General features: G+C 33.3%; 5 protein-coding genes and 1 long non-coding RNA gene across 13 annotated transcripts; 3 read left to right on the top strand and 3 right to left on the bottom strand.

The window, feature by feature from the left end:
• Positions 1-3,700: 3,700 nt before the first annotated feature.
• Positions 3,701-8,721, bottom strand: LOC113743460 (mitochondrial import inner membrane translocase subunit TIM22-4). Of its 3 annotated transcripts, XM_027271477.2 has the most exons (6): positions 8,637-8,712; positions 8,420-8,452; positions 7,888-8,098; positions 7,338-7,528; positions 5,998-6,070; positions 3,701-4,105 (listed from the first exon to the last, which is right to left on the bottom strand). In XM_027271477.2, exons 3-6 carry the CDS (start codon positions 8,048-8,050, stop codon positions 4,020-4,022), a joined length of 513 nt encoding a protein of 170 aa, XP_027127278.1. In that variant the 5' UTR covers positions 8,051-8,098; positions 8,420-8,452; positions 8,637-8,712; the 3' UTR covers positions 3,701-4,019. The 3 variants fall into 3 exon arrangements, with proteins under 3 accessions (XP_027127278.1, XP_027127279.1, XP_027127277.1); XM_027271478.2 differs by having other exon boundaries at positions 7,888-8,058; positions 8,420-8,721; XM_027271476.2 differs by having other exon boundaries at positions 8,420-8,718.
• A 2,216-nt stretch (positions 8,722-10,937) lies between these two features.
• LOC113743326 (uncharacterized) lies at positions 10,938-14,450 on the top strand. The gene is made up of 3 exons (XM_027271305.2): positions 10,938-11,264; positions 12,611-13,912; positions 14,040-14,450. Exons 1-3 carry the CDS (start codon positions 11,082-11,084, stop codon positions 14,265-14,267), a joined length of 1,713 nt encoding a protein of 570 aa, XP_027127106.1. The 5' UTR covers positions 10,938-11,081; the 3' UTR covers positions 14,268-14,450.
• A 3,401-nt stretch (positions 14,451-17,851) lies between these two features.
• LOC113687805 (protein RGF1 INDUCIBLE TRANSCRIPTION FACTOR 1) lies at positions 17,852-28,088 on the bottom strand. Its single transcript, XM_072048651.1, has 3 exons — positions 23,402-28,088; positions 19,713-19,865; positions 17,852-18,176 (listed from the first exon to the last, which is right to left on the bottom strand). The coding sequence occupies exons 1-3, from the start codon at positions 23,660-23,662 to the stop codon at positions 18,060-18,062; spliced, it is 531 nt and encodes a 176-aa protein (XP_071904752.1). The 5' UTR covers positions 23,663-28,088; the 3' UTR covers positions 17,852-18,059.
• Positions 28,089-35,420: 7,332 nt separating this feature from the next.
• Positions 35,421-36,195, top strand: LOC140006278 (uncharacterized). The gene is made up of 2 exons (XR_011813917.1): positions 35,421-35,575; positions 35,679-36,195. It is a non-coding gene; the product is annotated as an uncharacterized lncRNA (long non-coding RNA).
• An 879-nt stretch (positions 36,196-37,074) lies between these two features.
• Positions 37,075-40,013, top strand: LOC113688598 (ribonuclease 3-like protein 3). The gene is made up of 3 exons (XM_027206472.2): positions 37,075-37,652; positions 38,532-38,678; positions 39,523-40,013. Exons 1-3 carry the CDS (start codon positions 37,149-37,151, stop codon positions 39,790-39,792), a joined length of 921 nt encoding a protein of 306 aa, XP_027062273.2. The 5' UTR covers positions 37,075-37,148; the 3' UTR covers positions 39,793-40,013.
• Positions 40,014-45,973: 5,960 nt separating this feature from the next.
• On the bottom strand, positions 45,974-51,655 carry LOC113688321 (ribonuclease 3-like protein 3). Of its 6 annotated transcripts, none has more exons than XM_027206121.2 (5): positions 51,496-51,655; positions 49,097-49,506; positions 47,966-48,112; positions 46,766-47,044; positions 45,974-46,407 (listed from the first exon to the last, which is right to left on the bottom strand). In XM_027206121.2, the coding sequence occupies exons 1-4, from the start codon at positions 51,575-51,577 to the stop codon at positions 46,769-46,771; spliced, it is 915 nt and encodes a 304-aa protein (XP_027061922.1). In that variant the 5' UTR covers positions 51,578-51,655; the 3' UTR covers positions 45,974-46,407; positions 46,766-46,768. The 6 variants fall into 6 exon arrangements, with proteins under 6 accessions (XP_027061922.1, XP_027061924.1, XP_027061923.1 ...); XM_027206123.2 differs by lacking the exon at positions 45,974-46,407 and having other exon boundaries at positions 46,454-47,044; positions 49,097-49,168; positions 49,283-49,506; XM_027206122.2 differs by lacking the exon at positions 45,974-46,407 and adding an exon at positions 50,423-50,618 and having other exon boundaries at positions 46,454-47,044; positions 51,496-51,650.
• Positions 51,656-64,389: the final 12,734 nt, after the last annotated feature.

Genomic DNA, 64,389 nt, shown 5'->3' with positions numbered 1-64,389 from the left:
TGTCTAATGTCTCTTCCTGGAGTGACATATTCTTTAACTTCTCCATTAATAGAGAAAGAGTATGTTACTGTTCTTAAGCATTCCATGATCCAGTTTCTCCATTTGTAGTGGAATCCCAGTTTTGCCATCATTGCATCCAAGAAGCTCCATTCAACTCTGTCGTATGCTTTGGACATGTCTAGCTTCACGGCCATGAACCCCTCCTTACCTTGCTTTTTGTTTTTGAGATAGTGCAAATATTCATGAGAAAGCATGATGTTATCCAAGATTTGCCTACCAGGGATGAATGCGGATTGATTTTTGCAAATGCAGCAATGCAAGACACTTTTAAGCCTATTCGCTAATATCTTAGCAATGATTTTGTACATAGTGTTACAAAGACTTATAGGCCTATAGAGTTTCAGAGATGTGGGATTTAGAACCTTAGGAATGAGGGTGATCACTGTGTGATTGACATTTTTAAGGAGATTGCCACTATGAATCCTCAACAGAATTCTCTTATAAATCCTCAACAGAATCCGTAGATCCACCAAAATCAACCCATATATCAGAATCCCTAAATCTTTTGATTATAAAACCATATCAGAACCCCTAGATCCAATAAAATCAATCCATGCATCCACACGAAAATTTATAAACCTACCAAATCCTCAAGAATCCTTGAAAAGCAAACTAATAGATCTACCAGATTCACTTGTAGATCTATCAAACCCAGTAGAACTATCAAGAGTATATCGATACTTCAAAAACACCTCTGCATAAACCCTTCCAAAAACACCTCCGCATCAAACCCACTTTTCAAACCTCATGAAATACCAACCAAATTCCATAAAGATCCCCAAATCAAACCTTTAATCCAACTAGAAAAGCGAATAGCCAAAATAGAACAATCCTTTTCTATCCCAACATCCAAACAAGGATCAAACAACCAAGGATCCGCAAGTGTTATATATGTATCTATCAGGGAAAGAATGGAACTTAAAAAGTAAAAAGGAAAGCAGAATTTGAACTCAAGATCTTTAATTCTTATGAAAGCTCAAAACTCTTCTTCTACAACTCTTTGATTCTGTTTGTAACTCTTTCACCCTTTTATTTTCACACATATAAGGCCATAGAATTGTCCATCCTTTGCAACTTTCTCGTCGTGTTTATTTGCTATTGCACTATAAGCACGAAATTAAATATTTACTAAATATGTTCTATGCTAAGTTTTCTAGTGGCTTTATGCCACGAGTTTATTTCCTTTGTTGTCTCTTCTCATTGCTTTTTATTACTCTTTAAGACCTTAAGCAAATTCTTTCACCCTTAACAACATCACATTTGGTTTAGGTGACAACATTTAAATGCCGTGGTATAGCCGTTGGAGTGGTACTCAATCATGTTCTGATTGATGGAACATCCTTCATACATTTCATGAACTCTTGGGCTGAAGTTGCAAGAGGCATGCCTTTGTCAGTTCTGCCTCATCTGGATCGATCTTCTATTATCTCCAAGGCAGCCTCCAATCGTCAATATTACTCATGATGAATACATAAAACAAGAAAAGAAGAGACTTGCTTTTCCACCTTCTCTGAATGGAAAAGTCATGCATAAGTCCTTTTGCTTTTATAAAAACACCCTCTGCAGGCTAACTTTTAGCTATGGAAGTTAAAGATATCAGTACAACTCCAACGAATTTTGAACTAATCTCAGCATTATTGTGGATCAATTGGACTAAGGCCTTTAAAATCAAACCAGAAGCGACAACTCGAATTCTCACTGCTGTTGACGGTAGACCTAAGTCCAAGCCACCATTACCAAACTGCTATTTTGGAAATGGCATTGCTTGGTCATGTGCCCATTCCAAGGCAGGAGAATTAGCTCAAAAACCATTTTCATTTGCAGTAAAATTTGTACACGATGCCACAAAAGCAGTGACAGAAGACTACATCAAATCAGCCATAGACCATTATGAAGTGGCAAGACAAAAACTTGAGTTTCAAGACACATTTTGGATCTCTAAATGGAGTAGGCTCCCTTTTAACGAAATTAAATTTGGGTGGGGAGATCCACAAGAAGTTGCTCCTGCTTCACTTGTGGACAACCTAGTTGTGTGCGTATCCCAAGGAAAGGATATTGAAAACTAGTTGTCTCATTGAGCTTACCATCAGTTGTAATGGAAAGGTTTGAAGGGTTTATGAAAGAAGAGCTGGAGTAAGTACATTGGCATTGCTGTTTGCTACCAGAATAAGGCCATTATATTCTTGAATTGAGATGGCCATGAAGAAGTTACTTAGACAGCATGTGCTGTAAATTAGTAGAACTATCAAGTGTGCTACATTATAGCCCAGAAGACATGGTATTAGAGTATTAATTTTCAGTTTTTTGTGTTTGATAGTATTGGATTGGATTTTCAAATGTGTACTAGCTATTCTATTCTATTTGTTTCCTTGGTCTTTTGATGGACTTTCTCCTCCTGTTTTCTAATAGGTAATTCTTGGGTAAATGAGAATATTAGTCCTTCCCCAATTTTAGTCCCCTCTACTTTTGATGTGACCACCTAATCCTTTTCCTATGAAAATTTTTCAGGAAACAGGAAGGGTTTATCTAAGTTTATCCTTCGTGCACTTCATGTAAATCTAACTAATTTATGCACCGTAATGAATAACTGAAAATTTTTCTTTAAATGTATGTCATTTACATAATACAAACAACTTCTTCCTACTCTGTACTCGTCATTAGCATCACATACACCATTTTTTGCAATTTTTAAACAAATTCTAATTTTTCCTTATCCAAACAACAGGGAACAACACACACACTACCTAAGGGAAATTCTAATGACATTTTCTCCATGTGGTACTAGATCTCTAAGGGTAACCGTGTAATGGTCTATCATCAAGGCATATAAAAAACTTTTCTTTTTTCTTCCAAACGATTGTTCAAGGCCAGGTGAGTTTCAAGTCCATTAATGAGTTGGAACTTGACAGTCAAATTATCAATCAGGCTTAGTTAACAAATTGTCAATACAGAACTATTTTGGCTAAATCACAAATTGATGAACCAAATAGGAATGAGATCCAAAGTCAGGGAACAGAACTTCAAATTGCAACTTACATTAGTCAATGTAAACGAGCTCAAAACAAGGCAGGATAATTATCAAAAAAAGAAACCATTTTCCTTTGTAATAGATGAGTATTAACTTGAGTTGCAGATCAACACACTTTGAGAATACTCAAAGATGGAGAAGGTTTCTCCTTCCAGAAATCAACTTTAAGTGGGACGAGCCACGAAAAGTAAAAAACTAATGGTGTCCCTATACCAAGAAATGGTGGTGAGAATTAAAATAGCAGCATCATTGTACCTATTACCTACCACCCTAGCAATGAAAAGCTTTCAAGAGATAATGCAAATGGAGCTGAACAAACCTCACTGTATATTTATACAAACTTTTGAATGCATTGTCCTCATATGTCCTGTTAATTTGTAATTTTTCCAACCACAAGGTAACATTCTCTTGCACACTAGAAGGAATACCATACATGTTAATTTCAAGCTCATACCGCCATGCGAAATTATATATGTTAAGGTACAGGGCAACGCCTCTAAGTTATAGTTCAACAGTATACTTGAACATTCGTTACAGATATTCAGCTGAACAGCTTATTTCTCTTCCTCGAAGGGATCTTACAGCACAAATGTGAAGAAACATGAAGCAAAAGAACAATAAACAACAAAATAACATTAAAACTAGCATGCTTTTCCTGGTCAGCTCTCCCAGTATACTACTTTCAATTCCCATTCTAGCTATTTCATTAATGAGACAATGAGTAGAAGCATGAATAGAATCAGGTCATATTGTTACCCAATTGACAGCTTGTAATCCCTTTACATCCGCAATGAATGGGCTAAAACTAAGAAGGGAATGTAGCTGAACAAAAATGAAGATTATGAAAATGTTTACTAGGTGTGTCTGAGAAACATCCCACTGTGGCTAATTATCTGATATCTCTGCAAAACTGAATCAATAATTTCCATCATCAAGCGTGTCTGTCCAAAAATTTCTCTATCAAGACTGAAAATGCAGCAAAGCCAGCACAACCAGCACAGGCCGCTTTTGGACCACCTAAACAATATAGAATGGCTCATTCAGTTTACACAAGCGAAAAAACAAAGAACACCATAGTAATAGCATATTCAGCGAAATTTCAACAGAAAAGAAAATTTTTTTGGTTTAATTCAATTTAGCACTAAATTAAGCATTTAGATTAAGCTAAAGAATGACTACCAATATTGAACTGTCTTGCCAGACTGCAGGCAATATGTATAGAAATCCTTGCAACATATTTCTTTTCCTCAGTGGTACTACAAGCATAGCACAATGGAATGCATAGGCTGCAATAATCGCAGCCAATTCTTTTGATCCATATAGCCATTGGGATAACATTCAGAAATCCCATTGCATCTTAGTTTTCTTAACTACATACTAAAAGCATGACAATAAGCACTGAATTCTTTATCACAAGAAGGATAAGAGCCATCCACAAATCAATAGACATGAATTTTGGACGTATGCTTAACTTCTACAGGAAATACATATTATAGATGAACTCAAAGGCTTATCCTCAAAGAAGAATATAAACATTGGTAGAATAACCAGCTATTTCATCTGATCTAATATCTCCTTAGCAGATGGTGTCCTAATCTATGGTCTGAGCAAAACAATGGAAAAGCTTATTGAGGGAATAAAAAGTGGCATATACTATTATAATAAAAAGTGGCATAGACTATTATAATACTTCCTCATAAGCAATTCAAATTTGGGGGGTCATTAATCAAGAATCATGGTCAAAGTCCTTAAAACAGAAAACAGATTCTTTAAACAAAACTGGAGATCCAAAACTTTTGTTTTAACCTATTGAATTGAAAAACAAAGATATGCACTATTAACAAGGTATTCAGGGGCCCAAATTAACTTGATTCACAACTCTTTCAAGTCACTACTTCACATGGTTTAAATCAAATACTTTCAGCTCAGGCCCACCAAGGGAACCTCAGAGAACCAAAGCAAAAGAAAATGAAGATGAAAAATGTAAGAAACATGTTGCAAAATATGAATGCTCTGGTAGTCTCAGTGGAAGTCAGAAAAAGTTGTTGATGAATGCCCTTTCTGCCAGCCAATCAACATTGCATCATCATATAAAAAATTTAAAAATTCTGGTCACACTAGTTTCTCTGATCAACTCTACTAGATGATCATGTGTGATGCCCCACACTTAGTATCCGATTGAGAGATAAACATGTTAGGTCACATACACTCTTCAGTGGGAGCAACTTAAGCCACCGCAAATGTTACTTTATCAGATCATAACACCATGTTCCATTAAAGATCAATAAACATAATATCGGCCATTTTAACCCACACACAGTAAGCTAGTAACCAGATAAAGACCTTCCATTTAACTATTTCTTCCCTAATAAATAAGAGTGAAACTGATGTAAAGATCCTAAGGTTCGCAGAAAAACTTATCAAGCAACTCAAAATTTAATTTGATGCATTTCAATCTTTAAGCTTTATTCACATACTGCATTAGCTCTATTAAGAAACTTAGATATTAATCTAGAAACAAAACTACAAACTAATTATTCATAGGAACTCCTACAAAGGGAAAAATTAGACCCTCAACTACAATTACCCACAGAAACAAATTACATGCATTACAACCATCAGCTAGCAGCAACATGTCTCCAGGATATGCAAGCGCTGCCTAATTATACTGATCAATTACTTATATATGGTTAACAAGAACAAGTTCTTCTCATTTTCCACAGACAAAAGGTTGGTTAGCCCTAAGACTAATTTGAAACATCTACAAAAGTTTGAGGAAAAGTTCACTACATCAAACGTTAAGGAGTAAAACAAGTTATCTAAGTTAGCGAGCACTGGAGTCATTCTCCTAATGATGTCTTCATAAACAAAAAAGAGTCCAAGTTTAGGAGATCAGCATCAGCTATTACCTCGGGCAGATATCGTGCCACCAGTTACACAGCCTGCAACAACTGTATTAGTAGTGTCATGCTTTGCACGGGCCTTCAAAGAAGCACAAAGTTTCCATTAGCCTCAAATGAAGAATTTCACGAGCAGAATGAATTCACATGAAGTTTCAAGAATAGCAAAAGAAGTTCCAAAGGAAAATCTAACAAACTTGGAATGAGGTCCCAAACAGCTAGAGAATAGCAAAAGAAGTTCAACAGCAAAATTTAATCAGCTTGGAATGAGACACCAAACAGATAGAAGCACAGAAGATCCCAAGCATTGAGGTTTTAGTTACATGTTATGCCCAAAGCGTCTAATACAGTAAAAATGCACCAAAGGCAAATGGAAAAACACAAAAATTAAAAAAAAAAATCAAAACTAACATTACTTTGCAACCTTTATACATGACTGTCACTGTGCCTCTTTCCATCTGTATCTGCCTATATAAAGTCCCTTTCAATCACCACAGCTGACTGTCACCATACCCTACCCCCACCAAAATAACAATAATAATAATTGTAAGGACATAAAAATCTTAAAAAGGTCTGACAACTCTATTAAATGTTAGTAATCCAATTATCTTTAAGAAATAGGACATGATTGTGTAGTTAGTGGTTATTGTAGGTGAAAACCTACAATTTCTTTTAACGTCTGAAGAGCTTTGACAGCTAATTACGAAAGCTCATCTGCATAAACTTTGCGTGTATGTCTGTCCAGTAAGTTGTTGTAGCAATTTGCACATCAATAGCTCTCCTTCCACCCTACAATTTCTTTTAACGTCTGAAGAGCTTTGACAGCTAATTACGAAAGCTCATCTGCATAAACTTTGCGTGTATGTCTGTCCAGTAAGTTGTTGTAGCAATTTGCACATCAATAGCTCTCCTTCCACCCTCCCCCCCCCCTCTGGCAGCAGCCTCCCAAAAGAAAAGAAAGGAAAACCATATACCAAAAAGATTAATCCATTTCTTGGTACTTGACTTCAATGTCAGAGAATAAGATGTTGACTACAATTAAAAAATTCACAGCCTTGTTAGCTATTGATACAAATTCAAATGCAGAAACTTGCTTCATTAATGAATTTTGACTTTGAATTCTCTATGTGAATTGTCAATCTATTTAGAATGATCTCAAGTGCATATCTCTTTGGGCCACATTGCTGTACAAGACTTTTTGGGTGATTGCAAATGTGATTATCACTACATTGCGCATGATTTCATTAAAAACATTTGGTGCCTGTAAATTATGCTCAGTCACCCCATACAATTGTCATAAGAATAATTAAATTCACTAGTAGAGAAGAAAGAATTCCCTTGCACTCTACCTTCTCAACAACGCACTCAGCAGCTGAGAAAACCAAACCCATAAGAGCAAAGGCCTTGCACGAACTCCAGCTCCTTCTACCCATCTGCTTTGCTTGGTATATAAACATCTGCCTACCAGTCATTTCTTCTTGCATCAAAGGATTATCAAGTGCCCCAAGAAATAGACCCATGAACAACCCGAGCCCTCCTCCTAAAGAAACATCCCAAAAACAAAAGAATAACGAAAGACAATTATTCCTTGAATAGATTTCCAATAGTGAGACTCATGCAACAAAGTAAAAGAGTTTAACAATTATAGCCCATATACTAGCACATTATCTAACAAAATGCTCAAAAGGGACAATGCCTTGGCAATCGTATGGAAACACTAACAGTCAAGCTTGTTACAGGTTGAAGAATTCATTTTTACTCTACCTAACCACATACACCAAAATTTTAAGCCCAGCCTATCTTATCCATAAGTCAAACAATAAACAACCACCCTCAAACACCAAATACAATTCACACACAACGAGAAAAACCACAAAATGATACAGAACTGAATAATACCCATCACTCCGCTGACAACGCTACGAACAGCACAGTTATTCCATATATCTTGGCCGCGCATTTCCTCAACAGTAGGCAACCGAATGGGCTCAATCTGAGGCGGCTTTTGCTGCTCCTGTGAGCTTCCGGTTGAGCTTGCAGAGTCCTTGTTTTGTGAACTCATGGTAACAACTCCAAAATGAGAAATCCCTTGTCAACTTATTGAATATAACTGGCCAAAAATATCCCCAAATGCACATCAATCAAGCCATTGACAAAGCAATTGAGGACTAACATCAGAATAAAAAATAGTACCACTTACTAAAACTGTAGTGTAAATTTCTAAAATTCGAATTAAGCAATAAAAATCCAGAGTTGCATGAGAATCTAAAAGTCCATATCCAACATAAAAGTACCCAATAACACTAGCCAAAATATTAATGATTTCTAACCAAAAAAAAAAATGGGGCAACTGTAATATAACTCCTAGAATTAGGTCGAACCAAATATAAGGGGTTTTATAACTTGAAAGAAATTGGGGAAAATGACTTACCAGGATCAAATTGGTGATGGAACCTTTCAACATCTGCAGAAAAGACAAGGTTACTGATTCCCTCTCTTCCCAATTTTAGTAATTTCTTGCGTTATAGAGGAACTGATTAATTAGGGTTTTTGGTAAGTTGGATTTCTTGGATAGCAAGTCCAATATGTATTTGATTATAATTTATACAAAGATAAGTTTTTAAGGCGAAATGGCATGTTTGCTATACCTTGAGAGAGGACAGAGGAAACGGCGGGAAGAGGAGAAAATGAGAAATGAGAACAAAGAGAGGGTTTTTAGGGGAATTTTGGGGAAATTTATGGATTTAGTCCCTACAATTTGCTTGGAAGAGGGGTAATATTTTTTAATTATTTCAATTGTTTTATTAAGGTCAAAATTCAGAAGTGGTCTTTTGAATGTGATAACTGATATTACTAGTATTTACGGATTTGGTCCCTACAATTTGCTTGGCAAAGGGGTAGTTCCTAGTTGTTCTTCTAATTAATATTTTTAAAATTATTTCGAAAAGCTATGTTCCTTATCTTTAGGGATAATTTCAAAAACCTTCGTAAGGTTTGTAACAATATTTATTAGCCCCTTGAACATTAGAAAAAAAGTGTGAAGGTGTAAGTCTGATAAAACAAACATCTTAACTGCAATAATTAGCGATATACTTTTTTGAAAGTGTAAATAAATAACTAGAATTCAACGTTGTTAAGTGATATCATATGAGCATTTTCAAAAATCAGATTTTGTCCCCAAAAAAGTTGTAAGACCCTAATCAAAAGAAAGACGAATCAACTGCATATCTGTAGTATGATCACAACAAACCAAGCATCATATGAATTAGTATTATCTTTGCACCCCAAAAAAATTAATTAGCCTTATCTTCAGCGGCGGAGTCAAAAAAATCTTTTAGTGAGGCACAACTCAAATAAATTCTTTAAATTTCTAACTAATATTGGGTATTAATAAAATAAACATAATAGTAAGTGATCTGTAGTAAGGAATCCACTAATGTTCTACAACTCAGTATGAGTTTGTACATGTAATTATCATCATGTAATGGTTTATGTCCATTACCTGATCTTTAAAAATTTTGATCAAATTACTCTTGGGCACACATTTATATCGAATTTTTATCAAATATCAAGGTAAAAGCAAATGTTTTGACAGCCCAATATTCTTTTTTTTTTGTCGCAACGATAGATGTTGTATAACCTACTCTAGCCTAGTCTAGGGAAAAGGGCGGGTGATGGTCAACTAAGACCAGCCACATATTGTGGTCAAATGACAGCCCAATATTCAAATGTATATTTTTCATTGATCAGTAGGGACACAATCATATATTACTGTGAAGAAAATCAAAATATTATAAACATTTAATGGCTACAAATGAAAGTTCCCTTTAGTCAATGCGTAGCATGTACAATTAAAACTTAGGAGAAACAACCATTTTGGTCCTTTATCTTTGGACTATTGACCCATTTTTTTCTTTACGTTTTATCATCTTTTTTTGGTTTTATATAAATGTTTTGGATTCAATTTTTTTTCTTTTTTGGTGATATGGGACGGTGGAGAGTATGGAGATCCATTACGCTTGAACTAGCTTTGGCGTGGTGACGCTAATAAAATCATAGGCTAACAGATTTCTAATCGAAGATGAAGGTCTATCATGATAAATTTCTTCTCCCAGTCCATGCATTAGATTGCACTTAGCTAATTGATCAGCATATTTGTTGCTCTCTCTCCATTGATGTTGCAGTTTACAATCCCATTGTTTCTTGAATTGATTCTTAATTTGCAAAATGAGATTGAAGTGTGCGCTCTCTTGTGTACTTCTTCGTCTCAACTCCATGCATAGGTTTAGAGTTTGTTTCAATCAAAAACTTGTGTATCCCTTTATTCCATGTCAACTTTAATCCTATTAGAATACCCCAAAGTTCTGCTACTACATTAGTTGTATAACCTAGATTAACCGAGAAACCGCCTTGCCAGCAGCCTGTTGCATCTCTGATTATCCCTCCACATCCAGCTACTCTCTGATTTCCACTCGCAGCCCCATCTACATTCATGCCAATTTGGATTCCAAATTAATCCTAAATCTCTTCTCTTCTTTTCCCTTTTCCTGGTAAGGTTTCTCAATTCTCATATAAAATGTTTTCTTTATGTTTTATCATTTTTTTGGTTTTATATAAATGTGTTGGGTTTCCAAATCAACCCTAAATTCCCCTCTTCTTTGCCCTTTAACTCGTAAGGCTTCTCAGTTCTCATATGAACACACAAAAAAGAAGGAAAAAAATGCCCAAATTTGTTAGACCAAATAAATCCTCCGAAATTCCATACCTGCCACACGTATAACGGGTTCTCTCCCGAGTTGGACCACCGCGCCCCTTTAAGCCAACCAAAATAGACCCATCCACAACCCGAAAAGCCCAGATCCTTCTCGAACAAGTAGTACTGAACCCAAAACCATTTTAAGGAAGCTCCATTTGTCTGATTCGCTACAAAAACCAAACCAACGAACAACCAAACAGACAAAATCAAATCAAAATTCCATCAAGAATTGGATCGTTCTCTTGTTCTTCAACTCAAAGAAATCCTCTAAATCCTCAATAAACCCATCTCGAATTTTCCTCCGGTGAGAGAATTTTTGTGGGAATTTATCGCAGAGATGGATTTCGAGCTGAGAAGAGCCCGAGAGAAGCTTGAGAGAGAGCAAAAGGAAAGGAAAGAAAGAGCGAAATTGAAAATCGAGAGAGAAAAGAAAGCCAAGCAAGAAGCCCTTCGTCAACGTGAAGCGCTTGAAGCCGCCCAGCGCGCCCGCCGGCTCGATGCTGCAGAAGCCGAAGCCAAGGTTCGTCAGTTAGTTTGTTTTTATTTTCGTTTTTTATATTTATTTTAATTTAAGTCTAAAGCTAAACTGCTTGAATTGCTTTTGATCTTTTGCTGTTCTAATAGCACAAATTAAGGATTTAGGGAATTTTTTTAGTACTTTTTTTAAGTGGGATTTATAGGTCTTAATGAGAATTTGTTACTTGGGATTAGATATCATTGCATTCCTTAAAAGAATTATTACTAACTTTTGGACTTCTTAGTGAAGTTTAATTTGTGGAAAATGGAGAGAGATAGCAGGATTGGATAATGAAAGAACATTAATGAGTCGATAAATCATTAAAAGTTTAAGGAAACTTTCTCTCCAGTTGAATGGAGTATATTAATGGTTTTAGTGGAAGAGAAAAATGGAAAAAAAGAAATTAGAGAAAATATATGTTGAGTGGTGATTGGAATTGTTATTAATCATGTAGTTAAAGGTGGGTTAAGTTGTTCGTGTAAATGTTAATGACTTGGAGGTTCCAATGATCTACTGGTTTGTGACTGATCATTGAACCCTGTTGTGATGAGGATTACAATTGTGTGCTTTAAGATTTGTTGAAGAAATCTGGAAAGTTAAGTAGCAGTATGAAGGAATGAAGAATCAATGTACTACGATGTGAAATTTGGAGCATTTAGTAAACAAAGAAATGTATCGTTCACTTCTAAATGGCAAATGAATGAAGTGTATGATAGAGCAGCTATAGAATGACAGCAAACGAATCACTGTTGAGGTACTTTTGATCACAATGGATATCTCCTGTAGGCTAAATGGAATTGTTGATTGTGAGGGGATCAATGGGCTTTGGTATTGGCTTAAAAAAATGTTGTTTCTGCACAATTGAATGGCGACCCATGTGTACTGCATCATGAGTTTCTTCACCTGCAACCGTCTAAATTTGGTTGTCGGAGCTTTTGTGAAGTTCACTGATTGTTTTGTCACTTAATTCTCGCGAGAACTGCAATGTGGTTTGCACTGTTAGTCTCATGTCACGTCATCTTTGCACTTACTTAGCATACAGGAACTTTAGCTGATCATACCCCTAGTTGAATACTCTGTAATATTGACTCAACTGTCTTTGAGAATATGGTGCAAAATTTTTGGTAATTCAATATTAGGCTAGTTTTTCGTAATTCAAAATTTAATAGGAAGAATTAATTAAAGTTTAAATTGTGGTGCATGCGACAAAAATGAACAGTTTCTTAGTCCACTCCTCAACTTACTTATTTTTTTATCTGCTACAAAAAAAATGATGGAAGCACTCTATGTAATTACTGCCTCATGATTCAGTTTTGGAATCTAACATGGATTCAATTACTTTTTTGCAGGCTAATCAGCAAATGGAGGAGGATAGGCTTGTGGGACGAGGAGTTATTTTTTCTCGTATGCTAGAAGCTATGCCTTACCAGGGAAATGGAGATAAAATAAAGTTGCCACCATCCTGCTTCTCAGAGTTGTCGGAGCAGGGTGCTTTTGATAAGGGGCCATTGCACTTTTCCTTGTCTGTGATTGTAAAAGATGACCTTTCAGAAACTATGAATTCTGGAAGTCAAAATCGTAGGACAACACATGCTGGTGTTCTGGAGTTTACTGCTGATGAAGGTTCTGTAGGAGTACCGCCTCATGTATGGAGTAACCTGTTCCCAGCGGAGACTTCTATGTTACCAATGGTTGAGGTCCGTTATGTATGGTTGCCAAAAGGGACATTTGCAAAACTTCAGCCCGATGAATATGGCTTTTCTGACATTCCAAATCACAAGGCTGTCCTTGAAACAAGCCTTCGCCAGCATGCAACTCTGTCAGAAGGTGACATGCTGAGGGTTAATCATGGTGTCCTAACATACAATTTACGTGTTCTTGAGTTGAAGCCCTCTTCAAGTGTGTCTGTTCTAGAAACTGATATTGAAGTTGATATTATTGGCTCCGATTCGAATCCAGAGAAAGCCAATCATCAAGTATTGAGACCTCTCACATTTGGGAAATCAGAATCTGGAGCTGTTGAGGAAGGGAATTACATGTATTATAAATTTGTGATAGATGATGGGACTTGGAATAGAATTTCCCCTGGGGATGCCAAAATTGAAATAAGGATAGAACCACAGACACAAGATGGAGACTGTGATATTTACGTGTCCAAGCATCCACTCTTATTTCCCACACAACACCAGCATGGATGGTCTTCTCATGACGTTGGTTCAAAAGTATTGATACTTAGCTCCAAGGACCTGAGCTTGGGCCCAGGAACTTATAGTATTGGTATATATGGCTTCAAGGGGAAAACAAAGTATCAGGCATCCGTAAATATTCAAGACAACTTGAAGCCTAAGGTGGGTCAGCAAGCTGTGTCTTCCTCGTCAACGATTGATGCAGATACTGTGGAGTGCAGTAACTGCAAGCATTACATTCCTTTGAGGACGATAGCCCTACATGAGGCTTATTGTCGCAGACACAACATTGTCTGTCAGCATGCTGGTTGTGGTGTTGTTCTCAGGATTGAGGAGGCCAAAAACCATGTCCACTGCAAGAAATGTGGGAATGCTTTTCAACAAGGAGAGATTGAAAAGCACATGAAAGTTTTTCATGAGCCACTCCAATGCCCTTGTGGAATTGTCCTTGAGAAAGAACAGATGGTAAGCAACACGCACTTTGAACTATTGTTTGTTACCTTTCCACTCTGAATATCAGCTACACGATACTTTTGTGTATTATTTTGTTGCTTCGCTGATCCTGCTAACATTTCACTGTTTTATGCTTCAGGTGCAACACCAGTCCTCTGAGTGTCCACTGCGGTTAGTTATATGCCGGTTTTGTGGAGACATGGTTCAAGCTGGGACATCTGCTGCAGATATACGAGATAGATTACGAGGACTTTCAGAGCATGAAAGTCTGTGTGGGTCTAGGACAGCTCCCTGTGATTCGTGTGGCCGTTCAGTCATGTTGAAGGATATGGACGTACACCATGTTGCTGTTCATCAGAAGAGTTAAATCTCGAAGAATATTTATGCTAGGGTTGCAAACTCGAGCAATTGCTCCAAATTTGTTACTAATGTATCTATCTTATTTTTTGGCTGCTTGCTTGCAGGCTGCAGAAATTGTAATATTTGCGAATTTCTTTTGTACCTTTTACATCTGCCATTGCAATGGAAAATAATGAAATGACGTTGTGTACTGGTATGTTTTTTTCCTCTAGTCTGGTTGAGATGTCCTACAGAAGAGAAGTTCACGAAAGAAGTTCACGAATATACAGTCGCTCGCATTCATCGTGTCATTCTCACGGGTTGCAAAAACTTTTTGTATTAGCATTTGTTACATCCTGTGTAACAAGGTGCATAAAATGAAAAGAAATACAGGATAAGAAAAAGAGAAAGAATTGCAAAACTTGTTTGAATACAGGTTCTTGTTTCCATTTTTTATTGCTCTTATATAATGTTGTGATTATGCAAGTTAATTTTATTGAGTAAAGGCCTAGAAAATCAAGCAAACAATTCACTGAAAACCTGTGAACATCTTAAATATATAAAAGGGGGAAGGGGGAATAGCTACAGTGCAGTCATGGGTCGGTTTCGACGGTAATTTTGATGACTTCGTGGGGCCGGTTTCGATGGTAATTCTGATGACTTTGACTTCGTGGGGCCGGGTGTCTTGGTCTTTCCATCAACAAAATCCTCCCAATCACATAACAAAATCCATCACCCCCAACACAGGCTACCCTGCGCTTGGTGCAGGGCCCAAAAACTAGTAATTATTAAACGCCATTCGGAGCTCAACCCGGAGAGGAGACTGGATCATCGGATCATTGGTTTAATTGCGGGTTAAGCAGTTTAACTGCAGGTTGCACAATAGTTATCTTACATAATGTAATAATATATTTTAAATTATAAAAGTAGTAAAATTTTTAAGTTAGTGGTTCAACCTGCGATTCAATTGACGATTTTTTTTATTTACCGATTGAATCACTAGATTGTTAACAGGTCAATGGATTTGTTGTTTAGCTGATTTAATTAACAACTCATCCCAGTCTTATGGCCGGTTCACCTAATTAACTGGTTTGACCGTCGAATCGGGTCGAATTTTATAACTATGCCTGTGGACAGTCCAGTATTACATCATCTTGTGTTTTAAGTTTTCGTAAACTTTATTCTAAAAATTGGATTTCCCCAACGGGTGGCTAATGGGCATTTGTAACTACACCTAAATCACACCTAACTTACCACTTTTTAATACACTAAAATCATACATAATTTATCATATGAATGTACAAATTAATAATTATTATCTTTCCTTACATTTATACACTTTCCCCACATTTCGTTTCCAAAATATGAACACCTAAAGTCTATATTGCACATTTGTTAGACAAACCCTTAAAAATTGAAGTTTTTAACCAAAAAATCTTCTATTCATAAAATATTCCCAAACTAATACAACTAATAACTTTATTCCATGTCTAGTGTATATATTGCAATGTACACGCCCAGAAAGGAAAACTAATCCCACGAAGGGTCTGTTTGGTTGGAAGTAAAATGTTTTCCTTGGGAAAATATTTTCCGTGGAAGTAATTTTCCATGAAAATCATTTCCCTTTCATCATTTTCAGGTGTTTGGTTAGCTTATTGAAAATATTTTCTTACTTCATTTTTCTGGTGTTTGTTTAACTTTTGAAATATTTTCACTTTTATCTCTATCTTTACTTTCTACACATTATAACTACATACTTCTTCCCATGCAAAATAAGAAAATTTATCTCATTGTTTAACTTTAAAAAATTTTGGAGAAATGTATATATGAATAAAAAATATCTCCTTAAGCAATAAACAAATTGCTGGCCATTTAGTGTCAAATATCAATCACATGCAATGCTTATTGTGACATATATCTTACACTCTCACTGCTGAAAGTTTCTTTAGAAAAGAATGTCCCTATTATACATAATTAATTACTAGCATAAGATGAGCAGGATGAGATTTTTTTTTTATTTTGAATATACTAGGGGAGGGTTGGGTTGGGTGGTACGGGGGAGGGAGTGTAAGGAAGAGGTTTTGGGTTCGAGTCCTCCTGTTTATACTAAAAAAAAAAAAAGAACATACTACAAGATGTTTTCAGTAAGTTTGGAACATACTACAAGCGGGATGCATGCATTTCGGAAAACAACTTCAGTAAGTTTGGAAGGGAAGTTGTTTTCCATAAGATGAGTGAAAATATTTTACATAGGAAAATGTTTTCAGTAACTTTTGTGCAACCAAACACGGGAAATTAGGAAAATATTTTCCTGGAAAACATTTTCACCCGAAACAAACGGACTCGAAATGTTATATTTTCCATTTTTTTCATTATGATCCCTCCTCATTACATTAATCGTTCTTTTTATTTTTAATGAATGAACAAGAAAGACAGTTCACTTTTTCTCAAAACACAATGCTTGTTTTCCAAAGATCAGTGGTTAACAATCCTTGACTCTTATATTATGTTATTCTTGATATTGTCAAGGCTAAATTCATATGCTAGTAATCATGGTTTTCGAATGCAAGAGATTTTTCTTCACTTCCTTTTGCTTTTGACATGGAATTCTTTTATGTCAAATTAAATTTTGATCATTTTTTTGTCCAGAATTTATGTGCATGTGTTCTAATATAAAATACTACAAAATACTAAAATGAATAGATTTAGAACTTTATCATAGATATAATTACAAATTGCAAGAAAAAAAAGAAAAGAATTGCAATATAGTAGTTAAGCACAATTCTAAGAGATACAATGGTGGTAGTAGAAAACAAGAGTACAATTTTTAGTAGATTGGATATATCGAATAAATTTTACGCATGGTCATTTTCCTTTTAATTTGGGAATCTATGTGGAAATAAATAGATTAACGTGAGAATAAAATTTGAAACATTTCCTTTCCTATTATTCTGCGTAGCAGTTAGGATAATTAGGTGGCAATAGCAACATCATTATCGAAATAAAATTTGAAAGTGAATTACATTGAGAATATTTTTTAGAAAGATAGTTATTTTGGCAAAAAATTCTAAAATTTGTTTAGTGTGAATTATGATAAATTTATTCTTATTGTAACAAAAAATATTAAACAATAATATTAAAACCCATTCTTCAATGAGATAATTTTCCAATATTACTACCCTATTGCAACTTTTGAAAACATTTATATGATACACATAAAAAAGAGGAAAAACTTCGCCTGATTGAGCTACTGGCTCCACAGACAATATAGTTGTTACACAACTATATTATCTGCATCCAAACAAAAAATAAAAGAACTTGTATGGTTTCAGATAAGAAACGCTATTGTCACCTGTTTTTTGAATTTTAAGGTTAAATATAAGCTCATGATATGTTATCGGATCCCAAGTCATGAATAGTATGATGCTGCCTATGAATGGGGGCTAATCAAAGAGGAAGGCTGATTCCAAGACAACCAAGTCTACTATCATTTGAACTTAATCCATAAAAAGAACCCATGAAAACTTATGAACCAATTTCTACTTTAAGTCCTAATAAGTTTACCACAAGACAACCTCAAATTGTCAATTAACAGCATCAACCATCAAAAAATTCAAATTGTGACCAAATTATCCCATACAACTAAGTTCAATAAAATAAAAGTTGAACCAAAATCCAAAGTAGTTGGATCGAATTAGTCACAAACTTTTCCACTTATGCTGGTGAAAATTGAAGCTCACAAGGCAACAGTAATGTTGAATTGGATTGGTAGATATTATGTCTAAAGCATGAATCAGTAGATGGTACATGCAGTCCAGACCTAATAAAAATGAGCTCTTTGAGGGACTCCCTTTCTTCTGCGCTTTGGCCTTTCAACAATTGTACACTCTAGTGATGAACCCTCCATCTCTTTTCTCTTCCTTGAAAATGCTTCCACCTATAGATATTCAAGTGAAAAGAAATAAGAATGCATAATCACGATGAGTCTTTAAATTCCGACTAAATAAGAAAAGGATGGTACAATGTAAAGCAACAACATATGGAGTAAAGAGTCATTAATTGCCATGTATTCTTTGAACTTTCACTCAATTCCAAGTAACACCAACAACTTGAATCATGGCTTTACACTACCTTGGAATATTAATATGATAAAATTTGCTTAGACTAAACCAAAAAAATTTTTTTTTTTTTGCCCATTAATATTTAAAAGGTACATCTAATCCAATTGATATTTCATTGATTTTCTTATGTACTCTAACTTAAACACATTTTTCATCCTTTTAAACTCCTCTATTCAACAATGCCATATCACAAGTTGTCTTTCATACTCCTACCTCTTATATCTTTCATTACAATCATCCTTAGATTCTAATCTACATCTATTTCCCACTCTCTCAAAAGCCCTTTCTCGATGCCAAATCACATAAGTTACCTTTTCAACCACTAACTCTTGAATCTTGGGTCTAAATCACCCTTATATGGTGACGATACTGAAAGTCCCCTTATGAAAACATCCTCTTTATGTTACTTACTAGAATGTCAGCACCTATTTGTAGCCAACATAGATAGATTAGCCTATTCCTATATTGTTCTATTTTTATATTTTGCAAGCCCACTCCTAAAGTCTCAATATCTCATCCATGTCTCTACTTCACCATTCTTCTTTTCTAAAACCCTCATTTTAGCATGTTTTATAGTAATATAACCTGATAAATATGATGATCCTAAAGTAATATTATAAAGATAGTTTATGATAGAACAAGGAGAAAATGTATGCTTATAAGTAGAGAATTACTATAGTCTTTCCTTTATTTTTTTAAAATTATCTCTTATGGTCCAAAATGACTATAAGGCCATGGTAGTGATAGTGGATGGAGGGAGTATGTAGTAAGGGAAGTCAATTTCTCATACTTGCAAAATATTCTACATATGAAAGAGATGCATTGCACTTATATACCAATCCCTAGAATTAAATCCACCTATTTATCTAAGTACTCCAAGAGTTAGTTTAGCATAATTGAGAGATGGGCGAATTGAAGTTTTGAATTTGTCCAACAAGTTATTTTGTAAGCACCAAAAAAAATCTTAAAAATACCAAAATATGTATATCACTTGCTACTTTTTTGTATAGAACATAATTTAAATCATTTTACTATTTATGTTAGTTTCATTTTGTAGAATAGTAATGCCATTAGACATGCAAAAGTAAAAAGTATACCTATGGTTTTGAACTTTTTAATTTTTTTTATACTTGCAAATGAAATTGATTGGAAAATTTGAACTATAGAAATCTCCCTACCACTCTCCCATTTAGCAGCACATTGCAGGATTCAAAATCATGTATTCACATAATAGAATTTTTTATCCTTTAACAAAAGGAACTAAGAGATGTGTTACCATAATGATGCAACCTTAAAAAAAATACAAAACAATGTGAAAACTTACAGAAGAATTGATTTCTAGTCTATTCTACCTTACAGGCAATACAACAATAGCGATACTGATCAGGGTCATTCAATCTTCTCTTACACACATCACATGATACATCTCCCTCAATTTGTGCACCTGAACCACAGTGCGGAAGAGGATTCAAAGCAACAACCCATTTTTTGTTGCATTTGTATGGCTGAATTGGAAAAATCAAAAATCAAAAAAATTTCATCAGCATAAGAGAAAAAGTAAGATAAGGGCGCCTTGTTTGGCAGCCATGTTTTTTGCCAAGTTTGTCTGCTACAAGTTTTTAAAAAACTTTAGCTACAGTAACCTCAAAAAATTTTTCAAAAATTTTAAACTATACACTTTAAAATATTAAAAAAAAACACACTTCAAAATTTTTTTAAAAAACTTCTACTGTAAGGTACAGTAAAGTTTTAGACAAACACCCAAAAAACTCACTTGCCAAAGCATGAATGTGATTTATTGCTACAAAACAAGCTATCCTTAGAACTCATTACTATAAGTATGATATATCATTGTAAATATGATAGTGGATGTATATTAGTTTTATTTATTGCCATCACCATGCAAAGATATGTAATCATTTGTACATATTTTCTTGATAGCTAGTAGAGAGTTTTGTCTTTCTTCTACTTATGATTTTTTAGATTGCTAGCAGCCCTAAGTTGAGTTCAACATGAGGCTACAACAAGATTATTTTAGATTTGATAAAAATACCTTGAATTTGCTGTTAAAGGTATTTCGCTTAGTCGACCAAAAACTCAAAAAATCCAGGTCCATAGATTTTGATCTAATATATTTGTTCTACACCTTGATCTGACTTGAAAAGATAATAATTTCATTTGGGGTGACAAATTAATTCATATTCACACCACATTCACAGAATTTTCATCTTTTTAGTATTAAAATGATTAAGAAGTCCAAAATTGTGAATATAAGGGCATTAAATTTTAAACAAACTGTCCGGATATAGGTTGTGAACAAGACGAAGATAGGTACTTCATTTAATTTTTCACAATATACCTTTTAATGGATTTCATATATACATTGAAGACATCATGTTTATAATTTTAAAAAGACATGGTGTCTTGGCCATTTAAGATTTTATCCAAAACTGATATAGTACTTATTTAAAAATAATTTTGATGTAAAACTTTTATATGCATTAAAAGTAAATATAGAATAGTGGAATTGTATTTTACTTTCAAAATTTTCAAAACTAACTGAGAAAAGTTCTTTGTTTGACAAACAAAGAAACTCCACAAATCCTACTGACGAGACATATATATATATATAGGTTACTTGTTAAGTTTCACAAAAGTGTATTTGTAGAATACCTTTTTCTTAATTAAAATTATGGGTATGCCATCATTATTTTTCTTTTTCTAAAAACATTTTTGTCATATAACAACTAGTTTAAAATGCAAAGAAATATTTTAAATAATGTCACATTAATGAAAACTCAAACTAATCTTTGCCATGAATATTGATTTAATATCTTCAAGAATAGAAAAGAAAGTTTCATAATGCAATTTTATCTCTTTGACTCATTATCATCCTACTATGATACCTTTTAAGCAATAGCAAAAAAACAAAACAAATTTTCACATTGTCTTGATTTTATATCAGAAAATTGAACACCCAAACAGATAATAAAAATAAAGTATAATTCAGTCCTTTTGAACAACTAAGAATTTTCTAGGTGAGTGATGACCTCAAATTGAATTCTCTCTAGAGCTAAATAATAATCATAATTGAAGTACTTTTTCAAGTGAAGGCAAATGAAAGTAAACCAAACAATTTTAAAAGATTGGGATAGATATAAGTTTTCTTATAAAAATTTTTTAACAAACTTTGTAGAAGAAAACTAACAAGAGAGAGGTCTCCCTATGAATAGGCCAAGAGCATGAATGTTTCATCAAAATCAAGGCCAAATGATATAAGTTTCAAAAACTAGGCTCGAAGTCAAAGTTATAAATCTAGAAATGATTGTACTAGGAATTTTGGAATACAATTTCCCTTATGAAATCATACAATGCCTATAGAGATATTTAAAGTTAGGTGAAAGCCAGTGAATTAGAGCTAATTCAATACCATTAGTAAAATCATGGCAATTTCAAAAAAATATTAGGATACTTAAAATAAGTAGCTAAACTTGTGTTTCAAAGGTTGTTATACAGTGGAGTAGGCACCATTCCAACCAAATTGTTATGGTACATTAACCGTATGTTTGTTTAGATGGAGTACCTTATGTTAATTTAGACCAGATGAAGTTTCCAAAATGAAGAACAAACATAAATGAATCTATCTTGAGCAACTTCTGAGAACCTTGAGAAATTTACCAACTATAGTATTTTTTATTTTGAGTATAATTAGAAACAAATTAGACATTTGATTAAAAGTATGCAGTTTGAAACAAGCAGTTTGAATCAAACTAGACATTAAGCAAAATTTTAGAGAGTATTTCTACTTAAAACGAATTGAATTGGAGATTTTGAGGCATTCAAAATCCAATCTTTTGATACTTACTTAGATACTAATATAAATTTAACATGTTTGATGTCATGTGACTATGTGAGGCTAAATATATTCAAACATGCCCCCTTACTTAGTAGTCAGTAGTGTCAAAAATACAAGATTTGGTCAAAACAACTACTAAAAGACTAGAGTGGTGTAAAACCATAGTTCTTGGATAAATAATTGCAAGAAATAAAAAATTAGACAATTAATCTAAATGGCTCTCAAATTATATAATTAGTTGACTTTTAGCCCTTCAACTATGAAGTGCATATTATTACCCCCTCGAACTTATAAAAGGATATAATTTTCACTCTTTTGGCTAGAGATAATTTCAGAAACCTCCCCCGAGATTTATGACAATATCTCTTAACACCTTTGAAGTTTCAAGAATATCACTCAACTACCATATCAATGAGATGGGATTATTAATCACTATCATAGCACGAGAATTCACAAAACTATCTTCACTACTTTAACAATTTTTAGGCAAAATATTACAGAAAAGAAAATTTTTAGGCAAAACATCTGATATTATAATCAATTTGGTAGAAAATTCGGCATAAGACAATATAGAAAGGTAGAATTGGGAGGAAAATACATCTCTCTTATTAATGATACAAGGTGAGATTGTTACAAAAGGTACAGTTTTAGGTGAGATTAGTGATATTTTTGAAACTCTAAATGTGCCAAGTAATATTAACATAAATCTTGAGGAAATTTTCAAAATTGTCTCTAGCCAAAAGGGTGGGGAATATAACATTTTACTAGTTCGAGGGTAAAAATATATACTTAATTGTTGAAGGGTTAAAAGTTGATCAACTTAATAGTTTGAATGCAATTCAGATTTTTTGCCCTGAAAAGTTCTAGGACTAAATTCTTTATAACGAAAAGAAATTAGTTGTCTTTCAAAATAAAAATTGTATATCTTATAGATCATCCAACTTTTGGATATGAGGGTAGAGCAATTTATATAAGTAGAATGAAGGTCTTTCTAAATACAAGAGAAAAATAAGGCAAGATCAAAAGCATAGATGAGATATAAATTTTCCATAGACCTATTGGCCCGAAAAGCTACTTGGACAAGGTTGAAAATTGAAAGCCTTATAATTCACATTTTTCATGGAACCAAAAATGAAAACTAATATAGTTCATATGTCTATTACTTTTAAAATTAATTCAAACTACCTGGATCTTGGTGCAATCCATATGAGTCTCCATCTCATCCAAGGGGACAACATCTTTGTAGACATGCCGATGTATTTTGAGTAGCGTGTGTTCGTTATGTAGACCAGATGAGATACAATACCTGCAAGCATCTAGATCACAAGTGATGCAGTACCTATTCAATTCATTCTTTTGCAGCTCATGGTTCAAGCAAGATCCAAAAAAGGTCCTTTGCAAGAAGGAGTCGAGCCATTTTGGGAAATTTTCAAATTGCACATCCATTTCTTCCTAGAAAGCAATATATGGCCAAAGTAGAATAGGTAAGTTTTTGCTGAGATTATAAATTTCAAGTTTTAAGGTATTATACAATATTCTGTTAAATTTAGAAAGAAATCCAAGAAAAAATATGTAGCATGAATGTTGTTGACATTTTTATCTTAAAGATGTTCTGACAAACATTTGATAAGTAACAACAATAATAACGATGAATAATAACGATGAGGGCTGTCCTCTTTAACCAAAAAAAAAAAAAAAAAAGATAAGTAACAACAATAACAATACTAAATTAACTCCTAGTTTTTCAACTAAATTAAGAGAGAATAAAACTTCCTCAAGAACTAAATATAACACCTATTTCTTTTAAGGAATCAATCAATGTATGATACCAATTTGATTTTAGGAATAATTTACCATATAAAATTAACAATCAAAACAGGAAGATATTAAATATGATTGGTTTCTTAAGCCTATGTAGACCTAGTTTAGAATACATCATATAGTTGTAGATGCATGCATATATACAAAAACAATTAATCATAGCTATATGCCTTGAATTTGTTATCTCAGTTTCTAAAATTGTAATGACCTCTATCAGATACTTCAATTTACTTTTCACATTGAGAAACCTTGATGAAGGTTGTTATAATTTTGCAATTATTTGGCTGTCTTTTGGTACAAACAATTCAATTACAAAATACAAATCCTTGTATCAAGTACAAATTTAGAAGACTATGAAATTAAAATTTTTAAGATAAATGAAGGTCCTTATTTCCTCATGCAATTGATAGAAAGTAATTTAAGAGAAAAATATCATACTAAAATGAGTAAAGAACTTCTAAACATCTAGTGCTTATAAGTTGTTTTCATATTTTCTACAATTATTTCTTTCTTTTTAGAACTTCACCCACTTTTAGATGTTGATGAAGAAAAGTAGTCTTGCTAGTGGATTACTTCTTCTTCTAGTTCTATTTAGATAAAGTTATTAGCGACGTTGTATAAGTGCTTCTTTTTATACCTTTATATTAATACTTGTCATTAAATAAAAAATCAAATATTTGTTATTCAAAATATCATGCTTTATGGCTAACATGTTCGAAAAATTATCTACATAAGTGCCAATATCAATTTAATTTTTGTGTTAAACTTTATTAATTTGCTGTTAGGTTCAGGGTTTGAATCCTAGATCTCGTAGTTGGGGATGGAAAAAGAGTGGGGAGCGTTGGGAGGTAAAAAAAAAATCCATTGATTTGTATCTTCACCAATTTGGTTTGCCACTTGGCAAATAAAACACATATTGACTCCTAAGTAGTACTTCTCTGAAATTATTATTTCTACCATGGAAATAATTGATAATTTTTTTGTGAAGTTGAAATCAGAAATATATGTCAATGCCTCACGAAATTCAAAATTTACAGTTAATAGATAGTAAAATATCTAATGAATAATTAGTTATCTAAAACTTGCTCTTCTCTTAAATTTTTGATTGAACAATCAAGAGGATAGGTAAAAACCTACTTTAATTGTCAAGGAAAAAGTGCCTTATAAAATATTTTATGACCAATAAGTTCTACTTCATAAAAATAATACGAAGAAATATCATGTAGATTTAACAAAAAATCTCATCCATATTTTGACTTCTCAATGAAATTATAAGGATAATGTAGTCATGCAAAAAAATATAGATAATAATATATCATATTATTCATATACATACAAATTTGTATGCATATATTTATGTAATGTGTTGATGGTAACTATCTACAAAGTTAGGTAATTAATATCATTCTAAAGTCTAAAGATACCAAGGTTCACATTAACGGACACTAAGAGAGAATTTTAGGTTATTATAACAAAAGGAGAAAATAATATTAAGATTGTAATTCGAGACCGGAGTCGAGAACGAAGGCCAGAATATTCCATTAAGAATTTCCCAATGCCCTCCTTGTTGCTTTAGCAGGATGCTTTTCAAAATACTTTCTTCGCTTGTCCAAGTAGCTTTAGTTGTTTCGTCTAATGTTTTTTTTTTTTAACTTTAACAAAGCCTCTTCAGGTTAGACGGATCAAAGCAAAGTTTAGCCCTTGTTCTCGTTCTAATAGTCTTAAGAAAGTTAAGAGAGTTTAAGAGAGTTGGGTATGTAATCAACGAACAAAAATCATCAGGAAAATATAGCTAAAAAGTTACCAAATAAAATCCTAATGGTGAAAAAATGATACCCTAACGAAGAACTATAAGAAGAACAAAAACAAAAAAAAAAGCCTTATAAGCAACTATAACTTGCAAAAATAGTGGCCCGAAAAGAGAGGTCATAACTCGCAGCATAGCTTCCTAACTCAAAAATCAAGCATTCGTGGTTGGTATGTTAATCCATTTAATTCCCGAGAAGAAATGGAGTTCCTTTATTAGTTGTAAGAAAGATAAGGACTCTTGTTTCATGTATCATGCACATAAACTCTTTCAGTTTCCTATAATTGTAAAAAAAACAAGAAAAGGAATTCTCATTCAAATTCTAATCTATATTATATGTAGATGACTATAGAAAATATATACTTTGACTATTAAGCTATTGTAGGGATTAAAAAGTAAAGCCTATATGATACAACAATACAAATATCATATTCTTTAAGTGTATGTAAGTTCATAGTTTATGGATAGGTTATTGCTCATCATCTCCCATATTCAAGTGTAATTTATATTTTTGGCTATTTGCACTTTTGTCGATTACTTTTAAGTAATAACCATTTAAGCTAATAATACATATTTTGATAAAGTTAGGCATGGGTGTTAGTACAGACACTTACCCTAAAGAGGCACTTACCCTAAAGAGGCTAGGAGTTCAACTTCCAAATTTTCAAGTAGGAGAATTTTGAAAGGGATTCTCCTAATAACTAGAAAAAATTATAATTGGGTAAAAAAAAGGCTTTAATAGTCTTCTATATGATTATCAAATAATTATTGTTCTTAGAGAGTTCTAATAGCATATAAGTTTCTTATTTCTAAGTTCAAACATCTCTAGAATCATTAGCAATACATATTAATATAATATGTGTGCAATAAATTTGTGATAAAAATTAAATTAATTACAAGAAAAAATTTAATAGAGTTATGCCAATTGCACAATTATATATGATGAGATCTTGAATTATTTATAGTACACTTTTCAAGTCCTTTGTGTGTTCATCTCACATCAAGAAGATCAAGACACATTTATAGCTCTTGTATCAACCAATCTAGAAGTTAGGATAGGCTATACATCAAAAACTACACATCAGACTATATTCCATGAAACAATAGGTTAAATTTAGACTGTCAGACAATTTTTCCGTGCATAAGAAATGTTGATTTTGATGAATTTACATAAAAAAAAATGTTGATTTTGATAAAATTACATATCACCAATATAGTACTTGAAATCATCATGTTGATTACCAAATATTGAACAATGGCCACTTCAATTCATTGCAGATATTGAAATTAAAAAATTAATCAATACAATTTGGTTGGATAAGAACTATTTGAAGGTTTACGTACCTGTTGGTTGAATTGAATGGAAAATCTAGCCCTTATTTTCTTCTTTCTTTTATCGAATTCTTTACTAAAATGAAATGGGAAAGTGTAAACATAGAATAGACAACAAAACTCAAATTATTTTGAGTAAAATTTATAGTAAAAAATCCTAACATGTGATAATGTTGAGATAAAAAACATAAAAAAGAGGACAAGAAAATAAGGGCCCACCTTGTATAGTACTCTACCTGGCATCCGTTACAAGTCATAAAACAATGGGCTCCGTATGAATTTTCCTATTTTTGAAATAAGCGTTTTTGTTTTTGGAGTTTACAATAATACAATCTGAAAACAACCTTAAAAACACCCCAAAACCACTTCAAAATTTTTAAATACACCTAATAGAAATACATACATACATGCATGCTTGCATACATATATATATGTGTGTGTGTGCGCTTGCGCGTGCATGTATATATGTATGTATACATGTGTGTATACATAGACACACACCAAATCATACCCTCTTTTTTTCTCTTATCCATCACCCATCACCACTACCTACCACCACCCAGCACTACCACCACCGCCACTTCCCCTCCTCTTTTCTCCCTCTTTTCCCCCTTCTCCTTCTCATTTCTCCTTCCTCTTCCCTCCTTGTTCTTTCTCCATCTTCCCCCTCCTTTTTCCCCTCCTTTTTCTTTCTCCCTCTTCCCCTCCTCTCTTCTCTCCTTCCCTCCTTTCCCTATTCCAGCGACCAAGTCTAGTTGCGAAAATGGGAAGGGGGGATGGGGGAAGGGAAGGGAAAGGGGTGTGAGAGAGGGAAGGAAAGGAAAAGGAAGAGGAGAGAGGAAGAATGAGGAGAAGGAAGAAGAAAAAGAGGGAGGAGAGAGGAGTGGCTAGATGGTTGCAGTGGTGGGTGGAGGTGATGGCGAGTGGTAATGGTGGGTGATGGTGGGTGGTTGTGGTAAAGACAGTTAAATAATTGTTAATAATATCTCAATAAAATTTTAAATTTTAAAAAGCACCCCGACAAATAACTATAGTGACAAGTTTTTCACATACATTACTATAGTGTAAGTTTTGGAAAACACCCCCAAAAATACTGAATTCATACAATTCTTCCACTTAAAATGGAAAATATCAAAGGTAAAGAATATTATATTTATACATATCTTTAAAAACTTTCCATATATATAGACACATATCACATTAGAGACCAAATTTCTTTTCTTTTGTATATTTAATCAATATTATCTCAAATTTTAAAGTTTTTATGCTTTTGTTAGATCACTTATTTGTCCTTCAAAATTTTAAAAACATAAAATGTCTTGAACATGAGTTGTCATTTTTAAAGAACTCAAGTACCACATATTCCTAGTTTGTTAGTTTGATTGCTTGTAAGACTCCAACTCTAAATAATATACAACTTCCCACTATTTATTTCAAAGTTTGTGGTACAATTTGCATAATCATTTAAAACACTGTAAACAACAAAATGAAAAGAAATTAAAGGGTAAATGTGATAGTTAATGTATATATAATTCAAATCCCCATATTTAGCTAACTGTGCATTTGTAAATTTTCTTTAGAAAATTAATTCAAATCTTTATAGGATTTTTATAGGTGAATCAAGATCAAATGATTCGAGTAAAAGTTGTTGTTGTGACGACTCCATTTTTCAAAAATTTATATTTTATGAGTTTGCCTACGTTGGATTACTTTTAAACTAATCTGGGGTTAGCAAAAAAAAAGAGTTAAGAACTTTAGTGTTCTTTAATTTGAATTATTTGCATGTTTGGACCAACTCATGAGGTCAATTCATAGATTTAGATTTTATTTAGGACTTCATCATGACCTGCCTCAAAATTTGGGGACCAAAATGTAGAAAGAACAAGTGGCAATAAGCAAGCATGAGCTATTGCCCTTTAAACCCTTCCACGGAGACAAACAACCAACAAGGAATTGGTGATTTCACATTAGACTGAATAGCAAGACTTCCAAAGTTTTGTTGAAAATATAACAAACAATATCGGCAAAAGGGGAAATGAAAGCTAGACTGGTTTTGGAAAAGAGCAGAAGAAAAACAAAAGCAAGGAGTGGCTTAGGTAAAGAATAGAAATAGCATAAGTTTGGCTGCTAGAAAAGAGGAAGGAAAAATAGAATTCAGTAGCTAGAGTTTTGAAGAAGAATAGCATGGCTTCAAGCTGATTTCTCTAGGCTTGCTAAGGTGAGGAGTTTCTGATCAAATCCATTCATTTCTTAAACTGGTTTAAAATGTTTCCAAAATGAGGACTTTCATACTAATTTATTATATACTCAGTATACTTTTGTTTAGAATGGATTATAAATGAGTTCTATATGTATCCCGGAAGACCTTGAATTGAATTTGCATTGAGCAATTCGTATGCAAAAGCTTGTAAAGAAATCCGAACCAGTAGAAGTAACAGTTTTCCTTGCACAGCTTTAGCAAATTGGCCATAACTTGGTATAGAAAGGTCAAAATCAAGTGTTGTCAATTGCGTTTGAAACGAGACTTGAAGAGCTTTCTAACAGGATAAAATTCTAGTACTAGTCCATTGTCCATAAACGCCAGAAAACCCGACAACTTGGCTGAAAAATGGAACTCTGCATCGGTTATGACTGGAAACTATTGAATTTTGACTGAATTTAGACCCACTTATGGTCCCCGTCGCAGAACAAAATGTCTTCTGCAGATTTGTAGTACCCTGAATCTAGTTTCTAATGGCATTAATTTTAAAGTTTTTGGACAAATATAGTTTGGGTTATGTTAGTTTATTTAAGTACTGCAATAGCTGCAGAGGTTACAATCATCCCCGAGTAGCCTTGGGTAAAAGGCCATAACTTGGTGTTGAAAAGTTAGAAGTGATCATCGTTGTTGCGTTGTAAACTAGATGTATAGAATTTTTCATGAAGCAAGTAAAAGAATCCAGTAATGTTCCGGGGAAACTTCACTTTCAAACTCAACCAAAACCTGCCTCTGCAATACTTGATTAAGTCCTGTAAGATCACACATAACTATTTAATTTCATTTGGAAATCTTCATATGGATCATGCATAACTTCATATGGAAATCTTCCCCATACTTCTTGCGTGTATATATACTTAATAAATGGAATTTTTCTTTTTAATACATGGAGTTTGTAAGATATTATATTTATTGAACTCATTTCACCATGCACCCTTATTTTTTATTTGTACCCTAGAATCTATGAGTATCATACATTTTATGCTCCAAACTTTCATTTCACTCTCACTTTTTTTTTTTTTTTGTGCACAACAAAAAAAAAAAAAACAAATGGCTTTTTATGCATGTGGGCGTCACAAATATGCAATTGACAAGTCAATTTTCACTTGGCATTTAACTGGTTTCTCGTCTAGTTTGTACTGTTAAAAGCATATTTTGCACACATTGCACATTCTATTTGGTTCAACTTATTGTCCTAAATTCTTTAAACTTGCAAATAGACATGCATTGTATTAAATATAACCACTTATAAGATTACTTTTGTATCAAACTTATAAGATTACTTTTGTAAGCTTTATATTTCTATAGTTTTAATAACTATATATTAATTAAACCATAAAAGCTTGGAGTGCAAATGCCTAAGTGAGCAGTAAGACGTGCATATAATATAATATAGGCGTTGCTGAAATTAAAGGGCAATAAAATTATTCAAGAATGATTTCAATATTAACAACTAAACTTATTTGACTTATTGTTAATTTTGTGATAAAGTATATCATTGTAACAGTATTTCAATCAGTTTAAACTTGTATGTAGCTAATGTTTATTACACACTCAATGAGCGTGCTTACTTAAAAATGCATATTTTTTCTTGAAAATTATATATATTCTTTAGTATAATAGAATAAGTTATTAAATTAAAAATATCATGAAAGAGGAAGAAATGGAATTTTGAAATTTTGACACAAAAAAATGTCATGGAAAAAATGAAGGAAAATTTTGAAGTTCTAAAATTTAAGTGGAATCAGAGTAAATATGGAACGGCATATGGTGGCAAAAATTGTTAATACCATAAGCATGCTCTACCTTTATATTATAGTATGGAAGTTGTTAAACCACAAAATGACTGGGATGTTTAGGTGCTGTTTGGATTGCTATTTTTAGGAATTTTTATAAAATAATATACCATAATGATTTGATGTATGTGAAGTAAAAAAGTGATTGCAAAATGTATTCACGAAAAACATAAAAAATTTTCTGTAGAAACTAACAATAACAATATACAAGTAGCTGTTGATTATCTTGTTCATAGATGTCTTCTTGTTCTGCCTATCAATATTTGACTATCTCATCTTATAGTCAAATACTAAGTAAAAATCTATATCCCAGTAGTGGAGCTTAAATAGGTCTGTTAATTGGGTTATAAGAATTGGGCTTTGGTGGGCTCAAGCTCAATTGATTAATTTGATTTACAATTGCACCCTTTTAGCACATTCAACTAAGCTCACAAACATAGGATCAGGCCCAATTTGAATTAGTCCAAATTCATATCATGTATGAGGTTTTCAAGCTAATGAAATTTCTTACTCCTGTTTTCTCAAGCACATAAATCAATTCCAATAATCATAAAGAAAAGCCAGCTAAGCACATAAATCATTCATATCTAATAATATGATACAATGGGTCCACCCAAAAAGTTAACATCTAATTCTAAACTAAGGTGCAAGATTAACACAAATTTGCTTTTCATGGCCCAAAACAAGTATTTCATACTGACAACATTCATAAGCCTTTTTTTTTTTATTAATCTTGTATACACTGACAGTGTATATATTTTCATCATTGGATGCACGATATATAATCCAATTTGAATTTGAAATCCAAAATTTGTATGTATGTTGTGCATCCAACCGTGATAGTATATATACTGTCAGTGTATATAAGATTTACTCTTTTTTTTTACCCCTCTCTATCACTTTCTTATCTTCAGCTACCAGGTACAAGATTCGACTTCTAAACTTGATAGTGAAAAAGACTTAAAAGCCTTTTTGACTACTAGATTGACTCCAGTGATTAACATCCTTAAGCTTAATAACTAAAGCTAGAAAAAAAGGGTTATTATCACTTTACCCCCTTAAACTATATCACTACTATCAGTTTACCCCCTAACGTTATCTTTTAGTTACTTTACCCCCATAAATAATTTAACTCAACATGTTAAGAAATTTTGGACAAAAATACCCTTTTATTTTATAGCATTACTACATGCATTTATAACTTTATTCGTTTAGATTATAGTGATACAATCACGTTAGTTCCTAACATTATTTTCTAGGCATGTTACCTCATCATTAATCTAACTAGTATGGTCAAAATATTTTAAATATATTTACCCTTCTTTATATATAATTAAAAATAAAAAAATTGGAATTGTTATTCTTCCTTTTTTTCACTTTAAGAGACCGAAAAACATAAAAATAAAAGGATTTTCTCAAATTTCATTTTTTCACATTTATTAATACTAGGAAAAGAAAAAGAGATGGGAAAGAAGGAGACAAAAAAGAATAGATTTTGCAAAAAATGAAAATAAAGAAAAGTCTAACATTATTGTATTACTTTAAGGTTGTCGAGATTAGGATTGGAATTTGATGGTAAATAAAAAAGTGAAATAATTTTAAAATAATAAAAGTACTTAATTCTTTTTTATTTGTAATTTTTAAAAAAAGAATCGAGCTCTCTCTCTCCCTTTCTCCCTTTCTCCCTCCCCCTCCCCTTCTCCATCTTTTTATTTTTTTTCAATATTAATAAGATTGCCAAGAAAAGAGAAATTAATACTTTGACTTTTTTTCTTGATACTAAAAATGAGAAGAGTCACTCTAAATTTTTTATTATTTTTATTATGCAAAGAGGAGGGTATTTTCTTCTAAAAATTTTTAACTTATTAAGTTGGTTTAATGGTAGGATAAATTGTCTAAAAAATAACTCTAGGGGGTAAATTGATAATGAGACTATATTTTATTTGGGTAAAGTGATAAAAATTTTAAGAGTTAAATATGTCTTTTCACTTTAATTAACAAACTCCGTTAAGTTTGACCATTAGTTTTGGGGGTAAAGTGGCTAAAATATAACATTAATGGGAAAATTGATAGTAGCACCAAACGTTAAGGGGGTAAAGTGATAATAATATTTAGCCATGAATTAGCCATATAACATTTAATCTATTGGTTGAATCCAGATAAACAAATCGTTTCAATTCTCATGTAAACCTTCATAATACAAGATAAGAGTAATTTTAGGTGAAAAAATTATAAGATATAATTACCTTAATAATTTATCTATTGTGCATGTACAGTAAAACCTCTATAAATTAATAACCTTGAGACCACACAAATATAATTTATTTAAAGAGATATTCATTAATCAATAAATCAATAAATTATTAATTTATAGATTAATCTTTCCTACACTAACAGTATATACACTATCAATGTTGGATGAATGACAACTATGCAAAATTTGAATTTAAAATTCAACTTTTGCACACATGTCATGAATCTAACGATGATAGTATAAACACCGTCAGTGTAGGAAAGATTTACTCTTAATTTATTTAGTGTATTTACAGTTTTGAAAACACTCATTTAATTAACTGAAGTTTTATTTTATTTTTTAAGAATATGAATTATTCAATTAATAAAAGGAGGCTAAAAGTATAAGGAATATAAATCAATCTATATCTACTTGATTATCTACTTGATTTGCAAGTATAATTTAATTCTGTGCATGTCTTCAAGTTTATAAGCAATTGTTACTAACATCACTGAAAATCCTGTTAATGATGAAGTTGTTAAGGATGATACAGTAGGTCTGGAGCCTATTAGGTGAAAGAAACACTCAAAGCATTAATAACTCTTCATAATTTTTTCATATTGCAATATGAGAATTCAAGTCCAAAACTTTTAGATGCAATAAGAAAAATTAGGGATGACATTCAAGTAGATTTAAATTAAAAAATAATAATAGACTCATACTTTAGAAAAATATGATATGTAATCTTAGTGAATTATTAATTTAAATTGTTATTCCAAGTTTGAACCAGGAAAAATTATTACTTAATAGAGATTATTAATTTATCGAGTATTAATTTATAGATACTGTATAACTATATATATATATATACACACACACACACACATATAATGTAGTAATCAGAAAAAGCTTTAAATGAGTTGAGCTTTGGGCGATCCAAACCCAGGTCATATTTCATGAGGCTTAGCCCAATATACAATACGCAGGGCCTAGTTAACTAAATTCAAGCTATCTCAGGACAGACATAGCTTTTTACTTGAGTGGTCGGCTGGAAAGAAAAAAGGAAATTTTTTTTTTAAAAAAAGGAAAAATTTTTTTGATATTGAAATCTATTTTAAATATTTTTACCAAACACTCATGTATTTTGATGAAAACCCATTCTTATTAACCAACTCATCACAACCACAGTAACTAGTGAGAAAAACACACTCTATGTTTGTGCAAATCTAAAAGAAAAAATTTTGGAGAAAAAAGTTATTAAATTTTTTATAGTTTTTGGAGCCTTTTTTTTAAATACGAATGAAAGAATTAGAATTATATGTTTTTCTTTCTTGCCGTCCTTTTTTCTAGATAGGAAATTGTTGACAGCTATTAAGCTAGAAAAATGATGATGCGTGTTTATTTTAGGGAGAAGATGGTATCATCTTGCCCTTTATTTGGAGTGTAAAATAGAAATTATAAAAAGTGACACAAACAGTTTATACAATCCCTCCTCTTTCTCTTTATATATAGTACAAATATCCCTTCTCACTTCCTTTATATATAGGCTTTGTTCTCAGTTGTTTTAGATTTTACAAAATCTGATTATAGAAATTGGTTATAGAAAATAATCAAAATCAACAAAAGTTACCTTTTGGGTGATTATAGATTTTAACTTTTTTTGTCATTAAAAAATCTATAATTAGAATACAAAACTAATTGAGAATATTACAAAAATTGATTTTCCAAAATCAGAATTTAAAATCAGTTAAAATAATCAACCGAAGACAATCCCATAGCATAGATAGTGATTATGGAAATTAAATGAAACGGGTCCTAAAGTATGCAAAGTAGGAACATTTCATAAGCTCGAGGGGCCAAAATGCAATTACTCCTGTTTCTAAGCAAGTGAACTTAAATGGTAAGAAAAAGACAAAGTTTGTCCACCAGTTTCATGAGAAGGTGCGAGCTAATATCGAGAAGTGGACAATGCAATATGCTACATAGGTGAACAAGGGGGCGCAAGTGCGTAGTGTTCGAACTAGGAGACTAGATTTGGCTTCACCTCAGAAAGGAATGTTTCCCGATCTAGCGTCAAAGCAAGCTGCTATCACGTAGAAATGGACCATTCCAAGTATTCGAACGCATCAACAATAATGCCTACAAACTTGAGTTACTAGGCGAGTACAAAGTTAGTGCCACATTCATTGTGTCTGACTTAACTCTGTTCCTTGTAGGCGATATGGTCGATTTGAGAGCAAATCATTTTCAAGAGAAGAGGACTGATGGAGTTATTCAAGCTTCTCAAGTTGATCCCGTGGTGGTGCCAGTGGAACTAATGACTCAAGTTCGAGCCAAGAGATTTAACGGGTCTTTACAAGCCATGGTTCAAGTCGTTCAAGATTCGATTGGATCGCCAAATATGGATAAAGCCGAACCTTGCAGTGTAGTTAGCTTGCTCCAAGTCCAGGATGAAGAAAAGGAGTGAAGGCCGAATGTCTCTAGCCCATGTTCTCGTTACTTATGACATTAGATAGTCTTTAGTTTAGTTGTTTTGGATTCGGTTTAGTGGTTAATTAAACGGATCAACTCTTAAAGCTTGGATCTGTCCCTTTAGTTAGGGTTATGGGCCAGGTTACAAGGTTCAATTAGTTGTGTTTTTGTTTGGCCTAGTTTGTTAGGAGTTTGTGTCGAGAAACATAAAGGCATCATTTTTCTCTTTCAATAATACATATGACAGATTTCAGAAATTAATCTTGAGAGATTGCTCTCTTGGCTCTACGAGTTTTTCTTGAACATTTAAAATTGTTTTTGTATTCGTTTGGGTTATCAATTAAGTTCATTATCTTTGATTGTGGCGCCTACTATCAATTCCTAGAGTTTGCTAGTTAGTTTGATCGTGGTTCAAGAAGGTTTATAATCACGAGGATTACAGAAGTCCGAATAGGATTTTCCACCATTCAAACTTGTGTCAATCACCATCGATCTGGGTTTTTGGTTGTTCGCGAATTTCGTCATCAACTGGGTTCATATAGCTGGTAGCTTATCAATCAAGTTCACCATCCTTGATTGTGGCGCCTACTATCAATTCCTAAGGTTTGCCAGTTCGTTTGATTATCGGTCAAGAAGGTTCGTAATCACGGGGATTAGAGGGTTTCAAATAGGATTTTCCGTCATTCAAACTTGTGTCAATCACCATCAATCCGGAGTTTGGTTGTTCGTGAATTTCCTCATCAACAAAGTTCATATCAGTTGGTTTCAACAACATTTTTTTTCCCAAACTTGTACTTGATGACATATGGAAGGAACGTTTCCCATTTGCAATTACTCCTGTGTTTACTTTTAAATTTAATTTAATCTCTCTTTTTTTTCCTTTTCAGCCAAATCCTACGTTTACTTGGTTCGATGGTTTACTAGTAGTTCAAATTTTGGGTAAATCCGATTTTCAAAAATTCAATGATTCAGATTATGCCACACTACTTGGTAAGATAGTGTGATATAATCTGAACTATTGGTTATTTGAAAATCGGATTTACCTAAGTCTGCCTTACTGAATAAACCCCACGGCACACACACAGACTTTTGCTTTATATTCTGTACGCGGCTAAGATGTTTCTCCAACCTTGTAAGAAATATTACATAATCTCGTAAACTTTACCGCCCCATTTGTTGACCCTTTATTCAAATCCCCATCAATCCCTATTTATATGCATTCAAGGAAACCCAATCCCTCAACCTTTCCCAACAAGCCACGACTCTTTTCCTTTCCTTTTCTTCTCTCTGATCAGGCCATGGAACCCCACCAAAACCATCCTTCAGCAGATAACCCTGAATCCCACAACCAAGAAGATGAAGCAAAAAACAAAACCCTACAAGAAGAAGAAGAATTGATGATGGATGAGTCTTCACAAGAAGAAATTGAGGAGATAATAGGCTACAAATTCCATGACCCAAGTTTATTACAACAAGCCTTCACCGACTCATCCTTTAAAGAAAACTGTTTATCCTATGAAAGACTTGAATATATTGGTGATTCAGTACTGAATTTGCTGATGGCAAAGGAACATTATTTTCTGTATCCTGAACTTTTACCAGGAAATCTCACTAAGCTTCGTGCGGCCAATGTTAATACTGAGAAACTTGCACGTGTGGCTGTGAAGTGCAATTTGCATAAGTTTTTACGTCATAAGAAGCCTCTTCTTAGTCGACAGGTATAAGAAAGACAAGGTTTCTTGTTTTGTTTTGTTTTTTGTTACAATTTTCATGTACCCTCTAATTAGTTTCTTGTTTTTTTTTCTTCTTTTTGGAGGGTTGGGAGGATGGGGCTTTGGATTGCGTCTAGTAGTTATCATGATCAAGTCAAATGTCGATCTGCACTATTTCAAGTTATGTGGAAAAAATATATATAAAGTTACGTGAAAATATCTTCTCCTCTTTGACTAGATTTTTGGTTCATTATGAGTTAATTGAGTTAGAAAATGGAATAAGAGTTTTGCAAACGTTTGATTTTCTGATTTTGGATTGCGTCTAGTAGTTATCATGATCAAGTCAAATGTCGATCTGCACTATTTCAAGTTATGTGGAAAAAATATATTTAAAGTTACGTGAAAATATCTTCTCCTCTTTGACTAGATTTTTGGTTCATTATGAGTTAATTGAGTTAGCAAATGGAATAAGAGTTTTGCAAACGTTTGATTTTCTGATTTTGGATTGCGTCTAGTAGTTATCATGATCAAGTCAAATGTCGATCTGCACTATTTCAAGTTATGTGGAAAAAATATATTTAAAGTTACGTGAAAATATCTTCTCCTCTTTGACTAGATTTTTGGTTCATTATAAGTTAATTGAGTTAGAAAATGGAATAAGAGTTTTGCAAACGTTTGATTTTCTGATTTTGGGTTAAAAATTTTTCTACATAACAGTTTGGTGATATTCAAATAGAATGTTATTTAAATCAATGGACATGTTAGAATATGCTGGTTTTGCCACTACCCTACTCGTATCTTTGGTTTGCTTTTTAATCCATTCTGTCAGAAAAAAAAGAACATTTTACTGAATTACTAATGAACTTATTTGTTTTTGGCTGATAGATTCAAGAATTTTCAGAGGCAATTTCAGCCTACCCTTTGCACTCCACAGGGTTAGTTGCTGCTCCGAAAGTGCTTGCAGACATTGTTGAGTCCTTAATTGGTGCCATATTTCTTGACAGCAACTCTTCATTGGACACAACATGGCAGGTAATTAAATTAATCTTTCTCTACAGACATTCCTCTATGATTAGATCAGTTGATCCAAATGCCATAAACGAAAAGCATTTTGGGCACATTAATTATAAAGAGCTGCTAAGAACAAAATAAGCGCAAAAACAAAGAACACAAATGGGTAGCTTTCTTGGTCCTTCAATCTTGATGCAATAGTAGGGTATCGATTTAGTACTTAATCCTTTTCTTGGATGCATACAGATTATCTAAGATTTGGGTAGACAAATTGTGTAGTCAAGTTAAATTGTGGTAGACTGACGGCTGCTGCAGTATTTTTCGTGTCCAAGAATAATTCCTTTCTCTTACGTCCAAGTTCACTAAGCAAACTGCAACTGAAGAAGATGCATTACTTCGCTATATAAAAATACCAACTTGGTTATAACATATTTAGTCAATAGAACTAGTATTGACTTTGAAATTGTTTTTGAAATAGACTTTTTTGGTAGAATTGAACTTAAAATATAAAACAAAAAATTGATGGTTGTCCAATAAGCATCGATTTTTTTTTAAATTTTGTTTAACCTATAAGTTGTTGATTAGGTGCAGTGTTTGTTGAGATATTACTTGTCCGTATTGATCCCACCATTAATGTGAATTACTTGTGATCAATGGCAGAAAAGAAACATGTTGTCATTTTTTGCCTACGTAAGACAGCCAAAGTATTCGAAAGAAAAAACAACACTTCTGTTTCACCACAAAAGAGAACAAAATATTTATGTGACATGTTTGTTTCCAAGGGTTTGACAGATATTATTAATCATGCTTTTGGTAGCACAAAGCATTAGCACCTCATAGGATCTTGTTTTTGGTGGTTTGACAGGTAGTGAAGAACTTATTGCAACCGATGATCACTCTCACAACTATTAAAACGCATCCGGTAACAAAACTTCATGAAATATGCCAGAAGAATGGACTAAAAGTTGAATTTGTTGACATGTGGAAAGAAACGGGAGAGATTGAAGTTTATGTCGACCATAAATATGCTGGAACAGGAAAATATTGTTCCAAGAGGTTGATTGCACTGAATAGGGCAGCAGCTAATGCCTATAACCACATTCTGAAGAAGTTGAGCACTGATGGTTTGATCTAATTGTAACAAGCAATTATGCAATTGTAATAAATTATAAGGATTGATGTTTCATGCACTGTCAATGTATATACTGATAGGTTTAGATGCATGTCACATTGTCTCAATTTGAATTTAAACACCAAATCTTATATATGTAACATACATCTAGAATCGCTAGTGTATATATTGTCAGTACACAAAAGATTTACCTGAATTATAAATGTGTATGTATCTACCCATAATTCTCATGTGACCCGAACCAAATTGCACAAGATCTTAGTAGCTACATTCATTATGTAATACCCTTTTGGTTTTAGTTTCGGGGGTTCGTGAAAATTTGTGCACAAATAATGGATCATTAGTTGGGATTGTTGAGGGGGAATTGCTCGGTATGGTTGTCCTGAAAAGCTTAGTAATACAGCCTTATTTCTTCTTTTCGGTCGGCCCTTTGCACCTCTAAAAAGAATATCCCATACTAAACAGCAAAGGGTCTCTCGAGGAGACACTCAAGCGCTTGTCTTCCTTGGCGCCCTAAAAAGAGAGAGCCAAAAGAAGACAAAAAAGCAGCGAAAATTTGTCTCGAAGATTTCAGTCTTCGTCCCTTTAACAATCCTTGTTTTCCCCAGTATGGCGTCGCGTCTTCACCCCTGATGCCTGCTTCCTTGCATTCTTTTATTGCAGAATCTGCAACTAACCTGACAAGGGGAGACTACCCTCAGAGTCTTATGGTTATCTTTGTTGCCATGAGTAACCGTTGAAGTGCACATTGTAACACAGCTTTAGCTCCCTGCCTCCAGTTTCCTCTTTTCAATTTTTGATGTTACACTCACATTACATTGTCTTTAGGATGACAGTTGTCCAAATGAATGACCAAATATGATATTGGTTTTTAAGTGTTTTGTTTGGTCTAATGAGTGCAAAATTGGTTTGTTAAGCTTTCTATATGTAACATCACTATGCTTTTTTTGAGTAGGATTATTGGGAATTACCATTTGGATAAATTAGAGGTGTGCAGTTTTGATTAAACATGAATTAGCATTTAATGTTCGCATAGCAATATGAACTACCAAAATTAGTTAAAAGAAAATCTTTGAATGAGTCCAATGCTCAGCCAAACTGGTCTACTACATTGGATGGAAGTATCATAAACATTTGGGAGGCACTAATTCCATGCCCTTACATCCTAAATCTACACCCCAAATACCAATATGGCATTAAAGCTTTTGACATTAGTGTGTTTCCTTCTAACTTTTCTTCATTCCAAATTTATGCTTTCACACAATAGAAATAATTTGCTTTGTAGTATTTTTTTAACTATTTATTCTAATAGTTTATCTTTCAAATTTTATGCTCTCTAAATTTATAAAAGCTTTTTAATGATGGTAAACTTCATGGAAAAGTTTCATGTGTTTAGAGATTTATTTTGAGCCTATCTTATGTGTGGTATATGAGATTTTAATTTTCCATTATGTAATAATCAGCATTTTTTTTACAAACTAAGAATATTTCTTCGAAAAGTCTAATGTTTTGATATCTGTGTAAAATCCTACTCAAGTCTTGATTATTGTATGATCATCTGATGTAGTAGTGCTACTTTTATGATTTGCTGGATGATAGTTTTTTAATTTTTGAGATTTTTGTAGTTAATTCATGTGAAAAAGTTGTTTCATACTATGATCATCTTGTAGAAGATGCTCTATATGGCATAAGTGTTAGGAAAAACATGAAATTTATTTTAGAGATGAAAAAAAGTAGGATATAATTAAAAGAATAGTAATATAAAGGCAATTATTGCTGTTGTGTGAAAGGATAACTTCAAAATACACTAATTGACTTAGTGATATTAGGGACTTAGTGTCTCATTGGTGCTTAGGGTGCGAATTTAGTATGAGAGGGTGTGGATTTAGCTCGTCCCTAAACATTTTTGACAATTATTGGACAATTTAGTTAGGACACATAATTACTATCAAATTATTTTATGTTGACAATCTTCTTGTGTTGACAATACCAGTAATTCAATATTAATAAGACTAAAATTGGCAAGCTTCATGCCAAATTCCAACTACTTCAAAACTAGTAATTCAATATTAGTAAGACTAAAGCTCTATTTGATAATCCAGTTCAACATTTAAATTTAATGGATTTAGATCTTAATATGCTCAGAGGCGTTTGATAACCAAAAATAAAACATTTTAATTAATTAACTAGCACTGAATTTTCTAAACAAAACTTGCTTCAGGAAATAAGTAATAAATTATTCACTTATCATTTATTGTAATATACATTGAACAGTATCGGATTGTCATATTTAACAATTCAATAACTTAATAGTATTCAGATTTCAGATTTAAAATTTAAAATTTCAGTTTTTAAACTTTAGTTGCATCAAACGCAAGTTAAAATTAGCAAGTTTCATGCCAAATTCCCACTACTTCAAAGTTGATTTTCTACCGTGCACGCACACACGCACACATGCCCCTTGGATTTGATTTAATTACTTCCTACTCAGCAGTCAACTTTCATTAATGTTTTTGGACAGGATATGCAAAAGCAAAAGTACCCCATTATCATTTATCACTTGCTGTTGCAGAAAAGGGTAAGGAAACACCAAATCATGTTCAACTATATATGCAAACAAATCTTGCAAACAAAGTTTCCTTCCAAAATTTAAAAAAAAAAAAAAAAAAATTTTCTTGCAGACAAAGAAACAAATTGCGGCCTAGATGATTTATGGTGCTTTTCCCATTTGTAAGACCCAACGCAAAAGAGCCACCATCCCACGTGTTTAACAAACTCAAATAAGAAGAAGAACAAGAATCGACTAAAGAGAGGAAAAGTCAGCTTGCCCATGTCTACCCACAGGCATGAAAAATCCGTGGAAACTTCTTAATTGATAGCTGACTCGAAATACAGCTTTGGAAATATTCCAACATTAAATACTTATAATTTGTTTCAGTCATAAGTCACTTTTGTTGACCTTTAATTTGTCGAACATGTTTACTTATTCAACATGAACCGTAAGGTTTTCCTTTTCTTGACGTAAGAAAATAAGAGAAATGCAGATTTTAATCTTGATAATGGAAAGATTTTACATACTGAAAATCTGGTTTTACTTGGGCAGGATTTATCCAGTGCACACTCTCGAATAGCGGTTGCAGTTCCCTTATTAACAAAAAATAAATTGGAGCCAAAGCCGTCCTAGTGAAAAATTAGACCAAGAAAAAAAAAAGAGTAGTAGTGATATCAAGGAAGAGTCCCTTTTTTGATGCACAGAACATTTCAAGAACATACGAATCCAAGTGGAATGCAGTTTCACTGAATATCCAAGAATATCTCAAGAACATCTATTTCTCTTTTTCTGAAAATAAGCACTAACTGTTATTGAAATGAAAACTGGTTTCTTGGCATATAAAATTGAAGGTTAATCAGTTAAACCAATTTTTTTGTTTTATTTATTTTTTATTATGAGGAATGAGCAAACCCTTGAGATGGTATGTGAAAAAAAAAAAAAATTTCCAGTCAAAGCACTTAATATGTAATGCTGACCATACCATTATGTAAAAGTCTTTCATTAACAGGTTTCCGTCGTCCAAATCTACCTATATTAATTCTTGAATTATGCCATTAGCCAAGTAATGAGAATTCTATAATATACAGTACGCAATAAAATAAGAAAGTGACGTATTAGAAGCAGTAAATTACAGCATGAATCTGCCCTGGAATGTCTTTTTCTTTGACTTGAAGATTTAGCACGGCATTGGGACTGGTTTTCTTTTGGAAAGTACGGAAGATTTCAGAGAATTCATCCAGCAAAGCACACCATGACTTTTGTGTACTTTGGACCTGTCCAAGACCAATAGGTCCCACCAATGGTAAAATAAAAATTCTCAGCTACAGTTGATGTACTTAACAAACTTGCCGACCAAGAAGAATCAAATCTTGGGGCATTTCTGTTCTTCTCTGTGGGCTAGTTTATTAACTTTTTATTTTCTTCCAATTCTGTTTGGATTCATTAGTTTTTCAAAAATTAATTTTTTAAATACTATTAAAATTTTTAAAAAATATTCTAAAGGTACTCTAAAAAGTAATCTAAATTTTTTTAAATTAAAAAAATATCTCAAAATATATTCTAAAAACTCTTCTACTCTTAAATATCCCAAAATATTTTCTAAAAATATTCTAAAATATACTATAAAAACTCTATTACAGTAAAGTTTTTCAAAAACATCCCAAAATAGAGCTAATCCAAACGCACATAAGCTCAAAAAAGAAAAACTTCAAGCCGGTTTGAATTGCTATTTCCAGGAGTTTTTATTGAAAAATATACTATAATGATTTTAATGTATGTAAGGTAAAATAGTGATTAAGAAATATGTTTATAAAAAATGTAAAAAATTTTCTGTTGAAAGCAGCAACCCTATCGGGGCCTATTTTCTTGTTGGAATTTTCACATTTCCATGACAAGACACGAGTAGTTAATATCTTTAAATTTGGATTGGATATGCCAGTTCAACTAGTGAACCGAAAGCAAAGAGATTTTTTGATCCGAGTTAATAGAAATCTAGGGAGTTATCGACCCAATCAAATTTGGTGAAAAATTAAATTTGCTAAGAAAAAATTGGAAATTTTTTTTAAATTTTTTGCATACTTTTTTTTTGTCTTTTTTTTTTTGGATTATTCCATGTTATTTTATTATTTTAAACTTTATGCTCTTATGAAATTATCCAGTTAGCGGTCGAACCACCCTTAAATTGGTCAAGTCGTTGTGTTTAAAATATTAATTCTAGTCACTTTTTTTATCTTCCAAATCCCGATCACTTATACTGAGCTGTAAATATGGAACCTGAATTAATGCTTCATGTTTTGGCTGGCCTTGACAAATCTTTCATTACTCTGTTGGATTGTATCAAGCACTTATTTGTCTTTCTGAAAGAACAAAGGATGACTTAGTCGGGGATGGTTGAATTGGACAATAAAATGGAGGGACTTAATCAAAGCCTAAATGAAAAGAGACCAAAATGGTGCAGGCAACTTTATCTTATCCTTCTTTGACAATATGAAAGAAGGTCTTGAAAGCAAGAAAGTATCCTTCAAAAAAAAAAAAGTAAGAAAGTAAAAACACGATTAAGAATGTAGTAAATTTCCACCTAAGCTGATTAATTTTATTATACATGTTTAATCAATGTCAAAAATTGTCTCTGACTAACTAACAAATGAAACCCTACTGCATCAGACAGATTTCTATGAGCTGTTTCATTTCCCTCCAGCACTCTCATAAGTTATGGATCACGACATGTCTCATCTAATACTCCCTGCTTGGCTTTAGACTTTGACCCAGTCTGAGCCAACGTTACCTTAACAACTCGTGTGTTATGTCAGTGTTTGGATTGAGATGATTTGAGATTAAATAATTTACTTCACAAATTTCAATCGCCTTTTTTTATCTCACATACATCACATCACAAAAAATGTTATAGTAATTATCTCAAATAAATCATCCAAATAAACTCCTATCCAAACAAATAGATTCAATTAAATCGTACGTGTTAGCCAATCAAGTTAACAACTAGATATCCGAAATCAAGGAATAACTATCATGAACCATTTATGAATGTGAATATTGTGTTATTGGCTATGTACTTGAATTGTTTTGATGACCACACTTTTATTAAATCATATACATGCATCAATGAATAATGTTTGAAATATATTATGTACGCTATCATGCTCAACCCAATCAAGAAGCACACGTGCTACTTATTGGATGAGTGACTCTCATTTCACTACTATTCTTATTGTCCAGTTGATGATAGATTCATTAAGAAAGACTTTGATAGCTTGCAAGGGTGTTAGGTAGAGATGGAGACAATCTTTTGATTAGTGAATAACTTAATATTTTAGTAAAATACACTCTGTTATAAGACTTGAATATTGTAGCGTATTTTAGAAGGTTCAATCTTGGTTATAATTTAAAGATGTAAACTATTATTATGGTAATGAATGTGATGGCTGCTATCGAATTTTGTTGCCTTGTGCCTTTGGTTTTACCTAGAGCATGACAGTGCTGCGTTTCTGATACAGGGCGTGACATTAATTTATATTCCATCCATTCTAATCTGAAGTCGTATGTTGGTAAGTTCTACGTTTGCAAGGCTCTTCGTTTACCAAGTCAGTTTAGTTATATAAAAACACATACATAAAGTCACATCAAAACCAAAGGCATCTTTACCAAAACAAGTATGAAAGACAGTCGCCTATCACCCCTAATTCTGCAGCTACATAAATTCTGATGTTGATTACTACAACCAGTCCTACCATGGAAATGGGGTAGGGACGGTCATTCTGATGACCGTCCCTGAGCAGTTAACGGCCAAAATTTGGCAAAAAAATTTTGTACAGTCCAAATTTCATCTTGTATCTGAATTTTAATAACATGTGTGAGATTCACAAAATTTTATTTTAAAGTTACACGTTATTTAAAGTAAATTACACCATGTGCAAGCAAAGCTAGGAGTGTTGTGCAAAATGCACATATCTGCCAGGAGCGGGGTGCAGCCGTTCTTGCCCGTGGTCCGTCCTACCATTCATATTTCTCAATCAACTTCCCCATGCATAGCTGTTCGGCCATCAAACAATCTAGCAAAGGAAAAATTTTGGTTGCAACAATTAATATGGAGATAACTTTGGATTAATCTTTCCTACACCGACAGTGTATACACTGTCAGCATTGGATGAATGACAACTATGCAAAATTTGAATTTGAAATTCAACTTTTATACACATATCATGAATCCAATGATAATAGTGTATACACTGTCAGTGTATATAAAATTTACTCGATAACTTTTAGTACAAACTGACTAAAAGGAGAATGAGAAGTTTTACAACCAGATTTTGTGAGCATCTACCTAGCTGCTACCACCCCTGTTAATCCCTTTTGTGCCGAAGATGATTGAGAAGTTTTTATGCACAGATTTTTTGAGAATCTACCTACCTGCTACACCGTGTTAATATCTTCTACCCTCAAGATTCTAAGGACCTCATTATATGCAGCATTTGCTGCTCTGTTCAATGCAATTTCCTTCTTTGCATGGCAATGACCTCTTCCTCTGAGATGGTTGTTAACAAAAACCTCAAAGGCTCCTTCTTTAGACCAAAGATCCACAAGTCGAACAGTAAGTTTATACTTCTGGCACAGCTCATACAGTTTCTTCACAGGGTTAATCTGGAGCATCTCTGGTGTGATTATTGGGTCCAGTAAAATGCTGGTTACCTGAACGAAAGAATCAGAAGCAACGGATAAAACATGCAAGAAACAGCCCAAATGTAGAATTTCAAGTGTGTGCTGCAGTTGTAGAAATGCTAAAATCTAATTATTTATTTAGAGTTTGATCCATTTTTCATGCATGATGAGAATGTAATGAATGAAACTGCATAAGATTATGTTTACACAAAGCATTACACAGAAGTTATGCAGAAACTAAGTAATTTTAGATCCAAGAGGTTGCAAAGGATTGAGACATTGTACATCGTATTCTTGTGCTCATGGCTAGATGTGAGTGTGCAAATTCTTTGTTTATGCGTATTTGTTTTTCTATTTTTCAAATAGTTGATAAACAACTAAAGCAGGCAATTAATTTTTTGGAAGCCTTCCACACAATCAATGAAAAGTAGGGGATGGAAACTACAAAACCTGGACTATCCATTCTATCACCATGACTAATTTCTTAATATGACAGATTAGATGTACAGAAACCTAATTTAAAAAATTGTCAATCATTTATGCAAATAAGAAGCATTAGTGCTATATTTAGCTAAACAAGAAAAATAGTCCCCTTACACTGAGGCGTAAAACTTCTTCTTCTTGAACTTTAATTCTCTCAGCAATCTCCTCTCTCATCCTCTCTTTCTTTCAGTCAATTGAGAGTATAGCAGCCACCACTATATATGGTTAATGAACTATGCCAATTTTATCAACATAAAAGTTGAAAACAAATAGGAATCAGATTTAAAATGACAAAAAAATATCCCCATGGGAGTCTATATACATCAGAAGCATTTGTCAAGTTTATGTACACACTTAGAGCAAGTATGAGAGACAGCAAATTTGATACTGGTAATTTGATTAAAATTAGATGCCAACAGTCCTCATACAAAAAGTTACAAATTTGAGTGATAAAGTGGATGTGCAAACCTCCCATGTAGTGTCTATACAAGTATTGCTGTCAATGAACACAGCTCCTATTGTCGATTCAACAACATCAGCTAGCACTTTTGGAGCATCAATCAACCCATGGGAATGCAAAGGATATTTCGGAAGCACCTCCATAAATCTTTGAATCTGTCAACCCAATTCAATTACTTAGCCAAGAAGGAAAAAGGAAAAGACAAAACAAAAACAGCTAGCTCCATTAACATGGACCTAAAAATTGGTTCCATATGCTCTGATGGAATGACAACGCTCACTCAGCTGTTGTTTTAATGCTCACTCAGCTGTGACCAATACAAGACAACCATTTGATGGTTGGGCGAGATTTGAAGAGTTTTTTCTGTAAGCAGTAGATAGCCACATGAAAATTCTTCTTGAAACAATGTCACATAATGATCTCAGTTCGAAAATGACACCTACATTAAACCAATCAAAATAGGGACAACAAAATGCTTACTAGCCTCTTCCACTTAAATGCTTGTGTCTGACCACTTCAATACAACAGCAATAAGCACTGTTTTAGTGTCTAAATTGTATGCATATATAAGCAAGTTTGTCTGTGTGATACCAAATTTACTTTTTCTCCAAGTTATATCTCCAATCTCCACTATTTTAAACACATCCTCAGATTTTATCTATATTTTGTTTATGAAAGTTCCTCCATTAACTCTAACCACGAGAACAAGAGATCTGACATGAATAGAATTTCATGCACCAACCACAGTTCTTGGAGAATCCAACTTTCATTAGTTAGCAGCCTAAACCAACTTCTCTACCCTAACAGTGGCAAAAGTCCAACATCCTTCCAATTTGTTTCGGCCACAAGAAACAATCTATTTTACTCTAAATCAACATCAAAAACTACACTACTCAAAGTAAATAGTAATCTTATTTAAAAACAAGTACAAAAGCTATCTCGAACAGAGAAATTATTACACTAGCTTCTATGCATTTAGATGTCTTAGAAGATTCACAGATTATTGGTACAGGAAGCATACACAATAAATGGACGGGAAACCTGAAGACTCATCAATCTCTATGTTGTCAATAATTGCTAGAAGAAGTACAGCAGAATTAGAGTAACTGCGAAAACTAGGATATTCAACCATCACTTACTCGTCTCTCAAGAGCCGGCTTCCCATGACGTAAATATTTATGTAAATTATGCTTGACAGCCACACGTGCAAGCTTCTCTGTGTCAACATTTGCAGCACGAAGTGGGGTCAAACATCCAGGTGGAAGATCAGGATAAAGAGAAAATTGCTGTTTTGCTATTAATAGATTAAGCACTGAATCACCCACGTACTCAAGCCGCTCATACGATGCACAACCCTTGTTATATGATGGATGTGTAAAGGCCTGATTAAGTAAGGTCTTATTGATAAATTTGTATCCTATGATCTTCTCAACATCATCAAGATCTGTCAAACACTTCATTCTTACTCCATCTTCATTCGCTTGAAATGAGTCTTTGACTGACTTCTGGCCAGTTTTAGCTCCTGTCAGGAAATCACTTAAGGCAAACCCTGGCGGAAAGGACAGATAAGTGCATAAGAAAGTTAGTGGCAAAGACAGTGAATGTAAAAAAAATCAATGACTTCAGATTGACTGGGATAAAGTACATTGAAAAGTCTGGAGCTTTAAAACTTCAGGAAAAAAAAGAATCGCACATTCTACACTGAGTGAACATTATTTGCAGGTTGCTAAATGCTAATTCCAATTGCAACAGTAGCCATGAAATTTATGTCTTGATATTTCTTCTCCTTTTTGAGGACTAACTTTGAACCTTTTATTGATAATAGAATGAAGTACAGACTAGAATGGAGAAGTATCATATTGAAAAGAATAACTAGAAAACACCACAAGCCTGTTATGCAAGCAAAGAATAGGCACCAAAACAAATATACATATTCTCCAACAATGAAATACTTAACGATTTCTTCAGAAAAGTCCACTCATAAAGCAGTTGTATTGAGTTTTTAGGATTATTTTACACATTGAAACTACAGGTGTGCCATTCTTGATCATTCTGGATAAGACCAAACTCCATCGGATTAATGACAGAGTCAAAGTCCATCACTTTTGAGGTAACGTGATATCATTAAAGACAACACTCCTACAGCAATTTTATTGAGTTTTCAGGATATTTCCCCACCACTGATACTACAGGTTTGACATTATCAATCATTCTGGATAAGACCAAACCCTGTCAGATTCATGACAGAGTTAAACTCCATCTCTCTTGGGGATAACAAAATACCAGCAAAGGTGACAGCAAAGGATAGTTACCTTATCAAACCCACAAAATCCTTCCTTTCATCAGGCATGAAAACATGTCCAATAGATTTTGCAGAGATAAAAATGAGGTATATCCAATTCAAGGTTACCTATATCGCATTTCCTTCCTGGACTCAGAACAAGATGGGAAATGTAGAATGCTACCTAACAAGAAACATTGATGTTCAGGGGTAGTCTTCATATGATCATCTAGAAGAAATAGAAGATCACCCAGAAGGCAGCATAATTTGTCACAAAAGAGAGTTCTTTAAACCAAAACGCAGAGATACTCTTCAAATATGAGGAGCAAATAGACAGAGCTTTCTCAGAACAACAGTCCATGTGCAACCTTTCACTTGAACTGTAAAAGAAGAAAATGATTTTTAGATACACAAATTAGTTTAAGCATGGAACACCAACACTGGTGTTCCACATTTCAGTTAGTGCAACAATTCTGGTAGCATAGGTCCAAATGATAGGTGAACATGACGATGACCGTAGAAGTCAATCTAATGGCAAATTTTCTGGGGACAACTGATACATCTTACCAATTAACCTTCCTAAATTTTCTCTAAAAATGCCTTTCACACATGATTAAAATTTATCGCGGACAAACATCTTGGATGAAGTCCAGTAAAAGAATTCCTGAGTGAACAATGCCAAGTACATAAATAAAACTAATTTCACAATAAAAACTCCAACTCCACAACCAATTACGAAAAAATAAAAGCAAATAAACAAAGAAACAAAGAAACAGAAAACGCGCAGAAAAAAAATCTGCAATCTTGATTGCTGCAAAAGTTTTATACATGTTTCCTTTTAGATAAACTAATATACAGGCTAAATGTGACTACAAAGATAACCTTTCGTTTCATTAACAACTATTAAAACATTAAAAAGAACAGAAATAAATCAATATTCCAAAAGAAATATCTTTTGCAATTAACAAGCCACTACAAGAAACAGATGAATATAGATCAATATTACAAAAAGTTCCAATTTTTCTGCGTTGCTTTCAGATTAATTTTCCAGAAACACAAAATCAGATTTAAAAGAAGTAGACCCACGATTTCCCATCTATAGTTCAACCAGAATCATCATCTAACTCATGAGCATAAGCAAAATCATAACAGATGAATATATATATATATATATATATATATATATATATATATATATATATATATAAGAACTAGCACAAAATAGAAGAGAAAAGAGAGATGGCAAAAAGGGCTAACCATATTTTCGAAGGCGTTGAGAGGAAAATAAGAGCTTGGATTGAGACAACAGTGACTGTAACCATGAGGATGCTGCCACCATTTGGATTTGGGCTTGCAGGAAACAGTTCAAAAAACCACGATTTCATTTGTTCATCTATGGATTGTTACTGAGTGCAGATCCTCTGTCCAATATTTTGTGTCCAATTTTCTACCCAATGTGAAATTACGTAGTTTCACTTATTATATCTGCTGATGTGGCAATTAAAAATAGGTGCTGTTTGGCTGCCTTATACTTCTTTTTATTTTTCTTTTTTGGATTTCCTTTGTTTACACAACTTTGTTACAATTCCCATCTTTTTTAAATATTCTTTTGTATTTGAAATCCTTAATACTTTGTTTTAAAAAAGATGGGAATTGTAACAAAGTTGTGTAAACAAAGAAAATCCAAAAAGAAGAAAGAAAAAGAAGTATAAGGCAGCCAAACAGCCACCTATTTTTAGTTGCCACATCAACAGATATAATAAGTGAAACTACGTTTAGTTGCCACATCAACAGATATAATAAGTGAAACTACGTAGTTTCACATTGGACAGGAAATTGGACACAAAATATTGGACAGAGGATCTGCTCTCATTGTTACTCTAGTGACTGGCCTGATGAGGCAGCAATTTTTGTTGTTTAACCTATTTTATTTGCAACTGAACCCCTACGTGTCCCTTCAATCTTTTTTTTTCTGACACATTTTCTTAATCTTTCTCGCAACATAATATAACTTTGGCATTTACTTATTATAAGGCCAGTGTAATAATTCAATTCAGTACTTAAATTTAATGAATCAGATCTTAATGTGTTCAGAAACGTTTAATAATGAAAAATTAAACATCTAAATTAATTAAATGATATTAAATTTCCTAGACAAAACTTGCTTCCAAAAATAAGTGATAAGTTATTCAATTATCATTGAACGTGATATAAATTCAAATACATTTGATTTAATAATTAAGAATTTAATAGATTCAGATTTCATATTTAAGTTTTCAGATTTTAGATTTTTAATGCACCCAAAGGCGCACGTATGTTGGTTGCGTCTCGGTTGAATCAATTTGATTTACAGTGAGATTTATTGAACTTTTTAGTATCTAGATTTGAACACAAACTCTCATAAATCATGAAAGAAAAACTCAAATTCAAAGCATCATGGGTTTGGACGCCCAAAGAGCATTTAGAGGTATTTTTAAATATGTAACTAAAAATTAATTTTAGAAACAATAAAACATATAAATTTCAAACATAATAGAAATGCAATCCAATTACCATTTTCAAAAAGTAGAATCAATATTCAAGAATGTCACGTGCAAAAAATCATGAACTGAAACCATGAAGTGTTATTAAACAATCCTTTTGTTTGAAAACTTTTATTTGCATTGGGTCTTGGGTTTTGAATATGGATCACACAAATCAAACCCATTCAAACCATGATTCTTTCACAAGGTCTGAATTTGCATAGAGTCTGAGTTTCAGAACTTAAACACAAATCTCAATAAAAATGATAAATTTAGGTTGGGTCTTAATAATACCCAACCAGTTAACATGCTGACTTCCATAGCTTAGGAGAAATATAAAATCTTATCCACTAGTACACAACATAAAGAGGTATAGTTAATACTTTTTTATTTTATTTTTGGAAAAGAGTTATGGTTCATACTTAATACTACTTTTACTTTACATATAAACCCTCTATGTTTGCGAGATCAATAATAAAGGCCAGTTAATGACCAAATTAGCTCAAAATTGACTTGGTTCCATCTAAACCATTGATTTTAAATCCAACTATATACTTTGCTGAAAAATAAGTTTGAACAGTCCAAATTGGGTCACATTAACTGTGACTCAATTCAGGCCACTAATTAGCCTCAATTTACCATGACTCAATTTAGGCCATTGATTGGCATCAATTTAAATAGCCTCATGTGTTTCCTATCCCAGTATTGTTCAATTACAATTCAACCAATTTTCAAAGACCATATCCAATTAGTATAGTATATTAGTAATACCCCACATAATTCAAAACTAGGAAATTCCCAAGGACTAGCATATTCATATGCAAACTACAACTCTCAATGACAAACTTGTACAATTAAGCAATTAAACGACTATCCTAAATTTCCATAGATAGTGAACATTTTGGTGCAATTTCCTTTCCAATTACGTATAGTCATTAAACCTGGTCCAGAGAGGAATCTCTGTGAAGGAGGTGGGTTAATAGGTTACCAGTTCAACCAATAGATGAATGATTGAACCGACGGGTCATTAAATATATTTAAATATTATATCACATAAATATAGTATAGAAATTAATTAAATATCCCATAGCAAATGTTCATTTAATTTAACCAGTTATAAAATAAATAATTCTTACTAGAATTAGCAATGCCTAAATTTAATTAGTAATCTACCAACCTTCAAGTGCAAAATTTTATCTATATTTGGTGTAATTACCTAACTTATTTACAAATTTTAAGTGCAAAAGATTATTAGGAACAATATTTGTCTTTAAAATGAATTCTGTAATATGTCATTTTTTAAATCCATTTCATAATTTATAGAGTTTGGGAGTAATAAGTTTTATTTAAAGATTCCAAGAAAATTTGTTTTAGAGAAATTAAAAAAAAAGGAAAGAATTGATTGAAAAAGTTCATATGATATACAAAGGCATTTTGTCCAATGTGTGAGCTAGGCTTAGAGGCAAATGCTCTTTATTGACATGCACAACGTCCTTAGTTCGAACCACTGCAACACCTCACAAAAATAATAGTTTGATGACAACCATATTATTAGTTTGCCTATTTATTTATTTATTTTTACTTAAACTTAACCCCTGTTTATAATTGAATCGAAGAGAATAAAAATTTTAGATATCCGATCTATATAAAATCAGATGGGGTTTTGGTTTAAACTAGTTGACCATGTTTTCCACAAAAATAATAGCTTGGTGACAAGTCAACAATCCATATTGTAGTTTGCCTATTTATTTATTTATTTATACTTAAATGTAACCCCTCTTTATAATTGAATCGAAGAGAATAAAAGTTTTAGATACCCGATCTATATAAAATCGGATGGGTTTTCGGTTCAATCTAGTTGAACCTATCATACCCTAAATCCACCCCTCTCTCAAAGTTCCATTGGCGGTGGACTACTTAACTCTCGCAGAACTCACTCAATCAATAATTTAAAAATTAGTATAACTTTCAATAATTGAAGAGGCATTTTTACAATTCATAATCTATGCCTTGAAGGCATTACACCATTGTGCAGCAAAAATTAAGTTCTACTCAAATTCACTAGATTTTGCATATTTTCAATATGCACAAGTACCATTGCTGAGTTGGGACAATCTCTTGTTGTGTCTACCTTAAACTTCACCTTGGAAAAAAGGTTCATATTTTGGTGTGAGCTGATAGCGCCCTTCGTTCGAACCACCCAACATCTTACAAAAATGTTTTCCACAAAAATAATAGTTTGTTGACAAGTCAACAGTCCATACTATAGTTTGCCTATTTATTTATTTATTTTTACGTAAACTTAACCCCTCCTTATAATTGAATCGAAGAGAATAAAAGTTTTAGATACTCAATCTATATAAAATCGGATGGATTTTTTGGTTTAATCTGGTTGAACTTGTCATACCCTAACTCCACCCCTTCCCTCAAAGTTCCATTGGCGGTGGACTGCTTAGCTCTTGCAGAACTCACTTAATTACTAATTTAAAAATTAGTATAACTTTCATTAATTGAAGAAGCATTTTTACAATTCATAATCTATGCCTTCAAGGCATTACATCATTTTGCTGTGGAAATTAAGCTCTACTCAAATTCACTAGATTTTGTATATTTTCTATATGCACAAGTACCATTGCTAAGTTGGGACAATCTCTTGTTGTGTCTATCTTGAACTTCGCTCTTGGAAAAAATGTTCATATTTGGTGTGAGCTCAACAGCCTAGTGAGATCCAACTGTGCAAGTGTGGTTAAGTTTTCGAGAATATATACTCAAGCATATAGGAAACACAAAAAACAGACAGCATTGAATGTCCATGACGACCCGATTCCACCTTATATCACCATCACGAATTGAGCCTCCTACTTCAAAAATTAAACGCCTTTCACTCTTGACTCATTAAATGGACAATCTCCTGCACAAGTAGTGGCTTGCAGGTCAGTATGTGAAATGATGTTCGACATAGTTCTTTACTTGCTTGACAGATCAAAACACACTATTGGCATAACACCAGTACTAGTGCAAAAATATACACAACTAGTATGGTCAAGCACAAGCAATCACGATACATTTCTTTGGCAAAACAAGTCACAAACACTTTCCAATGCGATAAAGTACACAATCGGCAAATGGTTCATTATACTTGCAATATAATTCAATCAATCATTTTTTGGTGTGATAAAGTACATATCCGGATTCACAAGGACAATAGCAAGCAAGACAAGCAAATAAAATTTTTGTTGTGATAAAGTACACTACTAGATTCACAAAATAATAGCATGGTTGATAAGCAAATATTCACATATGCAATATAGCAAAGTGAAAAATATGTTCACCTTAAATAAGAAATTCTCATTTAAGCGAGATAAAATCATGCATCATAGTTGTTTTTAAACTCTCAAAAGTAGCAGCCATTGGTTTCACTTTATTTGATTTTTGCATGGAGCTAACATAACTATTGCTATGGATGCAGATATGTAACTATATATTTAATATGTAACAAGAATGCTATCATATAATAACTATATGAATCTAATGTTATCGCTAAATGCAGTGGACACTATCTTAAAGTTTCTTATTCTAGGTTGGCTTGTCACTGCCTCGACACCATCCCTTTGTCATTTTTCTTTTTCACACTCTCTTGCTTCCCTTTTTCATGCTGTTAATCGCTCACCTCGCATTTGATTACAATTTTATGTGGCGTGGTTCTTTGATTTTGATATTGAAAATAGAGAAAAAAGAACCTATTTATAGGATTTAAAAAAATGGTGAGTCAGCATGAGGAGGAACGAGGTTGCGACACGTGTCACCATAGTGTGACACTTTATGACACATGTTGAGTGTTGGTGACATGTGTTAAGCCATGGACACATGTCATGTGACGTGTCATTACAAGGAGAAGGGTGGCAAAAGTTTTGTTATTTATGAATTGGTCCCTCAATTTATGGAGAATAGCATTTAGGCCATAGGAAGTTCAGGACTTGTTTCTGTGTAATATCATTTAAGTAAATGTCCCGACCTTTTACATGTCCATTTACTTAAAATATTACACATAAATAAGGAAGTACCTCCCTTCCTACCCTGAATTTGGATTCCATAAAAATAGTTTTAGGGCTAAATTCTTAGTGGGTAAAAAGTCAACTCTCTCTGAAGATCAAATTCTGAGTTTTCAGCTTAGGGTTTAATTTTAGGAGTCTTAGTTAGTATGGTTATATGATTAGAAAAATTCTAGAAAAATAATGTTTTCCTAATTTAAGCATAGGGAACAATTACCATGATTGTTTATTCTAATTTTCTAAGTATTTTTAAAACCTAACTTTTTATGGTTCCTAGTTACAATAGATTGGTCAAATTTCGATGTGTATGACATCAAACCCTTTTATGCATTGTGTAACTATAATTATCCTAGCGATACCAATTCCATTTATTAAGTGCTTTATTATATCAAGAAATCTTCTTTTATGATCCAATTGTGAGGTCTAATATCAGGTTTACTTTTCGGATAATTATAATTTGTTAATAGTATATTTAGGAGTTTAGGATATCATGAACCCTTCTTGGGTGGTAAGACTACATGGTCTAAGTGTAGGGTATTACAGAACCACTAGTTCATTGACAAGTCGATAGGTCTAGTGCAACACCTTAAAAAATTTTCACATAAAAATAACAGTTTGTTAACAAGTCAACGGTTCCTTTGCTCGTCCAATTAGATTAAAGATTCAGCTCGACTAAGTGGCTGATATATTATAGTTTGCCTATCTTCTTTTTTTTTTCCAAGAGTAATATTATTATATTGCTCAACAAACGAAAGAAAAATACAAAGAGTTCATGGAAGCGGCCCCCAAATCTACCGAAACCAGACAGTAGGAGTACTGCTCCTATACAACCTACAATGCAAAAAAGAAAACTCCCTAGAATCAAGCCAAATAGCAGCTTTAACGCCTCCAGGCAGCTGCTGAAGAGAAGTACAAAATAGATCTGAAAAGGATTGTATCGCCACCAACTTATGCGAGGAGCTATTAGCTTCTCTAAATATGTGAGTGACCGATGAGGAAAGATCCTGTAACAAAGCACGACTTCTTCATCTGAGAATTTTTCAGCTATTAGTTTGTAGATAAAGAAATTTTATTTAATCAAGATTTATTTAAATTAAATTGATCTTGATTAAATTAAATTAAATCATAGAAGCCCATTATGTTTTGGACTGACAAATTGGGCCAATGTTTTTGGGTTATTAAATCAAATTAAATTTATAATGCTCATTTAAGTTAGAGTGAATTAATTGATCTATTAACTCACAATTGATTGTTTGGATTGGCCCACTATTTAGTCTCAAGTTAAATGGGTTTCTTGAGTAACAAGTGACCCAAAATGCAAGAAGGTTCTAAGGGTTTTTTTGAACATTTAGCCTACGTATTTTGGCTATAAATAGAGATCTTCCTCAAGGCAAAAAGACAAAAAAAAATTCCTAACTTCTGGAGAAACTCTGTCAAATTTTCTCAAGAGCTTTCTTCTTCAAATCCAAGTCCAAATCAAGCGAAACAAATCCTCCTGCCATTGATGTTAAAGACTTAAAGTTTCAAGTGTTTACCGCCATCATCAAATCATATGTTTTCTGCGCCAAAATCGTAGGAAACAATCTTTCGATCGGTAAACAAGCCTTTTCGGCCCTTCGGTTAAAATTGCTTGAAGAGAAGAATCAGGGGATTAACTTCTTTGGTTCAAGAATTTTCAAAAATTGTAACCCACTTATTATTTGATTTAATAAATTTGATATTTGTGTAAGTTTTCTTGTCTTTTATTTTAGACGACGAAATTTGTGCTTACAAATTTCTGGCATGCCCAGTAGGACCATCTTTGCCTCTCATCTATTTTCTTTCAACAACTTACCTGTTTCAAAAATTAATGGAGTCCAAGAAGGTGAACTTTGCTCTTGAAAGCGTGGTTGCCGGTATCCCAACAACTCAAGAGATGAGATACGCTGCCCATGACCAGGAGTAAGGCTAAGAAGTTAGCAGAGAAAACTAAGACGAATGCTATCGCTGAAGAAACAAATCTGGAGACACTTCCCAATAAGAAAGGAGTTCATGATGAATCTATTGATAGCTCAAGTGATTCGACTGACTCTGTGGTGATGCCCGTCATGATGACTAATACCACAACTATGGAAGATCAAATTTCAAATCTAGCCAAAATGTCAAAGGACTAGTAGTGCATGCACAAGGTCAAGATGGCAAGATAGTCAAACTAATGACTATGGTGGAAAATATAGGTGAAAATAGCCTTAGCATGTCCAAACAGAAATCCAAAGTGCAAGATGAATGTGACTCATCATCAAGGAAGAAGGAGAAAGAAGATGCCAAGTCACAAACAATGAAGGAGTTTTCAATCTCCCCCGATGACACCATTCATGTCGATAATCTAAAGGAATTTATCGAAAGTACAATCAAGGACAAGATTTGTGGAAGTACCAAATCGTATAGCGGTTATACCAAACTTTACATCACAAGAGTGAAAAATTTGAAAATGCCTGTGAGATATCAATCTCCAAAATTTCAACAATTTGATGGCAAGGGTAATCCTAATCCTAAACAATATATTGCACACTTTGTGGAAACCTGTAATAATGTTGGCACTGATTGTGACTTATTTGTTAAGCAATTTGTTCGCTCATTAAAGGGTATGCCTTTGATTGGTACACAGATCTGCAGTCTAGTACCATTGACAGTTAAGAGTAGTTAGAGTATGAATTTCTTAATCGCTTCTATAGCACAAAGAGAACTATCAACATGACTGAGCTCTCTAATACAGGTCAATGGAAGAATGAACCTGTCATTGATTTTATCGATCATTGGAAGAATTTGAGTATAAATTGTAAGGATCGAATTTCTAAATGTTCCACGATCGAGATGTGTATGCATTGGGGACTCAGATACATCTTGCAAGGTGTGCAACCAGAAACATTTGATGAATTATCCACAAAAGCCCACAAGGTGGAACCGTCAGTTCCTGACCCTCGCAAGGCTAAGAAGAGACAAGATGTGAGAAAATGGGGCAAACCACCAGTCAAAAATGAAAAGAAAAAGGCCATGGCTATGAGTATAACACCTTTTAAGATTATTCCCAAAACTATCAAGAGAGAAGACAAGAAAATCAATGTGCGTCAAGAGCAAGGAAAGAGAAAACCAACTCTCAAGGAGATGCAAGACAAGGAGTACCCTTTCTTTGATTCTAATATCCCTGGTATGTTTGATGATCTGTTAACCATGAACTTGATTATGCTTCTGGAGATGAAGCGCCTTGACGAGGTGAGGAATACTGATGATCTAAATTATTGCAAGTATCACCGCTTGATTGGGCATCTCATCCAAAAATACTTTGTCTTTAAAGATAAAGTGATGGATTTGGCAAGATAAGGAAAACTCTTTCTCAAAGAAGATAAGGTGAGTGTAAATCAAACCTCTATTGATCTGCTATGGTCCATGGAGGTTGAAAAGCTTGAAAAGCTTACAATACCTGTGCTGCCAACTATTCAATTTAGATCGTTTATGGAAGTTGAACAAGAAATCATCCCTTCCAATTTTCAAGCACATGAATATGAAGATTTGAAATCGTCAACCTGATGTGGATGATGAAGGATAATAGGTCATAATTTGTTGCTAATTTATAATTATTTTCTCCTTGATTTTAGTCAAATATTATTTTAATTGATTGATTCTACTTATATTTGGTATATGGTGCAAATTGTAGGAAAATGAGCAAAATGTGATAAAAGTGGTAATTTTTCAAGAATTACTGTCAAGTCTGGAGATGACGGGATTCGCGTATGGCAGTTTCCTAATTCAAGTCGAAAACTTATGAAGCATATTTCCAAATACAGTTGGAAAACATCATGGATTATTAGGAAATATTTTCTTTTTAGAAAAATCAGGAAGTTCAATGTATTTTGGAAACTAGAAAATAGGAAAAGAAAAGGCTGGCTCCTGTTTGATTACTACTTCTTAAGGAAGAAAAGAGTCTGCGGCTTCATCCATATATATTAGGAGCTCTTGGAAGGGGCTGAGGGATTTTGGCCCTTTTCCATAGCACCGCGTTAGCGATTTTCTCAATAATGAAGAACTAAGTTCTTATTTTCTAGTCAAAAGTCAATTTGAGGATTCTGTTCTAAATATCTGTGAGATCGAATTATTTTACTTATTTCTTTTATTCATTGGTATTTGTATATTTTCTGATTTAATTTCTTATACTTGTTATGTTATTTGAATGTTAAGGGTCTGATATTCGAATTAACTTAATAATCTACTGCCAGATTAATTGATTGAATCCGTAATTGTTCAATTGATTAATACCAGTGGCGACTAGCGTGATTGATTTCATGTTAGGAAAACGTATGATCTAACTTAAATGAACCCTCGTAGCGTGTTTGTTAGTTATGGTTGGATTTTTCTAATTCTTATTGCAATCGAGAAATTAAATCTTATGGTCGTACTTAGGAAAATTTCTTGGTTAGGAAAATAGTTAATGCTCGTACCTTGACTATCGAAAAAGTAAGGAAAGACTGGTTGTTTATCGCATGTATGACAACTATAACCAATCTATTAATGAGTAATTAAATTATCTTTGCATCAATGATCAGTTGAATGAATCGTGTCTGAAAAGTTGCATCTTTGATTAGAGTCGTATTGGTTATTGATTAATTCCTGTTTATTTCTATTAGTTGTTTCATTAGTTAGTTAATTTGTTATTTTATATTCTTCAAAAACCTCCCATACTTCGGATTCTGGAAGAAACGAATAATCCCCAATCCCTGTGGATTCGACCCTGTTTGCCACTGTCTACGAGTTAATAATTTTCTGTCAGTTAGTCAATTCTGGTATATCGGATTAAGCAAACTCTTCGAAGTCAGGATGAATCAAATAACCCATTGCACATCCAGATTCCCTACTCCAGTACCTGAAATTAATTGTTGACTGCCGTCGGTGGTACTTAGGTATTTATTATTGTACAGGTTTGACAACTTGTCAATTTTTGGCGCCGTTGCCGGGGATTGGTGTCTGATTAATTTGTTTCTTTTAAATTTATTTAGTTTTCTTTCTTTTTTTCTCTTATATTTTTTTCTTACTAGTTTATGGCTGCTGACATTTCGTATTTTGATGATAGACTGGATTTTATTCTTACAAAAGGTAATGCGACTTATGTTTTTTCTGATGATCAATATTCAGATTAATGGAGCTTTCTTATAGAAAAAATGGCTGCTGCAACCTGTGAAATTTGTTATGCAACAGATCATTTAACCAGTATGTGCCTTGAATATGAAGATTACTTGAATGCTTATATCAATAAATTTGGATAGTTTGCACCCCAATCTCAAATGTGGTATGACCCTTATTCAAATGGATGTGATCAAAAATTGTGGAACAACTCCAATTTTAATTATACACCAGAGCCAATCGATTTTCAACATCAGTATCAACATCAACAACTATCATCCATGTCAGGTATGTCTCTTGAAAAAATAATAAAATCACTAGCTGCTAACACATCAATTTCAACAGGAGACACAAAGGTTAATTAAAGAGATGGAAGATGGAAGGCGTGAATTGGCATCTACAATGAGCAAATTGATTTCTTCAATTTATGAAGAATTGTCCTCATAGACCAACACCGACCTTAAAGAAAATAAGAGTACAATTATTCTGACAAGTGACTTGGAACTACAAGAGTCTCAAGAAGAAGAATCTAAAATTGTAGTTGAAATGCAAGAAATGGGACCCCAATATCAAATCATTCAAATGAATGAATCCGGTGAACAATCTCCAAATATGGTGACATCTTCTCAATTCCTTAATCAATATCCTCATGACTCTTATTCTTTAATTCCTGTTAGTTAGATTGATTTTATTATACCAGACGATTTTGAGTTTTATGACAGGAATAAGTTAAGAGTTGCGATGACAAAATATCTCGAACCAATAAGTGCTCGTGATAGAGGAGTAAGAAAAGAATTAAGGTCGTTACTTGTTTGTTTGGCACCATTTACTAATCCATGGAAGACTGTACCTCGTGTGCTTAATGATTACTCTATTTACAAGGGATATCAGGATTACATAGAAGATGAAGTACTAAAACGAGTTACACGATTTTATCCTCTCTGAATAAACATAGAAATGTCTAGCCAAAGACATTCAAGAAAGGCGCTGCTTGTGAGGCAACCCAAGGTCCTTTGTTTTAGTTTTTTCATGTTTCTGGAGTTTTTGTTAAGTGTTAGTTGCGTTTAATGATTTGTTGATTTTGTGGTAGGAAACTGGCAGTTGGGAGTGCCCGCGTCTAATGGTCACGCCTAAGGAAGAAATTTTTAATTTGATTGACAGAAGACTACTCAATAGTTAGACGTGTCCGTGCCAGGTAATCACGCCTAAAGAAGGCAATTCTCGTCTGCAGACAGAAGACTCTCCATTAATTAGGCGTGTCCACGCCATGTGGTCACGTTTAAGGAATTTCATTTCCGATAGTTGGTCAGAAGACTCGAGGGCAGTTAGGCGTGCCCACGTCTAATGCAGCGGTAAAAAAAAAAAAACCACGGTTGCCCTATTCTTCTTCTTCATTCTCTTCTTTTCTTCCCTTCTTTTTTTTCTTTCTCAATCACCGCACGTTCGCGCCGCACCCCGCCGCCAATCAGCGCCGCCTCACTGCCTTCCTAGCACGCCACCGCCTGACCGCGCCACCACTGCAGCTCACTGCGCGCAGTCCGAGTGTTCGTCGCGTCGCCTATCCACGTATTGCCTTTCCCAACCGACCGCGCATCGCCAGCATGCATTGTCGGCACCTCGCCCGCTGCACGCTCGCTCGTAGTTGTCACTGCAGCTCCGTTGTCGTCCTCACTGCCTGCTCTCAAATTTTGATTATTTCTTTCCCTACTTTTGTTAGCTGAGGACAGAGACATTATTTGGTAGTTGATGACAGATATTTGGTGATTTTTTGGGATGTTTCGCATCTGTATTTTACTATCTTTTATGTTGCATGCTTATTTCATATGAGAATTAATTGTGTTTGGGGATTCTGCTGTTGACCTTGAAAATTAACAGATTTTGATTGCTCTGACTTGGGTTCTGATTTACGTACTTGGTACTCCACCCGTACCTAGTGTCTATCCATCGGTTCGGGGGTAGTGGAGATCCATTATATTGGTTTCACATCACTATTCTCACATACACCATAATTGCTCGAAACCCTCCATTATGTGCTCAGAGAAGTCTCGTTGTCTCTTTTGTTTCGTATTCTATTCTTTATCTCTTACATTGGGGACGATACAAGATTTAGATGTGGGGGAAGTAGTATATTGATAATATATTGGAAAAGTGCAAATATAGGCATTTTTGATAAAAATTTTTGTTTAACTTTGTCGAATTTTATCCAATTTTTGCCTATTTTTGTGCATATTTGTGATTATTTTGATAAACTATGGTTAGATGTCTCAAAATTTTCTATTGCTAAGATTTTACACTCTAAGGTGTTAAGTATGATATGGTTAACTTTAAGGGTATCTCTTTGGTGAATAGTTGAGATTTTGTGACTTTTACGCTTTTTGGTTAATTTCTCTAAGTATTGTAAATATTTGTCTAACATTTTTTGT

Source organism: Coffea arabica, chromosome 5e, assembly GCF_036785885.1.
Source record: "Coffea arabica cultivar ET-39 chromosome 5e, Coffea Arabica ET-39 HiFi, whole genome shotgun sequence".
NCBI classification, from domain to species: domain Eukaryota; kingdom Viridiplantae; phylum Streptophyta; class Magnoliopsida; order Gentianales; family Rubiaceae; genus Coffea; species Coffea arabica.
Note: the sequence above shows the minus strand (reverse complement) of the source record. Positions and strands in the feature narration are given on the sequence as shown.

What these genes read in the sequence shown, in the direction of transcription:
- LOC113743326 (XM_027271305.2), top strand. Translation starts at nt 11,082, where the DNA reads ATGGATTTCGAGCTGAGAAGAGCCCGAGAGAAGCTTGAGAGAGAGCAA. An exon ending in CTGCAGAAGCCGAAGCCAAG is followed by an intron (nt 11,265 to 12,610) that starts GTTCGTCAGTTA and finishes ACTTTTTTGCAG; the next exon opens with GCTAATCAGCAAATGGAGGA. An exon ending in TCCTTGAGAAAGAACAGATG is followed by an intron (nt 13,913 to 14,039) that starts GTAAGCAACACG and finishes TTTATGCTTCAG; the next exon opens with GTGCAACACCAGTCCTCTGA.
- LOC113688598 (XM_027206472.2), top strand. Translation starts at nt 37,149, where the DNA reads ATGCATTCAAGGAAACCCAATCCCTCAACCTTTCCCAACAAGCCACGA. An exon ending in AGCCTCTTCTTAGTCGACAG is followed by an intron (nt 37,653 to 38,531) that starts GTATAAGAAAGA and finishes TTTGGCTGATAG; the next exon opens with ATTCAAGAATTTTCAGAGGC. An exon ending in CATTGGACACAACATGGCAG is followed by an intron (nt 38,679 to 39,522) that starts GTAATTAAATTA and finishes GTGGTTTGACAG; the next exon opens with GTAGTGAAGAACTTATTGCA.
- LOC113688321 (XM_027206121.2), bottom strand. Translation starts at nt 51,577, where the DNA reads ATGGTGGCAGCATCCTCATGGTTACAGTCACTGTTGTCTCAATCCAAG. An exon ending in AGCCGGCTCTTGAGAGACGA is followed by an intron (nt 48,113 to 49,096) that starts GTAAGTGATGGT and finishes TTGGGTTGACAG; the next exon opens with ATTCAAAGATTTATGGAGGT. An exon ending in GTATAGACACTACATGGGAG is followed by an intron (nt 47,045 to 47,965) that starts GTTTGCACATCC and finishes TCTTTCGTTCAG; the next exon opens with GTAACCAGCATTTTACTGGA.
- LOC113687805 (XM_072048651.1), bottom strand. Translation starts at nt 23,662, where the DNA reads ATGGATGTGCAATTTGAAAATTTCCCAAAATGGCTCGACTCCTTCTTG. An exon ending in TGGATTGCACCAAGATCCAG is followed by an intron (nt 19,866 to 23,401) that starts GTAGTTTGAATT and finishes TTTCCAATTCAG; the next exon opens with CCATACAAATGCAACAAAAA. An exon ending in ATTGTTGTATTGCCTGTAAG is followed by an intron (nt 18,177 to 19,712) that starts GTAGAATAGACT and finishes GAATATCTATAG; the next exon opens with GTGGAAGCATTTTCAAGGAA.
- LOC113743460 (XM_027271478.2), bottom strand. Translation starts at nt 8,050, where the DNA reads ATGAGTTCACAAAACAAGGACTCTGCAAGCTCAACCGGAAGCTCACAG. An exon ending in CTGAGTGCGTTGTTGAGAAG is followed by an intron (nt 6,071 to 7,337) that starts GTAGAGTGCAAG and finishes GCTTCTTTGAAG; the next exon opens with GCCCGTGCAAAGCATGACAC. An exon ending in TGGCACGATATCTGCCCGAG is followed by an intron (nt 4,106 to 5,997) that starts GTAATAGCTGAT and finishes TATATTGTTTAG; the next exon opens with GTGGTCCAAAAGCGGCCTGT.